We start from the raw sequence: 72,089 nt of genomic DNA, 5'->3' as shown, positions 1-72,089 counted from the left end.
TTGCTACAGTTTGTCGTGCCGAGACACCACGTGATGATCGGGTGTGATAAGCTCTACGTTCACATACAACGGGTGCAAGCCAGTTTTGCACACGCGGAATACTCGGGTTAAACTTGACGAGCCTAGCATATGCAGATATGGCCTCGGAACACTGAGACCGAAAGGTCGAGCATGAATCATATAGTAAATATGATCAACATAGTGATGTTCACCATTGAAAACTACTCCATCTCACGTGATGATCGGACATGGTTTAGTTGATTTGTATCACGTGATCATTTAGATGACTAGAGGGATGTCTATCTAAGTGGGAGTTCTTAAGTAATATGATTAATAGAACTTTAATTTATCATGAACTTAGTACATGATAGTATTTTGCATGTCTATGTTGTTGTAGATCAATGGCCCGTGCTACCATTTCCTTGAATTTTAATGTGTTCCTAGAGAAAGCAAAGTTGAAAGATGATGGTAGCAACTACACGGACTGGGTCCGTAACTTGAGGATTATCCTTATTGCTGCACAAAAGAATTACATCCTGAAAGCACCGCTAGGTGCAAGACCCGCTGCAGGAGCAACTCCGGACGTTATGAACGTCTAGCAGAGCAAAGCTGATGACTACTCGATAGTTCAGTGTGCTATGCTTTACGCCTTAGAATCGGGACTTCAAAGACGTTTTGAACATCATGGAGCATATGAGATGTTCCAGGAGTTGAAGTTAATATTTCAAGCAAATGCCCAAGTTGAGAGATATGAAGTCTCCAACAAGTTCTATAGCTGCAAGATGGAGGAGAACAGTTCTGTTAATGAGCACATACTCAGAATGTCTGGGTACCACAACCACTTGACTCAGCTGGGAGTTAATCTTCCAGATGATAGTGCCATTGACAGAGTTTTCAATCACTGCCACCAAGATATAAAGGCTTCGTGATGAACTATAATATGCAAGGGATGGAGAAGACTATTCCCGAGCTCTTCGCGAAGGCTGCGGAGGTAGAAATCAAGAAGGAGCATCAAGTGTTGATGGTTAACAAGACCACTAGTTTCAAGAAAAAGGGTAAAGGGAAGAAGGAGAACTTCAAGAAGAACGGCAAGAAAGTTGCTGCTTAAGTGAAGAAGCCCAAGTCTAGACCTAAGCCTAAGACTGAGTGCTTCTACTGCAAAGGGACTGGTCACTGGAAGCGGAACTGCCCCAAGTATTTGGCGGATAAGAATGATGGAAAAGTGAAAGGTATATTTGATATACATGTTATTGATGTGTACCTTACTAATGCTCGTAGTAGTGCATGGGTATTTGATACTGGTTCTATTTCTCATATTTGCAACTCGAAACAGGGGCTACGGATTAAGCGAAGATTGGCTAAGGACGAGGTGACGATGTGTGTGGGAAATGGTTCCAAAGTCGATGTGATCGCCGTCGGCATGCTACCTCTACATCTACCGCCGGGATTAGTTTTAGACCTAAATAATTGTTATTTGGTGCCAGCGTTGAGCATGAACATTATATCTGGATCTTGTTTGATGTGTGATGGTTATTCATTTAAATCAGAGAATAATGGTTGTTCTATTTATATGAGTAATATCTTTTATTGTCATGCACCCTTGATGAGTGGTCTATTTTTGTTGAATCTCGATTGTGGTGATACACATATTCATAATATTGAAGCCAAAAGATGCAAGGTTAATAATGATAGTGCAACTTATTTGTGGCATAGCCGTTTAGGTCATATTGGTGTAAAGCGCATGAAGAAACTCCATGCTGATGGGCTTTTGGAATCACTTGATTATGAATCACTTGATGCTTGCGAACCATGCCTCATGGGCAAGATGACTAAGACTCCGTTCTCCGGAACAATGGAGCGAGCAACTGATTTATTGGAAATAATACATACTGATGTATGCGGTCCGATGAGTCTTGAGGCCGCGGCGGGTATTGTTATTTTCTGACCTTCACGGATGATTTGAGAAGATATTGGTATATCTACTTGATGAAACATAAGTCTGAAACATTTGAAAAGTTCAAAGAATTTCAGAGTGAAGTGGAAAATCACCTTAACAAGAAAATAAAGTTTCTACGATCTGATCGTGGAGGTGAATATTTGAGTTACGAGTTTGGTCTTTATTTGAAACAATGTGGAATAGTTTCACAACTCACGCCACCTGGAACACCACAACATAATGGTGTGTCCGAACGTTGTAACCGTCCTTTTTTTAGAAATGGTGCGATCTATGATGTCTCTTACTAATTTATCGCTATCGTTTTGGGGTTATGCTTTAGAGACGGCTGCATTCACGTTAAATAGGGCACCATCTAAATCCGTTGAGACGACACCATAGGAACTGTGGTTTGGCAAGAAACCTAAGTTGTCATTTCTTAAAGTTTGGGGCTGCGATGATTATGTAAAAAAGCTTCAACCTGATAAGTTAGAACCAAAATCGAAGAAATGTGTCTTCATAGGATACCCAAAGGAGACTGTTGGGTACACCTTCTATCACAGATCCGAAGGCAAGATATTCGTTGCTAAGAATGGATCCTTTCTCGAGAAGGAGTTTCTCTCGAAAGAAGTGAGTGGGAGGAAAGTAGAACTTGATGAGGTAATTGTACCTGCTCCCTTATTGGAAAGTAGTTCATCACAGAAATCAGTTCCAGTGATTCCTACACCAATTAGTGAGGAAGCTAATGATGATGATCATGAAACTTCAGATCAAGTTACTACCGAACCTCGTAGGTCAACCAGAGTACGATCCGCACCAGAGTGGTACGGTAATCCTATTCTGGAAGTCATGCTACTTGACCATGAAGAACCTACAAACTATGAGGAAGCGATGATGAGCCCAGATTCCGCGAAATGGCTTGAGGCCATGAAATCTGAGATGGGATCCATGTATGAGAACAAAGTGTGGACTTTGGTTGACTTGCCCGATGATGGGCAAGCCATTGAGAATAAATGGATCTTCAAGAAGAAGACTGACGTTGACGGTAATGCTACTGTCTACAAAGCTCAACTTGTTGCGAAAGGTTTTCGACAAGTTCAAGGAGTTGACTACGATGAGACCTTCTCACCCGTAGCGATGCTTAAGTCTGTCTGAATCATGTTAGCAATTGCCGCATTTTATGATTATTATATTTGGCAAATGGATGTCAAAACTGCATTCCTTAATGGATATCTTAAAGAAGAGTTGTATATGATGCAACTAGAAGGTTTTGTCGATCCAAAAGGTGCTAACAATGTGAGCAAGCTCGAGCGATCCATTTATGGGCTGGTGTAAGCCTCTCGGAGTTGGAATATACGCTTTAATAGTGTGATCAAAGCATATGGTTATATACAGACTTTTGGAGAAGCCTGTATTTACAAGAAAGTGAGTGGGAGCTTTGTAGCATTTCTAATATTATATGTGGATGACATATTATTGATTGGAAATGATACAGTATTTCTGGATAGCATAAAAGGATAATTGAATAAGAATTTTTCAATGAAAGACCTCGGTGAAGCTGCTTATATATTGGGCATCAAGATCTATAGAGATAGATCAAGACGCTTAATTGGACTTTCACAAAGCACATACCTTGATAAAGTTTTGAAGAAGCTCAAAATGGACCAGTCAAAGAAAGGGTTCCTGCCTGTGTTACAAGGTGTGAAGTTGAGTCAGACTCAATGCCCGACCACTGCAGAAGATAGAGAGTAAATGAAAGTCATTCCCTATGCCTCAGCAATAGGTTCTATCATGTATGCAATGCTGTGTATCAGCCCTGATGTGTGCCTTGCTATAAGTATAGCAGGGAGGTACCAAAGTAATCCAGGAGTGGATCACTAGACAGCGGTCAAGAACATCCTGAAATACCTGAAAAGAACTAAGGATATGTTTCTCATTTATGGAGGTGATAAAGAGCTCATCGTAAATGGTTACGTCGATGCAAGCTTTGACACTGATCCGGATGACTCTAAGTCACAAACCGGATACGTATTTATATTAAATGGTGGACCTGTAAGTTGGTGCAGCTCCAAGCAGAGCGTTGTGGTGGGATCTACGTGTGAAGCGGAGTACATAGCTACTTCGGAAGCAGCAAATGAAGGAGTCTGGGTGAAGGAGTTCATATCCGATCTAGGTGTAATATGCCCTAGAGGCAATAATAAAATTGTTATTTATATTTCCTTATATCACGATAAATGTTTATTATTCATGCTCGAATTGTATTAACCGGAAACTTAGTACATGTGTGAATACATAGACAAACAGAGTGTCGCTAGTATGCCTCTACTTGACTAGCTCGTTAATCAAAGATGGTTAAGTTTCCTAACCATAGACATGTGTTGTCATTTGATGAACATGATCACATCATTAGAGAATGATGTGATAGACAAGACCCATCCGTTAGCTTAACATTAATGATCGTTTAGTTTTTTTGCTATTGCTTTCATCATGACTTATACATGTTCCTCTGACTATGAGATTACGCAACTCCCGAATAACGAAGGAACACCTTGTGTGTTATCAAACGTCACAACATAACTGGGTGATTATAAAGATGCTCTACAGGTGTCTCCGATGGTGTTTGTTGAGTTGGCATAGATCGAGATTAGGATTTGTCACTCCGTGTATCGGAGAGGTATCTCTGGGCCGTCTCGGTAATTCACATCACTATAAGCCTTGCAAGCAATGTGACTAATGAGTTAGTCATGAGATGACGCATTACGGAATGAGTAAAGAGACTTGTCGGTAACAAGATTGAACTAGGTATGACGATACCGACGATCAAATCTCGGGCAAGTAACATACCGATGACAAAGGGAATAACGTATGTTGTTATGCGGTTTGACCGATAAAGATCTTCGTAGAATATGTAGGAACCAATATGAGCATCCAGGTTCCGCTATTGGTTATTTACCGGAGATGTGTCTCGGTCATGTCTACATAGTTTTCGAACCCGTAGGGTCCGCGCTTAACATTCGATGACGATTTGTATTATGAGTTATGTGATTTGATGACCAAAATTTATTCGGAGTCCCGGATGAGATCACGGACATGATGAGAAGTCTCGAAATGGTCGAGAGGTAAAGATTGATATATTGGAAGGTTATATTCGGACACCGGAATGGTTCCGAAGTGTTTCGGGTATTTTCCCGGGAGGTTACCGGAACACCTCGGGAGAGTAATGGGCCTTAATGGGCTTTAGGGGAAAGGAGAGAAGGGCCTCAAGGGGTGGCTGCGCCCCCCGCCCATGGCAGGTCCGAATTGGACTAGGAGGGGGTGGTGCCCCCCTCTTTCATTCTCCCCTCTTCCTCCTTCCCTCCTTCGCCTAGTCGGAATAGGAAAGGGAGGCGAATCCTACTTGGACCGGGAGTCCAAGTAGGACTCCCCCCTTTGGCGCCCCCCCTTGGGCCGGACTCCTCTTCCCCCCTCCTTTATATACATGGGAGGGGGGCACCCCAAAGACACACCAAGTCTTCTCTTAGCCGTGTGTGGAGCCCCCCGACACATTGACACACCTTGGTCATATTGTCGTAGTGCTTAGGCGAAGCCCTGCGCTGGTAACTTCATCATCACCGTTGCCACGCCATCGTGCTAACGGAACTCTCCCTCGTCCTCAACTGGATCAAGATCTCGAGGGACATCATCGTGCTGAACGTGTGCTGAACACGGAGGTGCCGTACGTTCGATACTTGGATTGGTTGGATCATGAAGATGTTCGACTACATCAACCGTGTTACTAAACGCTTCCGCTTTCGGTGTACGAGGGTACGTAGACACACTCTCCCCGCTCGTTGCGATGCTTGTCCTAGATAGATCTTGCATGATCGTAGGAATTTTTTTTGAATTACTACGTTCCCGAACACTACATCCATCCTCTGCTCCTCCCCTACCATCTTGTCATCCGCTACGGCTCCACCGAGTTACTCCCGTCAAAGGATATGAGTTGTGGAACGGCCAAGGAGATGCACACCGAGCCCACGCAAGGATCCAGAAAACCAGGTTCCAGAAGGAGGTGTTGTCGCCTAATGGCTCTCAATGCAGTCCTCCTCAACCCCAATTTGTGGTCGTTGTAGCACTAGCACTAGTAGGAAAAGGGGCTTTTACCCCGGTTTGTAAGGGCCTTTTGTCCCGGTTTTCGAACCGGGACTAAAGGGTCGTTACTAAAGCCCTAACTCTTTAGTCCCGGTTCTTATACGAACCGGGACAGAAGGTCCTCCACGTGGCCGCTGCTGCCAGCCCAGGCAGGGGGGGCCTTTGGTCCCGGTTGGTGCCACCAACCGGGACCAATAGGCAGGGCCTTTGGTCCCGGTTGGTGCCACCAACCGGGACCAATAGGCATCCACGCGTCAGCATTTCAGGGGCTGGGGTTTTTTATTTTTTGAAGGGGGGGGGGGGGGTTGGGGGGTTAATTTAGGTGTTTCATATATTGTGTTAGCTAGCTAATTAATAGAGAGAGGTGTCCTCTCTTATCTCCGTGCTTGGTCGATGCTACGTACTATATACGTATGGAGAGGACTAGACACGCTAGCTAGCAATCAAATGAAGGAAACAGAAGATCGTCATGAACATATACATACAGAGAGAAGTGATATCGACCACCTCTCCTTCTCCGAGAGATTGGTCGAACAACAAGTTCTCGTATATCTATCCGACACTACCGGCTACATATATACAATAATTATCTCTTACAATACAATCTCCTAATTAAATTGTAAGAACACAGGGTCCACATAGTATTCTCCGTTTTCAGCGATCACGTGGTCAAGGAAGAATGCCGCCAATTCCTCTTGAATTCCTCGCATACGATCTGGTGCTAGGAGTTCATCCCGCTTCCGAATCATCTAATTTGAAGAAGGGGGTCAATACATATATATATATATATGAATAAATGAAACTCAACACAAATGATGGTAATAAAATAAAATTGTGAATATTATTGCTTACGCACTTCATATTGTTCGTCAGAGTAGCCCCGCTCACAGGTCGTGTAGCGGATGGACTCGCAAACATAGTATCCACAGTAATTATTCCCGGGTTCCTACCACAACCACTTTACAAGAAATAGAGGTCAATCAAACTGATAAGCAAGCATGCTAAATGGTATTGATGAAACTAGCGCTTGAATCACTAGGAGATGCGCGGAACATGCTACTATAGTACTTACTTTCGGGTGTTTAAATTGCAGCTTCTTCGGTAGTCCTGGAGCTTTTGTGGTGAATTTTCTCCAAACCCTGCCAGACAAAGAAAATAATTACTTGATATCAGGAAATGAACAAAGTTGTTGATATGGTGGATAATGATCGATTTAACTTACTTCTCGAGCATTTGAGTCATGTTCGCATAGTCCTGGGGATATTTTCGTCTCGAGTCTAAGACGGTTACTACTCCCTACTCAAGCTTAATCTCTAGGAGAATATAGTGGAAGCTGTGCATGCATGCATAAGTCATCAATTACATTACCATAACCTGGACTAATAAGGGAAACCGAATATGCACAAGACAGTAACACTCACTTGAAGTTGTAAGGAAAGAGTATTATATCTTTGTTTTGATTCAATACCAACGATCATAGCAAGTTGGCCTCGGCTTCTTTGGGATGTTTTTCAACCGTATATGCATCTATGAGATTTGTGTTAATGAACCCAATATCACCGATTTGTCTTTTCTTCAATTCGGCGATCTTCAATCTGCATAATATAGTGAGGATAATTATTAATACATGCAATGAAAGAGCTGACCTATATAGAGAGACTTAATGACAGAAGTAGTACTACTTACAGACAGTAGCAAGTGATCGTTGTTTTATCGAGGGCCTTTTGATTGTAAAACTGGAAGAAATCCTCAAATGGAACATTCAGCAGTTCAATTCCAACGAGGTCATGCTCCGGTTTAACTCTCAGCGTCAAAGTACTCATCCCATCAGACTCTCTGCAGGTTTTCATGTACCAATCATGTAATCTTCACATCATCGTTGTTAGAGATCTTTCATCTTTGACGAGAGGCTTCCCGTAATGGTATTTGTGTTCGTCCACCTCCATGATTTCATAATATACATCGTCGGGCAGGTAATCTCCAAGATTGCTATAACCGGCCACCATCCTCGGATCATTAGCGACGATGTATTTTGACACCTTGAGCGGGGGGCACGATTGGTTCGCTTGTTCGCCGAGCTGGGCAATTTTTTTCCCAGCTCGTCGTGCTTTTAACCTTTGATCACTGACAGCACTTCCCGACCGCTCCGCTTCGGCATATGTCTTTGCAAGAATGCGCTCATAGTTGCCTCTCGGCGGAGACTTTGGTGGTTTTGTCAGGGCAGCCAGAGTGCGCTTTGCTTTCACCGGATCTACCTTCTCCTCCGGAGGTGGATGTTTCTTTGCTTTCACCCCTTCAAAGAAGTTTGTCACTTCGGCTCGCACGATCTTCCTGGTTTCCTCTTCGGTCCTCTCATATGGTAACTTCTCTGGAGTCTTCAGAGAAGGACTGAATCTGTATTGCCTCTCGCCTCTGGCAGCTGTACTGCTAGACGCCGGCAGAGCAGACGGAGCGGCTGCGGCTGTCTTTATTCCTTGCTTACGAGGCGGAGGAGAAGGACTACGACGCGCCGGAGCAGCCGCAGCGGCGGCGGGTCTCTTCCGCCCTTGCTGACGAGGCGGAGAATGAGGAGGCTGGCTGCTCTGGCGCGCTGGCGCAGGCGGAGAAGGAGGCGGAGTGCCGCCACGCGCCGGAGAAGGAGGCTGAGTGCCCTGATCACTCGCCGGAGGAGGAGGCGGAGGAGGTGGCGGACTGCCCTTACTCGCCGGAGCCGTCCAGTTCGGAAGGTTGATGAGCTCCTTCCGCCATAGGCACGGAGTCTTCAGAGCTAAACCCAGCCGAGTCTCCCCTTCACCAGTAGGGTGGTCAAGCTGGAGGTCCTCAAATCCCTCCGTTATTTCATCCACCATCACCCTAGCATATCCTTCTGGAATCGACCAGCAGTGGTAGGTTGCACCGGGTTCAGGAGGTAAAACAGAGCCAACAGCCGCCTTGACTTTGAAGTTCTGCCATTGCGCCATAAGGTGGCAATGTTGAGACTCCATGATAGCATCCACGGGGTAGCTAGCAGGAGCCGTCAAGACATGCTCCAGCTGAAGCAGCTCGGTGGAACCCACGCTGCTTCTCCGCTGAGATGGCGGGGTAGCTTCGGGGGTAGTTTCGGCATGTCGATTGCTGTCTCGTTCCTCTAGCGCTTGAACCCTTTCGTGCAGCTTCTGAATTTGGGTCTGCTCCATTTTTTTCCTCCTCTCCTGGCTTTTGTAACCACCTGCGTCCGGAAAACCATCCTTCCACAGAACGGAGCCTGGCGTGCCTCGTGTCCGTCCAGGGTGCTCAGGATTCCCGAGGGCCATTGTGAGCTCGTCGTTCTCTCTGTCTGGAACGAACGTCCCTTCCTGCGCTGCATCGATATATTGCTGAATCTTCTTGACTGGTATTCTGAAAAGCTCGTTCGTCCAAACGCACCTCCCTGATACAGGGTCCAAGGTTCCGCCAGCCCCGAAGAACCAAGTCCGGCAACGGTCTGTCCAGTTCATTGTCTATGGTTCGATCCCTTTTTCAAGCAGATCATTCTCAGCCTTGGCCCACTTAGGCCGGGCTTTGAGGTAGCCACCTGACCCCGTGCGATGGTGAAGCTTCTTCTTCGCAGCATTCTTCTTATTTGTCGCTGACATCTTCTTACTCTTTTCCGATGTCTTGTGGGCCACAAATGCGGGCCAGTGATCTCTGATCTTCTCATACCGGTCGATGAATTCTGGTGTCTCTTCTTTGTCGACAAACGTTTTCAGCTCATTCTTCCACCTCCTGAATAGGTCTGCCATCTTCTTAAGAGCATGAGACTTGATTAATTGCTCTTTAATTGGCTTCTCCGGATCTTCCTCTGGCGGTAGGGTGAAATTTGCCTTCAGCTCAGTCCAAAGATCATCTTTCTGCATATCATTGACATAAGACACCTCAGGGTCTTCCTTCTTAGGCTTATACCATTGGTGGATGCTGATCGGGATCTTGTCCCTAACTAGAACCCCGCACTGAGCAGCAAATGCATCCTTTGTCCGGATGGGTTCAATCGGTTGGCCGTCGCGCGCGATTGCTGTGATCTCAAACCTTTCATCCGAGCGCAACTTTCTCTTCGGGCCTCGTCTCTTTACCGCAGTTGTGCTCGATCCGGAGGGCTAGAAAAAAGAAGAAAGACGAGTGTTAATTAATATGTGTACATACCAAAACAATGAATGCATCAATTAGCTAGTCAGCACAGCCTTAACTAATATATTTACCTGGCCGGACTCTGTTCGGTCACCGGAGCCGTCACCACGGGCTCCTTCTTGCACCAGCATTGGGTCACCGGAGCCATCATAATCATGTCTTTCCTCCTCCACTCTGTACATGCCTGTGGGCCTACTGGGCCTTCTGCGGGCCTGAATCCTGGTCCTCCCGTGCCTCAGGCCTGAATCTGCGGGCCTGAATCTAGGCATGCCGTCTTTTTCGTGCAAACATTGTAGGTCCTCCCATGCCTCAGGTTTATCTTTTGTCTTCCCATACACGCCCAAGAAGCCTAGCAGGTTCACGCAAAGGTTCTTCGTCACGTGCATCACGTCGATTGAAGAGCGGACCTCTAGCTCTTTCCAGTAGGGTAGGTCCCAAAATATAGATTTCTTCTTCCACATGGGTGCGTGTCCCTCAGCGTCATTCGGAACAGCTAGTCCGCCGGGACCCTTTTCAAAGATTACGTGTAAATCATTGACCATAGCAAGTACGTGATCACCGGTACGCATGGCGGGCTTCTTCCGGTGATCTGCCTCGCCTTTGAAATGCTTGCCTTTCTTTCGACATTGATGGTTGGTCGGAAGAAATCGACGATGGCCCTGGTACACATTCTTCCTGCATTTGTCCAGGTATATACTTTCAGTGTCATCTAAACAGTGCGTGCATGCGTGGTATCCCTTGTTTGTCTGTCCTGAAAGGTTACTGAGAGCGGGCCAATCGTTGATGGTTACAAACAGCAACACGTGCAGGTTAAATTCCTCCTGTTTGTACTCATCCCACGTACGTACACCGTTTCCATTCCACAGCTGTAAAAGTTCTTCAACTAATGGCCTTAGGTACACATCAATGTCGTTGCCGGGTTGCTTAGGGCCTTGGATGAGAACTGGCATCATAATGAACTTCCGCTTCATGCACATCCAAGGAGGAAGGTTATACATACATAGAGTCACGGGCCAGGTGTTGTGATTGCTGCTCTGCTCCCCGAAAGGATTAATGCCATCCGCGCTTAAACCAAACCATACGTTCCTTGGGTCAGCTGCAAACTCAGCCCAGTACTTTCTCTCAATTTTTCTCCAATGCGACCCGTCAGCGGGTGCTCTCAACTTTCCGTCTTTCTTACGGTCCTCACTGTGCCATCGCATCAACTTGGCATGTTCTTCGTTTCTGAACAGACGTTTCAACCGTGGTATTATAGGAGCATACCACATCACCTTCGTAGGAACCCTCTTCCTGGGGGGCTGGCCGTCAACATCACCAGGGTCATCTCGTCTGATCTTATACCTCAATGCACCGCATACCGGGCATGCGTTCAGATCCTTGTACGCACCGCGGTACAGGATGTAGTCATTAGGGCATGCATGTATCTTCTGCACCTCCAATCCTAGAGGGCATACGACCTTCTTTGCTGCGTATGTACTGTCGGGCAATTCGTTATCCTTTGGAAGCTTCTTCTTCAATATTTTCAATAGCTTCTCAAATCCTTTGTCAAGCACAGCATTCTCTGCCTTCCACTGCAGCAATTCTAGTACGGTACCGAGCTTTGTGTTGCCATCTTCGCAATTGGGGTACAACCCTCTTTTGTGATCCTCTAACATGCGATCGAACTTCAGCTTCTCCTTTTGACTTTCGCATTGCGTCCTTGCATCGACAATGACCCGGCGGATATCATCATCATCGGGCACTGGTTCCTTTTGATCTTCAGCAGCTTCCCCCCTTGCAGCATCATTGGGCACATCGTCTGGTTCCTCTTGATCTTCAGCAGCTTCCCCCGTTCCAGCATCACCGTATTCAGGGGCACATAGTTGTCATCGTCCTCTTCTTCTTCGCCGTCTTCCATCATAACCCCTATTTCGCCGTGCCTCATCCAAACATTATAGTGTGGCATGAAACCCTTGTAAAGCAGGTGGGTGTGAAGGATTTTCCGGTCAGAGTAAGACTTCGTATTCCCACATATAGGGCATGGACAACACATAAAACCATTCTGCTTGTTTGCCTCAGCCACTTCGAGAAAATCATGCACGCCCTTAATGTACTCGGAGGTGTGTCTGTCACCGTACATCCATTGCCGGTTCATCTGCGTGCGTTATATATAATTAAGTGTGTCAAAAACCATTACAGAACATCATGAATAGATAATTAAGTGACCAAATTAATAGAAGTTCATCATCACATTAAAACCAAAGTACATACATAGTTCTCATCTAACAACATATATATAGCTCTCCAGAGCATCTAATTAATTAAACCATACATTGAAACTATGTAAAACATTTCAATGCGAAAACAAATGCGATCATAATCGCAACCAAGGTAACAATTGATCCAACGGCATAATGATACCAAGCCTCGGTATGAATGGCATATTTTCTAATCTTCAAGCGCATTGCATCCATCTTGATCTTGTGATCATCGACGACATCCGCAACATGCAACTCCAATATCATCTTCTCCTCCTCAATTTTTTTATTTTTTCCTTCAAGTAATTGTTTGCTTCTTCAACTAAATTTAACCTCTCGACAATAGGGTCCGTTAGAATTTCCGGTTCAACCACCTCCTAGATAAATAAAATCTATGTCACGTTGGTCGGTATATTTGTCATAAACAATAAATGAACCAAATAGTTATAAAAAGATAATATATACCACATCCGAATCATAGACAGGACAAGGGCCGACGGGGGCGGATACCAAAACCATCGCACTATGTAATAAGAAGGAATAATAAAAGTAACAAAATTAGACAAGTATCTATCTAAAGTAAGAATTTTTTCCTTTCAGAAAGAAGATAAGAACAAGAGGCTCACCACGGTGGTGCTGCGATGAGATCGGTGCGGGCGATCGACGGCGGTGAAGACGGGGACGGGACGTGACGGACCGCTAAACCTAGACAAATCTCGGGGAAAATGGAGCTCGGAGGTCGAGTTTCGAGAGGAGAAAGATTAACTACTGTGGCTCAGACATTTCATCGAACACCTCATGTGCATAGGAGGTGAGCTAGAGCACCCAAATGCCCTCCCCTCGCCGGCCAGAAAAAACAGAGCACTGTGGAGTGCTCTGCTGTGGCGGTGGGGTATATATAGGGAACTCATTGGTCCCAGTTCGTGGACCAACCGGGACTAAAGGCCTTTGGTCCCGGTTGGTGCCATGAACCGGGACCAATGACCCCCTTTAGTCCCGGTTGGTGGCACCAACCGGGACCAAAGGCCTTGTCCTACCCCGCGTCAAAAGTTTAGTCCCACCTCGCTAGTTGAGAGGGCTCGAGAGCGGTTTATAAGCGCTGTTGCGCCCACCATCTCGATCTCCTCTCAACTGCAGGCTTTCGGGCCTAACCGTTCTCTTTGCCTGTGGGGCCTACTGGGCCTTCTGCGGGCCTGAATCCTGGCCCACGGATGGGTTTCAAGTCGTATTCAGGCCGTGGTGGCCCAGTAGGTGGCATAATTTTTTTTCTTTGTTTTTTGTTTTCTCTTTTGCTTTATTTGTTTTGTTTTGTTTCTACTTACAACAAAAAATTTATTTATTTTATTTCTAATTACTTATGTATTTTACTTTAATTATTTTATTTTTATTTATTTTACTGCTGCTATTTTTATTTATTTTACTGCTGCTATTTTTATTTAATTTATTAAGGTTTATTTATTTTAGTTACTATAGTTTATTTTATTTTATTTTATTAAGGTTTATTTATTTTTATTTACTATAAAAAATGAACATAGATGCGCCTATAGAGAAAATTTAACCTAAATTCATAATAAATTTCTATGAAATTCAAAGAAATTTACTGCGAATTTAGGTCAAATTCCCTGTATAAGGGCATCTATTTTCACTTTGAGAGGAGCTCAACAAGGCAGAGAGGGACGGGCTTATAAACTGGTGTGAACACTGGCCGCAACTAGGACCAGCCCTTTAGTCCCGGTTTGTGGTATGAACCGGGACTAAAGGGTGGTGGGCCAGGAGCGTGGCCCATTGGTCCCGGTTTGTCCCACCAACCGGGACCAAAGGGTCCGGACGAACCGGGACCAATGCCCCCACGAGGCCCGGTAGGCCCCTGGCCGCACGAACCGGGACCAATGCTCACATTAGTCCCGGTTCGTGACTGAACCGGGACTAATGTGAATATTGCCCTGTGACCAAAGCCCAGTTTTCTACTAGTGTAGTGCCCCAGCCACCACTGCCCGCTGACGCTGCAAGGCTGGTGCATGCTTTCTCTGCTGCAGTTCATCGATAGTGCGCGTGCGATCCAGTGAGCACTTCATCTAGCATCCGTCAATCAGATTATAATAAATCTAATAACAGAAAAGACAATGAATAGTATAGTAGAAATTACACTCAGCTAACTCCTAAGGGCATTTCTAACCGATCTCCTAAAATTTAAGGGAATATCCGGGGGAGTAAAGTTAGTGGAGTACATTTTTACTCCAGTAACGGCGGCCGCACCTAGCCGATCCCCTATAGTTAGTGGAGTAAAAATAAAAATTGTGTATATTTGGTGTCCTAGCTGCATGAACTTCGACCACTACACAATATATATCATGAGAATATTAAAATTGAAACATGCATGACATAACCGTTATAACATATAGTTTCATCATCACGAGTTTCAAATAAAAACATGCAAAGTTCACCCAAAAGGCATCATTTCAAACACAATGTTTGTTCCAAAATCACCACAAACATAGCATGTATATGTTGTGGATCGAGCCAACCAATGGCATGAACCACCTCAGCCACGACCACTAAAACGACGTTCTCGGTGAAGAAATCAACTCCACGATGCACTCGGCCACCATCTACACCACCACCACCTCGGTCACCACCATCACCACTACCACCACCCCCTTCTCGTTCTTGCATAGCTCTTTGTAGTAATGATGCAACGTGAAGAGCTTGTGGCCGAACTTAGTGTTCCGATGCTTGAATAGTTCTTGGATGTAGGGGCCATATTCCGCCACTGTCACACCGCTCGGTGGTGCATGATTCACTTGGTTGATGCAATCGGACCATCAGTTGCATTGGCCATAAGCATGTATGACTATTACGGAATACATGCCTACATTATATTTATGAACTGGAGCTATTTCTGTGTCGCCCTAGGTTATGAATGTTATATGATGAATATTATCCAACGTAATCACCGATCCAATGCCTACGTGTTTTCACATATTGTTCTTGCTAAGTTACTATTGCTATTGCTACTGTTACAACTGCTACAAAATTGTTACTGTTGTTACCGTTACCACTGTTACTGTTACTATACTACTATCGACCTATCATATTACTGTGCTACTGATCACTCTCTTGCAGAAATTTAATCTCCAGATGTGGTTGAATTGACAACTCAACTGCTAATACTTACAAATATTTTTTGGCTCCCCTTGTGTCGAATCAATAAATTTGGGTTGAATACTCTACCCTCGAAAACTATTGTGATCCACTATACACTACACCACGGTGAAGTTTTGGCGACACATCAATCTGTTGGCATATGGTACCTTTGCCGACACATAACCTGTAGCTAACACATATGCTGACAGAAGATTAAAGAGTCAGAAGACTTGTTGTGGGAAAAGGTATTGCTGACACTTTTTTAGTTGCCATACACCCTACCTACGCCGACACATGGTATGTCTGTGTACACCCTACATACGCCGACACATGGTTTGTCTGTGTACACCCTACATACGCCGACACATGGTCTGTCTGTGTACACCCTACCTATGCCAACAGATGGTAAGTCAACATACACCCTACTTATGCCGACACTTGGTCTGTCTAGGAAGGTCTTTAGCATTGTCGACACATGGTTTGTCTAGCTACGGGTGTACTTCTGCCGACACTTTCTCTGCATGGCTAGAGGTGTACCTTTGTCGACAGTTTGTCTGTTTCAATGTTTTTCCCAACAGATTAATTGTTGATAAGATGGTGTACAACCAAAACAACAATTGGATACTGCTTTGATTTCACTACAAGAATTTCGTTAATACATGACAGTTTGAAACATGTGCATAACCATCATGGAAGGCAAAAAATCCGTCATGTATATCGCGTCATAATTTGACCACCGCACACTGCATGACGGATTCTTAACCGTCATGGAAATGTTTAATAGACATGCTCATAACGGCATTAACTTGTGTGCCACATCAAAAGCTGACATTGATGTGACGTGGCGGCCCATGAAGTAATCGGCCCTACAAGAATTTTGGCCCGTTAAATTTTAGGTCTATCCAAGGCCCACTAGTTTCAATCTCGGGAATTAACCCATCTCATTTCTCCTCATCCACGCAAACTCTGAGCCACCCCTAAAAACGCAAATCTAACCAGTATAAATTTTCCAGAAGATATATGCTCATATCATTAAATAAAGGCAATACATACATACACACGGCACACAAAATTACATGAAAAAGAAAAACTTAAAAGTACAGATATTTCCGGACAATACATTTGTCAAGGACTAGCAAAACACAAGAAACTAAAAATAAAAACACCCTATGCTAATTCTATCAAGGGCGTGGTCATTCCGTGGATTTCTGGACGCAGATCCGGCCAACGCCGCCGACATCATCAGAGATAGAACATTATCCACCGATATCTCGCCTCAACCCGTGCTCAACATTTCCTGCGCATGGACAAACCTGAAGACAACCTCAAAAAAAATTGAAAGTAGAGAGGAAGGGGGACCTGGTGGGGCGAGCGACTCAAAGCCTGTCGGGGTCGACGAAGAATCCTGTTTTTTTTGTGGTCGGTGGAGAATCCGACTGCGTAGGCGACGGGTGCGTGGCTCGTGGCGACGAAGGACTGCAGCGTCCCAGCACGGCGCATCCCCGGTGGTGGCTCTGTGCATCCCCGCAGTTCAGCACACCAACGAAGGGGTCGTCGCTCGCTCCCTGCAGCAACCTGCATCGACCAGACCGACGCCGCAGGGACTAGATCGGGCCGGTGGGGAGAGAAAAGGGCAGGGGAGCCTAGAGGTGAGGGAAGGGGATGGTGGTGGTTGCCGTAAACGTGTAGGGAGGAAGGTGGCTGAGTACCTGAAAATATTCCACACGATCTTAATGATAAGAGTCTAATGAAAATATGCTCAGTTAATATCTAACATAAGTGCAAATATAATTTTGTATTGACACCTAATTAAGACAGACATGTATCAAATGTTTTATTCCAAAGTGGATTCATAAAAGTTATTAATAATATGGAGGAAATTGTCTTAGATATCTTGAGGCTTTCGGTCAAATTCTCATATGTTCAAACTGAATGGGACTGCAAACATAAATGTGTGGGTGAAAATAAATGGTCAAATTCTCATATATTCACCCCAATGATTTTGTGCACTTCAAAGTTTGAAAATAAATGTGAAAAACAATTGTGGTCGTATTTTATCTGATGAACTAGAATTAAAATGTACAGCTTCAAACCCAAAAAACTGCAGTATGTGAAGTTCTGTATATGCCATGTCATCTTTAGATTGTGACCATCAAAGTGTTAACACCAAACTAATTAGAAAGTAGGCCAAGGGACTGCAAGCATGTCTTACATATATGCTAACTACTAAGCAATGTATATGAGCATCAGATTACATCATGTGATTTCATACTTTTAATTTTAAAACTGCAGTATGTGGAGTTCAGTTCTATATATAAGACACAAAAGGTTATCTAGTGATGCTATTTCTTATGCCTATTTCTTATATACAAGACGCAAAACATACTCACATTGCCTATTTCTTATGCAAACTATTCCACTTCATAGGCTGCTTCTTCCACTACATGTTGCTCTGAAAAATGTGAAGACATTTATCAACCACCCTGTAAAAATGAAAACTATGTTTAATAATATAGATAACTCGGCTGACCATAAATCAAATTAGAAAGTAGGCCAAGGGACTGCAAGTTATGTCCTTGGTAAGTTTAATGGATGAACTTTTCAAATGCACAAATGATGTTCAGGTAATATTAGGCCATCACCAAAATAAACACGAATATCTCATAAAAGCACCATGTACGGAGATTATTAAGATTTAAGTACTGCCTTATTCTTGAACTAGATCGTCATTATTATAATTCAAGTTATTATCCTCCTGCTGCTTAGTCAGAATGGGGTTGATAGGCTACAATTAGTTATAAATCTGCTCAAACCACTAACTATCCATCTTCTGCATTTTAAACAGACATGTTAGAATTAATAGCCTAGCCTATTAGTGATCGATGCTACATCAGCTCCCCTCCAACAAGCAGGACACCAGACACGAATCTTGTTGTTTTGGTACCTGCCACCACCACCACCAGCATACCCATTAGGTCCATAGTTCACAACATTACTATATGGCACCTGTGGAATTATCATATACCCAACAGAAACAGCGACAGGGTACCTAGGGAAACCAAGGCCTGGATATTTTGAAGTGAAAGAAGTGAGGAAGAGAAATAATTATGCCATATCTGCAGGGTGAATCCAGCTATAAATATCACGAATGCCAAGGGAATGTCTAGCTGCACATGTTAATATATCCCAGCATTCTCAGTTGTGACATTCTAAATGGTGTTGTGACTTGTTTTTAGAAAAAACATGCTAAATGTTGTATTCTTCAAAGCAAGAAAGGTATTATGAGAAGGCACCCCATTTAAGAAAGCAAGAAGCAGAGTGGTAAAATTAGAACTAAAAAGTGGTGAAAATTCTAGGATTTACCTGCATATGGAAACGGGGAGCTCAAATTAGGTGGGTAGTGAACATCCTCAGACAACTTGCTTAATATCAAATATATGGCTCGCATATGACTGTTTAATGGTCCTGTGATGGTAACACAAATGGAGATTCTACTTAACACCAATACTTATTACCACAAATAGTTAGACAGTAGTATCTGACACATAAATATATCTATCTTCTATCTCATCTGGAAAAAAAAGAACGGAAAGGAACATGTTATTTACCTAGACATGTTGGCATTATAGGCAGCCCGTTAAAAAAATGTATCCCCTACTGCATACTTGACAATCCAACAATATTTATAAAACGCGGAGTGTGCAGTGCTAATAAGCTTACGATTATCTCATTCTGCATTTGCAATTTGATAATTTACAGTTGCAAATTTTTTCAATGAGAATATTTCACTTCAGTCCTATGACTGTGCAACTGACTTTTTTATAGTGAGTTATATATTTATCAAACCTGCTATAAACTAGGTTGGAATCTAATTTTCTCCCAAAAAATTGAAACCGACCCGACCATCTATAGCATCAACGAGAGCTTGTAGCCTACATGCTAGCTACAAAAAGAAGTGTTACTCCAGAATTATTATTTATTATAGCAATAGCATCAGTATAGCTGGTTACGCATATATCTGATTAACTCATCATGCCGATGCAGACCTAGAATTCAGAAATTTGCAAGCTTGGAATTCAGGAACTAAAGTACCATGTCCCTCTAGCCATCGATCAGGCCAAAGAATTAGAAACATTGACAAGGTATGAATTCTTTGCTTCTCTGTACTATACGGATCCAACTAGTAACCTTCATAATACTACACTCTTCTTAAACAAAAAGGAGCTGATTAAGTGAGCAGGGATCAGGTTATGCTTTAGATCAGCAACATGTCCAAACCACTCGACAGTAACTACCAACAGTACAACTCTCAAGTTGCAGCAACCTAGCAGTTCGATCTACTCGAGACACAGGGAAGAACAAGAACAAAGACAACAAATTGGGGGAGGGGGGGTTGGGCGTGCTCGGTGAAGGCGACGGCGGACGGAGCTGTCGGCGGCTGTGACTCCAAGGAAGGAAGGAGGGGATGGGGTCGGGGACACGGGGACGTGGAATGGGGTTGGGGGTGGTGGACGGGAGGATCTCGGGGTCGGTCTATCGGCGGCTGCGACCCCGGAGCGGTGGTAGGGAACATGTGTCGATGGGGTGGGGGGAAGCGTGAGGACGATGGCAGCAAGGACGAGGGTGACGCTGGAGCACGAGCAGGGCGACGGGAGGGCGGCGGGGACATAGGTGGTGGAGCGCCGGCAGGGCGGCGGGGATGGAGTGCGACGGCGGCGGTAGGGAAGTGGGGATGGAACGGGGATGTATTTGGGTTGGGTACTGGATTTCGAGGGTTAAGTCAAAATTGGGCCGCCGCGCAGCCCAAAAATTTGCCCGACCGCCGCCAAGTCCTGTTCTCGCGCCTATGTCAGCCTCAATTGTTTCGAGGCTTCCCTGCTTGACACGTGTACACATACGCCGACATTTAATTTGTGCACGTACACCCTATCTACGCCGACACTTAATTTGTGTCCATACACCTACCTATGCCGACTGTAAATCTGTTAGGCCTAGACATCTGCCAACAGATGATAAGTTGATATATGGTTGCCGACAGATACATGGGCGCTAAGTGATCGCCGACACATAATTGGCCAACTATTGTGCAGACTTGTCGATGATTTGAGGCCAAGCTTCGGAGCTACGCCGACTGATTTCTTGTAGGGATTAATGAGCCTTTCCCCACAGAAGTGTGTCACTTAAACTCTACAGTGGTGTAGTGATACTTGCGGGTTATCATCAATCCCCTTGGCTGTTACTTGGAATGATTAAATCTTGTAGTGGTAGGTAGATAAATTACAAAGATAAAATAAAGAAAATAGAAAATTGCGGCAAATAAATTTTGAGTTTATATATATGATAAATGTAGACCGGGGGCCATAGTTTTCACTAGACTTCTCTCTCGAGCACATAGCATATGATGGGTCAACAAATTACTGTTGGCCAATTGATAGAAAAGAAAATAGTATGACGATTCAAGACAATGATCATGTATATAGGCATCACGTCCGAGACAAGTAGACTGACTCTTGCCAGCATCTACTACTATTACTCCACCAATCGACCGCTATGCAGCATGCATCGATGATATTAAGTATAAAACAGAGTAACGCCTTAAGCAAGATGACATGATATAGACAAAGTAAACCTAATCAATGTGAATAAACTCCGTCGTATTATCCTTAATGGCAACAATACAAATATGTGTCTTGTCCCCTTCTATCACTGGGATATAGAGCACCGAAGATTGAACCCATCACAAAGCACCTCTTCCACTAAAGATAAATCAATCTAGTTGGCCAAACAAAACAGATAGATCGAAGAGAAATACATAGCTATAACACATGCATAATAAAGTTCAGAAAAGACTCAATTACTTCTCATAAATATTCAGATCATCAACCCAGAATTCATCGGATCGCAACAAACAAACCACAAAAGAAGATTATATCGGATAGAACTCCAAGAACATCGAGGAGGATAGAACTCCAAGAATATCGAAGAGAGAGAAGAAGTCATCTAGCTACTAGCTATGGACCCGTAGGTCTGTGGTGAACTACTCATGCATCATCACAAGGGCAACAAGGATAATGTAGAAGCCCTCCGTGATCGATTCCCCTTTCGGCAGAGTACCGAAAAAGGCCTCCATATGGGATCATGGGAGAATAGAAACTTGCGGCGACACAAAAAGTGTTTTGGGTTGCTCTCTTTTGGTTTCCTGTTTTTAGAGAATTTATAGAGGTGGAATTAGGTCAGACGGAGTCTTGATGGGTCCACAAGGTAACAGGGCGCCCCCAGGGCGCGCCCTGTTGCTTTGCCGTCTCCTCGGTTTTTTTCTGGTCTCCTCCCGAAGCTTCTAGGGTCCCTTTTCTCCAGAAAAAATCGTCAAAAAATTTCATAGCATTTGGACTCTGTTTTGTACTGATTTCCAGGAAAACCAAAAAACAGGCGAAAAACAGCAACTGGCACTACGCACTGGGTTAATAGGTTAGTCTCAGAAAGTGATATAAAATAACATATAATTGCATATAAAACATCCAAGATTAATACTAATAGCATGTAACAATAAAAAAATTTATAGATACATTGGAGACATATCAGCCATGCCTCTCGCGGAAGCAAAACCGTGCCTCTCGCAGAAGGAAAAGAAAAAGAAAACACATTTTTTTTTCTGTTTTCGAGAGGCACGGCTGTGCCCGTCATGAAAGCAAACCGTGCCTCTCCCGGAAGCAAAACCGTGCCTCTTGCGAAAAAACATGTTTTTTCCGTTTCCAAGAGGCATGGCCGTGCCTCTCGCGAAAGCAAAACCGTTCCTCTTGCGGAAGGTAAAAACATGTTTTTTTCGTTTCCGAGAGGCACGGCCGTGCCTCCCGCGAAAGCAAAACCGTGTCTCTCACGGAAGCAAAACCGTGCCTCTCATTTTTTCCATTTCCGAGAGGCACGACCGTGCATCTCACGAAAGCAAAACCATGCCTCTCGCGAAAGGACAATATAGGAACACGTGTTTTCTCGCAAAAAAATATTTCAATTTATTTCATACAAAACCTAAGAAAGGTCAGTGGAAAACCAAACAGGTGAAAAAACCCAAAAAACCTCGTCTAAAAAGACAGATACGCGTGCCAAAAAAAATCCGGAGGAAACCCCAAGAGCGCCACACATGGCGGCTGGCGTGCTCTCAGCCCAGCCCCAAGTGATTGTTGGGAGGCTCCCGAAGGAGCGATCGTTAACTAGTTGCTCTCTTCTTGTCCAGACGTCTTAGCCGGTCCTTTGATGCCAGCCGCCACACACGGTCACACGCACATCTTCTTCTACCTCGCTTCCCGCACAACATCTTTCCTCCATTTCAAATCAACATGTGTTGGATGGTTAGAAGGACAGTGGTATCCTCATTCCATCAGAGTTTAAATCTTAGATTTGACATTGGTGCTTGTATTATTCCTGAATTTATTTCAGGCTTCCGGCAATGTCCGTTCAGCTGGAGAAGACGTTCCATCAACTACGAGGCGCCGATGGTGACTTAGTAAAATCTCAAGATGCTATATTGACTCGGTCTCTCGAAGATGCTCATAGATTTAGGGTGTGTGTGCATGTGTTCATAGGGGTGACTTGATTCTTGTGTATGTGAGCAATTTTAATTGTACTATGTAAAACAACAACTTTCCTCCGTTCTTATGCTAGTTCGTCTCGACCTTATTGCACACCCCATCCCTTCCTGCTCACTCGCGTGGTGCTCGTGCCCTGGGGGAAGCAGGAGAGGAGCCTCCAGGCATGTATCAACGATGCACAACAGGAGCTGCGATGCTCAGGCAACCATGTCCCCACGCCGTCGTCATGTGGGCAGCCTTGGCAATCGAGGATAGCTGCAACAACGTCTAGCCTGTAATAGATGATACATGGATTCCTTTTTTGGGTTCAATTGAAATCCACAAATGGGGAGAAAACTTGAGATTGATTTGAGTTCGGTGAATCGGGCAGCGATTTCCAATCGAACTGAACTAATTCGAACCTCGATCTGAGTCGAACGTTCTAGATCGGAGTTCGGGGCCTCTTCCAGCGAATCTGGTAGGCGTAGTTGACTTTTCCAGTAGTGTCTAATCTCGACTAGCTACTCTTTCAATCTTGCAGAATCGATGACGACAACACCAATGCCCAACAAGGTTCACAGTTTTGTGGTATCCGGGAGGTTCGGGCGTGGGGCGATAAAATTACTTCTTACTGCCCAAATCCAGAAGAAAGACCAATGCTGATAGAAAAAACCCGAAGTGTGTTGGATCTCTCTTTGAATTGCCTTATTCCATGGCCATTTAAAGTTCGAATCTGAATGTCACTGATAATGGTAACATGCTTTAATGAGTTTCTGTGAGTTGGCGATTCATACATTTCATGCACTCATAAGTTTTTGCTATTGATACCATCTTTAGGGCTTTCTACCCAAATACATGTCTGCCCATTGAACCTACTAAGCCAATAAGCATATCTGACACTCCATAACACTGCAGCTCAACATTATCGTGTAACATATATGGGAGGATTCAGAAGAATCAAGATTTTTACAGAGGAATGAATCCATGCTTAATAGCTGCCGACCAAACTTGCTCGATGTCCATCATATCATCTCCACACTCATGGATGCCCCAACCTTCTAGTGCATGTACCATTCCAGCAATGCGCCATGCGCTCATGACCCTTCTTGGAAGCCAATTCTATTCATAAAGGGAGTAGCAACACATATTAGTATCTATCAGATTATCTATTCTAATCTTGGATAAGAATCTGTGTATGTCAAATGTCCTATTTCGCTATCACAAAATTTACATAATCAGGCAATGAGATCATCTATTTTCGCAAAAAGGCAATGAGAACATATATACTGCTAGCACCTCACAGGTATGGACGTTCTGCATTGCCTCTGGGATCCTCATTGCAGGGCTACTCAAGTAAGTGCAATCCTTGCGTATCTTCTTAAAGGGAAACTGTGATGTAGGAATAAATGTTGCTCCTCTTGGTGCCCCCATTTGTTGCTTATCATCTATGATATCTCCTATCCAGATCTGTAGCAATGAAGAAGTAATTATTGAATATATTTCTTATCAGAGTGTTTCTTTTCTTCCTACTATGGTAGCTACATGGGTTTACAGTCTAATCGTTGTCATTTGCTGGTAGATGACACTATAGCTTAATGTTTGCTATTGTTTTCCGTAAAACAAAAAGACGGGGGTGGGGGGGTGGGGGGGGAGTAGCAATTTTTTATAAGCATTCACTGTATTGTCTAATATCTCTAGTAGTTATACTTAATTACATATACTCCACTTACCATATATGCACCCTAGCTAGAAAGCTTCTTGAGGGTTTTCATTCCTTTTTCTGTATAACTTTCAATTTACCTGAGGTATCTCATCACTGGAGAATTTCAGATAGGCAGTGCTGCTCTCTGCAACTCGCAATTTCAGCATGTCATATTCCTTCTTTTGGTTCATGATTACCTACACAAAATTGCGTATATTTATAGTCATTCTTTCAAGAAATGGGACCAACTCATACAAAAAGTGAGCTACTAAACGAAATCAACAAAGTAGCAAGGTGAAAGTTAGGTACCTGGACACCTCTCTCGCATAAAGCTGTAGCTGTGGCATGTGCTACCTTAGAACCGCCTCCACAGAGAAACACCCGCTTTGTATCTAAAGGGATGCTCTTGAGAACAACTGCTGTTGCTAAGCCACTTCCGTCAACAAGTCGAACTCTCAATTTTGGATATTTTTGTGTAAATAATTCACCACTTCCATTGAGTTGTCTTTCCTGGGACCAAGAATGTGAGGGTTAATATATTTGCGCTAATCATCTGTGTGCAAAAAGTGCATCTGACTCTTGTAGCACTTCTAGTCAAAACCGTATTAGTTCCACAAACTGGTTGGACTAATCAAAAGGTTGTCCTTACATAGTTTTTTGCCAACATTTCTGAATGTTTTGTGACCCGATCAGAAGTTAGGTGTCACGTGGAAGAATGTATGAAGAGTGTGTTTAGCACGTGGTTTTAACTTCACTTTGAGAAATATTTCAGCACCTACCAGAATTACTGAATTTCAATGATATCGGTTTGTATTACGGCCAAAGGACCGAGATGTTCACTCGAAATTAGAAAAACTGAATATTTTGAAAATATTTGTATTCTTGTGTACAACTAAAATGACTGAAATATTTTGATCGAAATGTAAAAAAATTTGTGTCTACTAAAATTATTGTTATTCAGTGAAATTCATCAAAATCTCAATCAAAGTGAAAAAGGTGGTGGTAAGAAAGAAATTTTTTGTCAACATGCCTGATTGAAAAGTCCAAGACTGAGCACTTTGACCCCTCTTCGATCCGCATCTGATATTGCCTGCTCAATTAACCTATTAATGGATTCCCTCTCCCTAATCAGGCTGTACTGCAGATGGAGAAAATCCTATCAATTTGCAACACTATGAAGGTACAGGATTCATGTAACGTGGAAAATCCATTACCTGGAAGTTGTATCTTGGTATCACCCATGTTTGCATCATGATCTTCTTCAGCTTGAGACTTTCGACGACAAACGCAGATGATCCATAAACCCATGCCAGTACCATTGATAGCCATGCCATTGGCCATATCATCCACATATACCATACATGGTTATCTGAGGGCCGAGAGGCTACAGAGGCAATCGCAACCCTTAGATGATAAGTCGACTGCAAGGTGGTCATATGCGTCAAGTGAACAACATCTGGTGTTTCCTCTGTTCCAATCAGTGTTCTCTCATACAACTCGTCAGTTGACTTGTCCATGGTGTTGAATATGTAGTCATAGATTGGCATAGCCAATGAGTAGTTTGTACGAAACTTTGTATGATGGAGAGAATGATACCTATGGGGGAAATGGAAAATACCTTTGAATAATTTGGTTTGTGGTTTTATGAAGCTATGTCTAAAGATTTCAACTATTTGTTCATGTTTGCATTATCCACTGGTAAAATTTGAGTAAGAACATAATGGACCTAAAGTCTCAGCACTAACATGATTGCAAGGTTGAACTTAAAATGCTATACTTACGATGGAGTGTACATGAGATACTTGAGAGGAGGGAAACGTTGGAAGATCCACTTTGGGAGCATCTCAAAATTGCAGTGTCCCATATTATTTATGAAGTCGTTGTAAGCCAGGTATAGGACAACACCCAAGACAGAACCATATCCCATATAAATTGGTATCAGCATGGGGATCGAAAATAACAGGAAGTAAGCTATGGTTTCAACAAATGGATGGATGACAGCTGCCAATCATATGGTAAAATTTCATTAGATTTAAACCTTCATATATACCAAATCAAGATGCTTTATGCAAAACACAACACTAATTGTTAACGCAGCAATCACTTAGAGATTTGTTAAGCAATAGAACATGTAGAGAAATCTGAACTAGATTATTTTTGGAAGGACCAAGATGGTAAACACCTCATTTCTGAATAGTATTTTTGGTCTCAGAATGTTATCCTGATTCTTCTATTTTTTATTTTGGACATATCTATGCTTTGAATTTCTTATACTCGTGGAATCAGAATGGATATTGTAACTCCAACCAACGGGACTTTGATGCATGTACAGATGCTTTCAGATGTCATTTATATCTAGTGGTTATTATCTTAAAAAGGTCTGATGTCAGTTTTTTAAACATGCCAAATTGAACTTTTTTTGGCAAATTACGTGACACGAGCCTGGCAATATCCTTCAGCAAGCATGGCAACTCCTGGCATGTTCAGTTTTTTTCCAGGATTTGTCATGCTCGCTGAAGGGAATTGATGTGCTTTCAATATGGTAATTCGACATAAAAAATGTTTCATTTCCCATGCGTAAAAATCTGACATCATATTTTTAGCATTTCCATAAAAAAAGTCTAGTGGTTTTTGGCAGTTTTAGAACACAAATTGGTCAAATTGGTTGCAATATGTATATATCTTTTACAGACAAACCACACTACAAGTCATTAATTGCTATTTTTCTGTACATGTGTGCTTCCACGTCATCCGAATTGTTTTAGCCATTGGATTTGCTAGCCTGGTCAACTAACATCCGTCCGATTTGAACATCAGAGTCTCTGTACCATGCAACATGCATATATCATGGATTTTTAGTGCTGCCGCATTTCATTCATGACATAGTTTGACTCTTTCTTTTCCTTTTTTCGCATTTTTTGTTTCTTCTTAGCACAGTTTAAATCTTAAACGTGAATCTGTATTGTGTACAATGTTTAGAAATCTAGAAACTTGTGAACTCAACCCGAAGCAAGTATAATCTAGACACTTGTGAACTTAATGCCACTAGTAATGAAATGATTTTTTTGTGCGATCCTTGTTTGTGAACTTAACACAATGATTTGTTACCCGAAGCAACCATAATCTAGGCACTTGTGAACTTAATGCCACTAGTAATGAAATGATTTTTTTTGTGCGATCCTTGTTTGTGAATAACTTGGTGGCGTTGTGCATCGTTGTATTAACCCTCTCATCCCTGAATGAGGTTACTTACCTGTTATAGGCTCTGTGACGATGGAGGCATGGTGGTGGGAGTGGTAGCGGGAGTAGAGGAAATGGTGGTGCAGCGCTCTGTGGAACCAGTAGTAGATAAACTCAACAGGTCCTACGTGAAGCAACGCAATGGCGATAGCTCCCTTTGTTTCCCACATTGGCATGAGTCTGACACTCGGGATGGCCGCATAGGCCACGTAGAAAAACAGCGTAGCAAGGATGGCCTGGTCATCCCTGTACAGAATGGTAAGGATAACTTATTAGCATTACACGCAACATATCATCTTTTAGATTTCAGGTAATTTGAGTGTGATAGAACTAGAAGTGAATATATAGCAGGCTGTGAATATATATCACTTACCAGGATCTCTCCCGGTCGACCTGGTCGAATTCAAGGCTGCGGTCAACAATGATGTGCTTCCTCCGTGCGGTCTGGTGGCGAGACAAGCTGATCCAGATCTGGTTGTGGAACAACCTCAGAAGCAGAGCTGGTAACATGGCGGCGTATACTAGGTTCATGTCTCCCCATCCCTTGGTGACCACACTGTGCGCAGTGTGCAACGCCGCGGGCGCCAGGACCAGGTACTACATATGAGCGGTGCATGGTTAGAATATCATGTGACATTGATGAATGGGAAATTGGGAGTTAATCAGCGGCGTATAGCATGTGGCAATTAGATCTGTGACCGTTTCAAAGTTGCCGTGGCTTTAAGTTTGCAAATGTCTTGGTTTTGAAGTGAAAAGGAGGTTTGTGTATGTCATTCTACTTGAAAAATAAAGCTACTGCAGGCAATTCATATTAGGATCGCAAGGCCAAGGAACAAAGACAGTTCAAGGTTTCATGAGAAGGACTTGAGCTGCCCAGCAATACATACATCTGTATGATTTGATTGCTGCTATCAGAGATTTTACAGGCGCATATGTTATTGTACTCAGGTTGCTATCCACAGTGCAAAGAAGCCAGGAATTTGTCAAAGGTCCCTTTCCTCTCTATTTCTTGTGTTTTCTAAAATTAGTCAGTGCAAAATAGAATGGTACTTCCTCTGTATCAAAATGTAAGGCTTTTTTTTGGATTAGATTGAGACTCAAATACCGTCTTACATCTTGACACTGAGGGAGTACCTCATAAAAAAAATAAAAAAATAAATAGAAATTTGAACTAAAACCACGACACTTATTTTGGATCGGAGGGAGCACTACTGTTTACTTTCATCGTTTTCTTGAAGCAACATTTCTGGAACATGTGAAAACTGAAAAGTACTCGGTGAATTGGCAAGATGAGACTGGAACGCTTATGCTAGAATTTAATACTCTATTTGCAATTTAAAATACAAGTAATTATAATTAATTGATAACACAAGTGTTCGCTGCAACATGCAACTCTTCATGTAATTCCGGTTCCACTTGACATTACGATGCATATAAAACTTTCTTTAATTTAATGTTACCTTTTCTGAAGGATATATATTCTAGAGAGAGAGAGGATGTTACTCAATATATGAACATGAATTTAGATAGATAAAATAAAACGTCACGTCCTACCTTTCGGAACCCACAACTAATATCAGAGAGACAAAATATAACATACCTTGAAGCTGCCCATCCAATGCCATGGCCATTCGGTCAAAGGGCCCGGCCTTGTTGCCATGGTGATGGATGAGCGATGAATTTTCTCTCTTCCAAGGTAAGCAGCTACTTCAGCAAGCAAGCTCTGGTAAGAACTTGAAGCTCCGGTTGAATTTATATATGCATGGACGGCTCGATATTACAATACGGTTTCACAATATTCTGGTAAGAAGTCTTCTTTTCCATGTGCACTCCTTTTTTTCATGTGCCCATGCGTGTTTGCTTTTCCATTACCAGTCTTCATTTATTCACAGTATCCACTTCCCCAACTGTATTTTTCAGTGGCTTGACCTTCCAGGGTACACTCTGGACAGAAGTACTCAAATCCAAGTCATGAAAAACATGCTTTTTACGACGTTTGATCGCATAAAACATGTTGTTGCTATGCTGGTGGCATTTGTGTTACTTAAGTGAATATTTTTATCTCCGATTTGGTTTACTACTCAGCAACCCATGCATGTACAAAGTTTAGAAAGTATAAGTGCATATAATTGTTCTATACGAAAATAATGAGACCCATTTTATGTGATAATTTGTAAGAGTTGGAATGTAGGAAACCAAATTATGTGATTTTGTGCGATTGCATCTTTAGAGGATGTTTGGATTGAGAGATTCTAGGTAACAAGGTTTACATAAACGTGATTTCGGTTGTAACCCCCAAAGAACAAGTTTGGGTTATCTATCTAAATCATGGATAAGTACGACCGAGTTTTCTAAAAGCCCCAAAACTAGCTTTTGCATGGAGACAATGGTGTTGTCGAGCTCGATGTATTGAAAACGCGACATTGGAGCCAGGCTGGTACTCAACGACAACGAACTACAACAAGAATTGGCTCTGCATGCTTGGCATGGCCACTACTGGACTCGCCATGCTCGTGTTCGATATTAGCATGCCTAGATTGGCCATGGCTAACACCGCCTCTAGCGGTGTCCTACTCTATACCGGCGTGCCCCCGCCCGTGCTACATCGCTATCATTGCTGCTTCTACCTACTGCGCGTGTATCGTGTCCGGCCCTCGCAAGGTGACGAGCATATGACCATTGGAAACCTGAGACCCCTGGTAGAGCCCTTTCACCGGGCCAAGCTAACCACCCAAGCCGAATACTCAAGACGACCATTGCGCCACCCTATGGAGCTTGGGAAAGATATCTAATGGGCACGGGGCTACAGATGTGGCCAACCCACCTTGGGTCGGTCCAGCTGATGTAACCCTAGCCTTACCGAATATATAAGGCATTCTATGGAGGGTACGAAGTGATAAAACATATGCTATATCATCATAGAGTTAGAGTTCTCACCTACCTCCATTTTCTTCCTCTCAGTCGTCAGCCAGAGTGCTTGTAACCCAAGAAACCGATCTCTCTAGTAATCCTCCTGATCGCCGGTGAGTACTTGGGCAATCTAACCACAAATTGCTGTAGTAAGGTGTTACCTCCTCTCGGAGAGCCACCGACTGTTGACGCGCCAGTAGAGACGGTGCGCTCGGGTCCGTCGATCGGATGGAGATGGCCACTCCAACCCAGAATACCAGTGGCTTCTCATCGGGACGGGATCTCTCCCTTGGTTCCCTGCACTTCGTCCCCGACGGTGCGGAGAGATGAATCCTCACTACTTTCTTTGCTAGGGAACAAATCTTCAAGTTCAAGTGTCGGAGTTTTCCGTATGATGACTTTGGCAAGTTGCATGTGTATAACAATGCCTCTTGTCACACAACAATCCAGAATCTCATACCTCAACCGGCGATGAGCTTTTGGGATGAGTGCCCTCGACGAAGGAGAGCTTTGCATCCCCCAACTAAATACTAGGAGGCTCCAATGAACCGGAACGCATTGTGTTACATCATAGTGGCACCACCCTAGGAGGAGGATGTCTCCCCCATGGCCCGAGATCTCTACTCCGCACAAGCGAATGTCGATTGCTCCTCGGGTATCACGTTGGTGGCGTTCCTCCGGCACCTCACGACAAAGGGATCCATGTCAAAGGAAGTGACATACCTACGATCCGGTTTTAGATGTAGATATAGCCTTCTTCCCCAAAGACCCTAGAATTTATTGAATCTACACTACTAGGGAAAACCCTAGTAGTAGCACGGGTTTTGAGGCTATCAACAACGCGGGCAGCCGCGCTACTACTACGGCGCTATAGCTAACTGTTAGTAGTAGCGCGGTCTGTACACGCGCTACCACTATTGACTATATCAGCAGCGCTTTTCCGGAACGCGCTACTATTAATTAGCTGTAGTGATTTCCTAGCCGCGCTACTGCTATATCTTTCATCATTTCCCCTGGCTTCCTACCCTGTTTCAACTTCAATAAATTGCAATTTCCAGATACTAGATACTACTAGATATCAATTTCATAAAGCATTATAGGTACTAGGTAGTACTCCCTCGGTTCCAAATTACTCATCGTGGTTTTAGTTCAAATTTGAACTAAAACCACGACCAGTAATTTGGAACGGAGGGAGTACTAGATAACAATTTCATATATACTCAACATGCATCCTCAAGCAGTACTAGGTGATATCGACGACAATCATCATATGTAGTTCTAGATGATATCAATGACGATCATCATATGTAGTTCTACATGATATCGACGACGATCATCATATGTAGTTCTAGATGATATAGCCACACACACATATGTAGTTCTAGATGATATCGACGACGATCATCATCCTCAAGCCTGGGCGGTGGGTGTTCCTGATAGTAATTAGGATGGCCTGTCCAACACGAAGATTCTTGCCAACGAGGAATCTCTTCCGCCCAACCGAGTTTAAGTGTGTGCGACCGTCTGTGTCCATGCGGTAAGTACATGTGGTGACGGAGTCCCTTGCGGTAAGGCGTAGTCCAGCTGAGCCTTCTTCATCAGGCTCGATACCACAACTCACAGATAAGTTCTTTGACAATTTCTGAATAAGAAAAACATATCAATTAATAAATAGCCTCGCACATACTCTTGCAAATATATTTCTATTAAGTATAGATTTCTACACTACCAAAAGATACAGTACTACACATTTGTACTAATTAAGCATTAATTCTACTAATAAGTATATATGGATTATCTACACTATTAATAGTTCCTTGGATTCTACACCAATAAGCATGTGATCAGACTCTACACTAAAGCATATCATCGACTAGATTCCACACAGCATATCATTTGACTCTACACTAAGCATATCATCGGATAATTTGCATTTGTAAGTATAACAATAAAGCATATATATATCATCAAATTACTACAGTCAGTATAACATACCATTTCATGCCGATCGACCATGGTACTTGTCAGGCGGGTCACGAATTGCACCCCGACAAAGTCATCACGTGGCGGAATTATGTCCCATAGGTTGCACACCTCCTCCTCGCTGAGCCTCATTCTTTGAGCTATGATGGCTTCATGAAGTGGGTTCTCATCATCTTCATCCAGTGGGTCCTCATTATCTTCATCATCTTCATCATCTTCATCATCTTCCACCAGGTTGATATAAATGACAGCCAGCTTGGGTCTTTCTGCTCTGAAGGTGAAGCTGATCAACTCACCACCAGTAAGACGCATGCGGGCGAGGAAATGGGCCCATCCATCTCCTCCAATCTGCGACATATTGCGTCCTTTCTCGACCTCCATAGTGTATGGCCCCTAGGAGCCTCAAATGTCACAGTGTCTCCTGTCAGGTTGTTGAATTTCAACCTCACATTGCATGGGACGATCTGTGTAAAAAAAGCAAAAATGACACAATGCAGTAATGCCAACACTAAAAATAAAATAGTTGTTACATTTCATCTAATTTCTTACCGCCGCATGACGAAAACTCGGCTGGAAGTAGACGCCGAACAGGTTGCCAGTTGCAAGGCTGCTGGCGCACCTTGACTTGCACAGTCGACATGGTGGTGGTGGTGGTGGCGCCATTTTCCTAAAGCAATATGAGCAAAGGATTAACGATCCACTTCACAGGAAAGAAAAATAATAGCATGTGATATTTTTGGTTCTTCTTCAGTTATATTTTCATAGTGGAACCCGATCCCAAAAAGTAAACAACAAGCTCTCAATTTGATGAAGAGATTCTTCCGCGAGAAGCAATTTGATGGACAATTATAATCCTAAGATCTAGTAACATACAAGATGACAAGGTATCACCTACGAAAGCATTTCAGTGGCACCTATTGCCGAAAAAACTATTTGGCCCCTACCAAAGGTATAATCCTAAGATCTGTAATAAGTTATCTACCAAATCAAAGTACCACACCTACCAAGACACATTTCATCTAATTTGGCCCCTATTGCCTAAGATAACTGATTAAAAAAACAAGTGGCAAATTTAATTGGGATTAACTTAGCACTTGCAAACTAAATACTTCAATCAAAACCAATATCTAGCAGATCACGGTACCACCTACCAAAGCATTTCAGCTAAATTGGCACCTACATTTTGCAAAAAATAACTTATTACAGAAAAACAAAAGCATCTAGTTATCCATATGAAATTCGTAAGCCTTTGCTGCATCTAGGTAGGGCAGCCCTCGGGGGGTGCTGTCGAGGAGGGGGGATGGCATGGTGACCTCGGTCGGGGGTGCTGACGAGGGGAAGGCCGGTGACTTTCCTACGAGAGGGGGCGACGACAGCGGCCGGCGAGGGGATCGAGGGCGGTCGGCCAAAGGCGCCCGGCCAGAGCTCATGGGCAGCGACAGAGTGGGCGGCGAGAGGGTGGAGGAGCAGCGGAGGGGCGGCGAGAGGGGGGAGGAGCATTACCTGCGGCGGCGGTGGCAGAGGAGAAACCCTAACCGCAGCTGCCGGCGTCGGGCGGAGGGGGACGATTGAGAGATGAGCGTGCGGGGGGCCTGCCGGGCCGCGTGTTTTGTTTTGCTCTAGCAGTAGCGCGGGCACGGGGAGCGCGCTACTGCTAAGCCCAATATCAGTAGCGCTTTTCCTAAAAAAACGCTACTGCTAAGTCTAAGCATGTAAAAACATCAAAAATATCATTGGTCATCATTGATCTTTTTGTGTAGAATCTAAATAGTCAACATGAATCCTCACCGTAACTGTATAGGCACAGGTGAGGATTCATATTGCACCACAAATCCTACACATATAGTTCAATGAAGACCAAGTGCTCGAGATAGTTTGAGAAGTAACATATTTAAGGTGGTAAATGTTGGGTAACGCAGCAGAAAACAAAAAATTTCCGACCTACGCACCAGCCCAGGACCACTATGGAGACTGCATACATGGTTTGATCTTTTTCGTTACCGACTCGTAGCGCAGCGGGAAGTAGAGTTGATGACGATCGGCGGTGCAGATCCCCGCAGCTAGGATTTACAACCTCCCAACCGCGAGGATGTATTCCATCATCTGCTCCCTAGACAGCCCTCCGGGAGGCGGTCGAACAGCCCCCCCGGACGGTGTCGCGGACAGCCCTTTGGGAGGACCTTCGAAACTCGAACGGTCACTCGGACAGCCCTTCGGGAGGACCTTCGAAACTCGGACGGTCACACGGACAGCCCTTCGGGAGGCACTCACGAACTAAGACCGAAACTACGATCTCTCTACAGAGTTGCACACATACGGTGTCATCTATCCGGCAGGGCTTCGCCGTCCAGAACTAGTTCCTGCCGGAACCCAGACAGCCTTACGGCTCTACGAAACTCTTTTCGTGGGAGGGAGAGAAGAAGCCAGATCATGCATGGCACATGTATGTGAGAAGGGATGATCCTTTAGGCAGCCCCTTCCACCCCTATTTATAGGCCAAGCCCAAGGGTGGCTTCTCCAAGAAGCCAAGGGGGGAAATACCAAAAAGGCCCTCAAGGTGGCTTCTCCAAGAAGCCAAGCAAAAAGCACTTTCAATATTCATGACGACGTTTTTCAGCGTCCGTTCGAACTGAAAATATTTATGTGGGCTCAGAACATTTCCAGTACCCACTAAAATAATTTTCAACGCGTTCCGAAACAATTTCGGTTTAGTGATTTTCATCTGCGAAAAGCAACAAGAATGCGTTTTCACTATTCATGAAGACAATTTTTCGCGTCCACTAAATCCGAAAATATTTCTGTGGGTCCTAGAATAATTCCAGTACCCACTAAAATGATTTTGGATTCGTTTTGAAACAATTTCAGATTAGTGAATTTCATCTGCGAAAAACAGCCAAAGCGGTACCGGCAGCTCCGAAACATTTTCGGTTTTTATTTCTGAAAATTCCAAAAAGTTTCCAGAATGATTCTGGCACCCTCCAAGAATTATCAGGCATGTGCCGAAACCATTTTGACTTAATGGCATACCCCGAAACAACTTTTTCGGTTTCACCGAAACTCATCCGGTGACCTCTCTCTGCGGTACGATTCCGCTGTCCGAAACTTTTTTGGTGATTTTCTCTCAGACTCCCTGTCTAGTATTTAGCAGATAGATGACCCTTAAGCGTGTGACCCTATAGGTTCGGTGAAGTATAGACATGACTTGGAACCCCTTCCGATCAATGATCAACATCGGAGCCGTGGACACCCATATTGACCCCTATACCCACACGAATGAATATTTGAGTGAACCTCCAGTTGAGGTGAGCTATTCCTGTTGCTTCATGATATATCACAAACACCTAAGGTGAGATTTATTGCATCCCCGTGGGCCAACACTTTGTCCACTATGCAAGTTACCTCGTTACCGGTTTTGTTCTCTTTTCTCGTTTCGTGTTCCGGCATCCCCGTGATCAAATCACAAAGTGTCTGGCCAGACGATGATGGACACCGTAACACCGAGTGGGCCCGAGTATATCTCTCCATCGTCGGAGGAGCAAATCCCAATCTCGAGCTATCAAGTTACTTAACATACTTTCCCATGAACCCGTAAGCCGCCGTAATAGCCATCCAGTTACGGATGATGTTTAACAAACCCCAAAGTTGATGAAGCAAGCATGAAGAAACTCGATACTCTCATGGTCTAAGGAATTATGCAAACATTAACTATCTCTGTGTTATAAACCATTAACTTGTGACGAATGAATCTCTTAGCATAACATCAATCCGGGTCGATTCAACACAAATGTTCTCTTAACATTGTGCCCTCAAAATTGCTGGCATAGACATGCCCATGATCAGGAAAACAGAACCATCATGCAACACTTGAGCTAGTCTTAGAGGCCAGACTAGGAATACTTCTTACCTTTTATTATTCCACACGTGCATATGAGTCTTCCTCCGAGCCTCGTGGATATTGCAGACTCGAGAATCATTGCAGTTATAGCATGGAACATAAACATAATTATGAACTCGGAGATAAATAATATCATTTATTATTGCCTCTAGGGCATATCTCCTACAGACTCCCACTTGCACTAGAGTCAATAATCTAGCTTATGCTAATGCACTTCACACCTGTGGCACACCGGTGTAAATATGCTTCGCTTGTGGTATAGCCTGATGTCCAACGGATCTGACGACTTCAGTTCCGTGTGTATCTTTGCATGTCCTCGCGTTTTCACGTTTTCACAAAATTCATATTTTGTGTGAACTTGGCTTTGTATGTATGTGAATCACAGGTCGAACCTAGATTCCTCAGGCTGAGTTATGGAGCAACTACCTGCAGTAGTGTCCCATTGTCAAAAGCCATCTTGGAACTATACTAAGTTCATGAATGAACTATATGATTCAACATCTTCTTTGTCGCTTCTAAAGCGTCAACATACTTAGCCCTTGTTATAGAATTCGCCACAGTAACTAGTTTGAACGAATTCCAACTAACTGTGCCACCACATTGTGTGTTACACAAAACCCTTAATTTAAATCAAAAATCGCATGGAGAAAAGATGAAGACTGTATCGATGTAACATTTTACAATGAGCTCTTCATGATCTCTACTTGCGAGAAAACCATGTCATCAGTACTTACTCTAGTACTCTGTGACATCTTTCACTGTTGTCCCATGATCAGTAATTTGATCACGTTGGTATCCATACTCGCAACACCTTGGGAGTATCGGACATATCTGGTTGTTTTACATACCATGGAATACATGATTAATCCAAACACAAAAGTGTGTGGAATCTGCATCATGTATTTTACTCATCAGTGTTTTGGGACACCGAGTCTTGCAAAAACTCTTTCCATGTGACTTTGGCAAGAATCACTCCTTGGCGTTTTAAATGCTAAAAGGTTTTAGCATCTTGTCAATATGTATTCATTGCTTAGCCCCATTAGGTAAATCTATCTCCATAGATCATCATGCCTAATATTGAGGCTATTTAGCCTAAGCACTTCATCGAAAAACTATTTTCAAATGAAGTCCTAATTTGTGTCAAGAAATTTATTTCCAATTACCAATGTGCCAAGCACATAAGGTTTTTAGAAATATTATTACGCTCCCACTTACTTTCTTGAATTACAAGCATCTTCGTTACCCATTGATGAAGTCAAAACCCCTTTGACCATTTCATCAAAACACGAAGATTCCAACTCCATTTTGCTCTCTTCTGTCCATTGCTGGAACTCTGAAGTTTGCATACCTACTAGCATCATCTGGATCGACAAATTACTTTGGACTGTATCATATACAAGTCCTAGCTTTCATTTCCATCAGATGGAAATCCTTTTATCATCCATGTTTCATATCTCATGATTGAAATATGTATTAATTGCTAGTTCAACCCGAAACGACTTTAAGCATCGCTACGATGAAAACAACCTCATCGTAGTCAACTCTTGAACTTGTTATTTCAACAAGTCGAGCTTTATGGATAAAACATTTTATCCGTATTAGTTTTAAGTTCCATAAATATTCGTTAGACTCTAAGTCTTCCGAAAGGTGTATCAAGGTTTTAATCTTGAATCACTTATATGGAAACTAACTCGGGTTGTATTGGCATTTAGCCAATTCCGGAGTCAGGGCCCATCAACGCTTCCTTGTGTATCGTAGGTATAATGTTGTCTAACAACAATATCTCGTTTGCGCACCTGAGAGGTTTGCACGAGCCTTGCCTACGTGGTTTAGCTGCAAGTTCGACCGAAGTTCATACATTTTATTGTAGAGATTTCCGTATCAGTCGCAGTAGGAAACTCTGGAATTACTTCCAAGGTCTCTTTCCTTTGATCTGATGACGTAGATACTGTTTATCTCGTCGAGTTGCACTATTCTCCCACTCACCTTTTTGAAAGAACCATTCTCTTTAAAAGCGCGGCAAAACCATTTGCCTCGGTATAGTGAGGGAGGAATACCCAACATTTTGGTATAACCTACAAAGTAGCACTTGTCTGATTTGGAATAGGTTTGTAACCTTTTACACAAGCCCCATATTCCAAATGTTAAGAAAAGATATAACATGGTTGGGCGTACCATACCATGGCTTCATTTCAACAGACCCGATGTAGCTCTTTTCAGTGTAAAAGCCGTAGTCTCTAAAGCATCACTTTAAAAGGGATAATGGCAAATTTATTTATGTCATCTTTGACCTTAACATGTCATAAATGGTTTGATTACATCTCCACGGACTTTCCACTTGCAGTGGTGTTACGGGAGGTGCAAGTTTATGAAACCCCTTTCACAACTCATCGGACATCCGCTAAACATGTAACTCAAATATTCCTTTGTGCAATCAAATGCAGAAACATAATTTTCTTGTTACAATAACTTCTACTTCATTTTTGAGAACCTTTCGAATGATTTCAAAAGATCCAGACTTACGTCTCATCAAGTAAATATCCATATATCTACTTGAGTCATTTCTGAAGATAAATAAATCCACCACTAACAACACTTATCGGACTACACACATCAAATGTATGATCACTAATAAGTTTGTTGTTCGTTCCTTATGGCATGTGAACGGTATTTTAGTCACTTCACTTTTCGGAGGAAAGTTGCAAGTGTCAGATGATTCAAAATCAAAAAGAATTCAAAATCCATCATAATGGAATTTTCCATGCGGGTTTCTCCAATGTGACCAAATGTAGTGCCACACTTGTGTGGTATTCTTTTAGTCTTGCGACATTTAGCGTTAGTGTTATGGATGTATCATATTACCCTCAATATTCATAACATACGTCCCATCGATGATGGAAGTATGGCCCTTATGTTATTCATAATACTTAATAACAATTGTTGTTTTTATGAACAACTCTTTTGCAACAAACATTGTGCAATGGGCTAGAGTGTATGAAACTCTAAAATGAATTATGAAGTAAACCCAGAGGTATTGTATTATTATCAATATTCATAACATACATCTCATTCATAATGAAAGTATGGCCCTTGTGTTATTCATAACATCGAACATAAAAAGTTCTCTTATGAACAACCTTCTTGCAAGATACCTTATGCAATGGGATAGAGTTTGTAAAACTCTAAATGAATTATGAAAATAAATACAGACGGCAATACACCGATGGAAGGTATAGTAACATTTACTATGTTCCCTGTGTATACCTTAACCTCATTTCTAGCTAGTCTTTCAGGCCATAGTAGTTCTTACATCGAGTTGCAACAGAATGCAATCGAGCGGGCATTTTTGTGATGAACTCACAATACCCAAGAATTAGTGATTAACATGTTTAACCATACTTCGCAAGAACTATATCTTTGACCAGCCTTCTATACATCAAAAAGTTGTATGACATTCATACATGAGCTGGATATTCCAGTTTTCTTTCCTTTTGCCTTTATACTTCTAGCAGTTTAACTTTTAGTATTTCTCCTACTCTCAGAAGAAGCACCCAAATTAAGAGTGGCATTAGCCCCAGACTTCCTAGGCGTGTAAGTCATACTAACACCCTTTGGACACTTCCTTTCTCTTTAAGTTGTTGTTTTATTCACCTTTCATTGTATGACAGGCGTTCTTCTGGATCCCTTTCCCAACAGTCAAATGCATAGTAAACACTTTTACTAATACTTGCAAACAAACATTGCTTTGTTTGTATCTGAAAATAATTTTCAGTTCCATGAATATCATATAACTATCCCAACTTTCGAAGTTTGGGTTTCATGGAAGCAAACATATTCCACTTGACCGTAACAGAATTCTAGCTTTTGGATCGAAGGACGAGAGTCACATGATCCATAGCATTAGCGGGAGGATACGGAAAGCATGCGATAGGACAAAGTCCTTCTCAGCACTTTTTAGGACAATCCTCATATTACGTTACCAATCGTAAAGTTTTAACCAGATATTTAACAGCTATTCAATTTTAATAGGGAAGGTGGAAATGCAAGCCATTATTCTACAACTATTATTCAAGAAACACTTAGACAGTGTTCATAATTAATTGCAATGAGAATTAAACATGTTAATTCAACAGTGCGCTCCCACTCAAATCAATATCTCTCATAATTGATTTAGAGTGATTCAAGATCCATATTTCTATTCGATGCCATTGACGGGTTCATCACTGATGACACAAATTTCAATCGGTAGGCCAACTTGCCGATCACATCTCTATGTGATTCTTGTTCATCTTTCGATGGGCGTGTTCCGAGCTCAGGACTCTCATGCCTGAACGTCAAAGACAACCAAGTGATCTTGCTGCGAGGTCTGACCTCACCCGCCTCATTCCTCTCGATTCGTTCGTGCTCATGTGTACATGGCGCACCCCGAAAAGATACGAATTTCAGACGGTGCTACACTTGGGTGAACACTAACTACTTTGATATTTTAAGTGAGAGATCACCCTAATAAAAAGCGACTACTGCGCAATCAAGAAGGGTGCATCATAAGGGATAAACATCTCAGGCAATTCATAATAGCATGATATGGTATAGCCCTTTCTGACGGAGAAGTATTTCATTTCTTCGTCTTCGGCATTCGCGTCGGTGTTCACCTTCACGAAGATTGCCACCACCTTGTCGATGCACCAGATAATATTGCTATCTCTATAGCTAATAAAATAAGTGCATTACTTAAGGTTGACACGCAGGTCATTAAAGTGACAATCATATGGCTCCAACCATCATGCTGAATCATGACACGCAGGTCATGTTAATTACATCATATAGTCATCTCATACATAATCAAATTGAATATGAGCATTGCTATACCACATCACATGCACATCCTGCAAAACCAAGTTAGACGCCTCTAATCGGTTTATGCAAAAATTTATTTTACGTGGCTTCTAAGGTTCTGACTTAAACCGCAGCTACCAACGTTTTATCATCAAGTATGATTATTCAAGTTGCTAGATTAACATCTCGGGGTGTATGAAACACGGGATAATTAAATCTCGAGCCCCATACTAAACTTCGTCATACGCATGACCCCCGTGCAGATCATATCTACAATGCCCTTTCATCTGCGAATTTCATCTTTCTTTTGACTACGGCAGAACCCAAAGAACTGATAGCACTTCCATGATCAATCAGGATCACGGATTGCTAGAACTTTGTCAAATTCCATCATGATGTCTCGAGATTGAGCAAACGCAAATTCTAGGGAAGCAACAAGAACCTCGGGTAATAGATTTCATCTGTCACCCGCATAAATAATTTTCAGCAATAGATCTCATCTACTACCTAATTATATTATGCAATACCCATACATCTCCATGTATTCTAGATCGAAACCTGCATCTACGCATAGCACGGCTCTTGATGCCACTGTTGGGTAACGCAGCAGAAAACAAAAAATTTCCAACCTACGCACCAGCCCAGGACCACTATGGAGACTGCATACATGGTTTGATCTTTTTCGTTATCGACTCGTAGCGCAGCGGGAAGTAGAGTCGATGACGATCGGCGGTGCAGATCCCCGCAGCTAGGATTTACAACCTCCCAACCGCGAGGATGTATACCATCATCTGCTCCCTAGACAGCCCTCCGGGAGGCGGTCGAACAGCCCCCCCGGACGGTGTCGCGGACAGCCCTTCGGGAGGACCTTCGAAACTCGAACGGTCACTCGGACAGCCCTTCGGGAGGACCTTCGAAACTCGGACGGTCACACGGACAGCCCTTCGGGAGGCACTCACGAACTAAGACCGAAACTACGATCTCTCTACAGAGTTGCACACATACGGTGTCATCTATCCGGCAGGGCTTCGCCGTCCAGAACTAGTTCCTGCCGGAACCCAGACAGCCTTACGGCTCTACGAAACTCTTTTCGTGGGAGGGAGAGAAGAAGCCAGATCATGCATGGCACTTATATGTGAGAAGGGATGATCCTTTAGGCAGCCCCATCCACCCCTATTTATAGGCCAAGCCCAAGGGTGGCTTCTCCAAGAAGCCAAGGGGGGAAATACCAAAAAGGCCCTCAAGGTGGCTTCTCCAAGAAGCCAAGCAAAAAGCACTTTCAATATTCATGACGACATTTTTCAGCGTCCGTTCGAACTGAAAATATTTATGTGGGCTCAGAACATTTCCAGTACCCACTAAAATAATTTTCAACGCGTTCCGAAACAATTTCGGTTTAGTGATTTTCATCTGCGAAAAGCAACAAGAATGCGTTTTCACTATTCATGAAGACAATTTTTCGCGTCCACTAAATCCGAAAATATTTCTGTGGGTCCTAGAATAATTCCAGTACCCACTAAAATGATTTTGGATTCGTTTTGAAACAATTTCAGATTAGTGAATTTCATCTGCGAAAAACAGCCAAAGCGGTACCGGCAGCTCCGAAACATTTTCGGTTTTTATTTCTGAAAATTCCAAAAAGTTTCCAGAATGATTCTGGCACCCTCCAAGAATTATCAGGCATGTGCCGAAACCATTTTGACTTAATGGCATACCCCGAAACAACTTTTTCGGTTTCACCGAAACTCATCCGGTGACCTCTCTCTCCGGTACGATTCCGCTGTCCGAAACTTTTTTGGTGATTTTCTCTCAGACTCCCTGTCTAGTATTTAGCAGATAGATGACCCTTAAGCGTGTGACCCTATAGGTTCGGTGAAGTATAGACATGACTTGGAACCCCTTCCGATCAATGATCAACATCGGAGCCGTGGACACCCATATTGACCCCTATACCACACGAATGAATATTTGAGTGAACCTCCAGTTGAGGTGAGCTATTCCTGTTGCTTCACGATATATCACAAACACCTAAGGTGAGATTTATTGCATCCCCGTGGGCCAACACTTTGTCCACTATGCAAGTTACCTCGTTACCGGTTTTGTTCTCTTTTCTCGTTTCGTGTTCCGGCATCCCCGTGATCAAATCACAAAGTGTCTGGCCAGACGATGATGGACACCGTAACACCGAGTGGGCCCGAGTATATCTCTCCATCGTCGGAGGAGCAAATCCCAATCTCGAGCTATCAAGTTACTTAACATACTTTCCCATGAACCCGTAAGCCGCCGTAATAGCCATCCAGTTACGGATGATGTTTAACAAACCCCAAAGTTCATGAAGCAAGTATGAAGAAACTCGATACTCTCATGGTCTAAGGAATTATGCAAACATTAACTATCTCTGTGTTATAAACCATTAACTTGTGACGAATGAATCTCTTAGCATAACATCAATCCGGGTCGATTCAACACAAATGTTCTCTTAACATTGTGCCCTCAAAATTGCTGGCATAGACATGCCCATGATCAGGAAAACAGAACCATCATGCAACACTTGAGCTAGTCTTAGAGGCCAGACTAGGAATACTTCTTACCGTTTATTATTCCACACGTGCATATGAGTCTTCCTCCGAGCCTCGTGGATATTGCAGACTCGAGAATCATTGCAGTTATAGCATGGAACATAAACATAATTATGAACTCGGAGATAAATAATATCATTTATTATTGCCTCTAGGGCATATCTCCTACAGTAAACACCTTGTTCGCTTAGCAGTATGGGACTAAACTTAATTAGTTGCAAGCAGGGTGATACTTAGCAGCAGCGAGTTTTGAAGAAAAACGATGCTACTAAGTACTTTAGCAGTATAGCGCGTCCAGAGGAAGGGCGCTACTACTATATCTAGCCTGGAGGTAACGCCGTGGCAATTATAGTAGTAGCGCTTGTTTCACCTAGAGCGCTACTGCTACTGGGCTATTAGTAGCGCGGTTTCCTGAAGCTCGCTACTGCTAATTAGCAGTAGCGTTTGTTTTTAAACCACGCTGCTGCTAAGATTCTGTGTATAAGGTTTTTCCTAGTAGTGCTAGGTAGTGATGATGGTTCGCAAGGAAATATTTGCAAGTACTTGTTATTTCAAAATGTTTCAGTTCCTTGAACAAACTGGAGAGGCGATTAAAATACAATAATAAAGTAATAGGATAAGGCTTAAGGTTTCACCTACAGCCGTGTACATCTTCTAGGGAGACAATCTAAAGAAATCAACCTAGCAATGGTACAACATTACATATATCTTGTGCATGAATTATGCGGGAGATGTGTCCTAATAACCCCACGGCTAGCTGCCGCCGAGCCGTGGTACTATTGTCAATCCAAGGACTTATCTAACTTACGGGGTCAGCTCAGATATTAAGGATAACGACACCAATGCAGTAGGCATTTTTTGTATGACTACACCATATCTACCCCAGAGACTTGATTTTGTCGCCGTACTAATCTTAGTGCCATCGACGTTTAGCATAGCTTCCTGCTCCTCTCAGCATTTTACCTCTCCTTGTTCCGATCTTCAGTATCTCAGGTACCTGCGATCCTAGGATCAAGGTCGAGACAAGATACAAAATCATTGCACAACACATAGAAAGAATGTCCTCTCAAAAAGTAAACCGACATTCCCTTTATGGGCGTACATTGGGCTGTGAGGCTATGTCTTAACCGTTAGCCCGAGGACACCACTCACACATCGCGAATAAATCACAAAGAATTGATCACTATACTAGTATAGGACACCCTAACCAGCAACGTGCATAAGTGTCTACTAGCAGTGTTTCGCTGGCACACTGCTACTACTACACTGCTGGTAACTGGATACTAGTGGTGCACCCTGTGAACACCGCTGGTAATGCAGCTATTAGAAGCGTTCGCTCCACGAATGCCGCCGTTAGGTCCGAACTAGCACCGTTCGTCATGTTTGAACGCGACATGCAATTTAGCAACTAGCTGCGTTCAAGATTGCAGGGCGCCGCTAATTTGTCAGCATGTTGGTTACGTTCATGCTTTTGCGCCCGCTGCTAGTATATTTTGAAGGCCAAAATTTGTCTGCCATTGCAGCGTTTGCCATCGTGGTAGCATTTACACATTTTTTGTCACATACTTCCTCTATAAAAAAATATAAGACGTTTTGCAGGCTTGTCTCAAGTCTCTAAAACGTCTTATATTTGTTTACAAAGGTTGTGTCTATCATATGAAAAGAATGCTTTAAGTAATTAAAGTATTGAATTCACACATTACATAAGGCATCGATATGGTTGAATTATAAGCATGTATTTGACTGCGGTGGCTTTGCATGGGGCAGCGGCCCGGCGTCGTTGAAGTTGCTATTGACGAATCTTTGACGTTCGGTAACGAAGAGAGCAAATATCAGCTTGAATCACCCATATCAAACATATATAGCAACATATAGAAAGTAAGGTTACTCGTGTAAAGATAATTGCTAACTTCCAGCATGCATCATAATGACTTAATTGTAGCAAGTACATGAAAGGTATGGTAAGTTAGGAACAATGTTTGAACTGTTTTTAAACACAACATCACGTGTTCACTGCTGTATGTAGCGATGAAGTTGCTCCTGAAGGGTTGATACGCCACCGCCGTAGAAGATCCCTGTCTCGCCGCAGACGTCCTTGTTGATGATTTCGACGAGTGTCTATTGGATCTGTTTGAAGTCGACTCTGGAGTCATCACGTGTGAGAGCGGCAAGGGCTTGAACCCCATTTGGTGGCGCCATCCTTCTGTGGGAAAAGGTCCTATGATCCCTGTGAATTCTTACATGTGGTACATGACGTACCAAGGGGAGGTCCTTGCGTATTCAGACTGTTGAATGCAACATAAGGTTGTGTTGTGGCCGAACCGCACAATGCCTTCATTGTTTCTCTTCCTTCCATGCCATCGAACATGTTTAGAGCTTCATCTATTCAGTTTGTTGTAGTTTCTCTTGATTTTTTTATTCAAATCCAAGAATAAGGATAGGCAGTCTTTGGGAATATAACAATGAGGATCCAGTGGAAGTCGTTGTGAAAATAGTACACCACACCAGTCATTGTCAACCTTAGTAAGATGGAAGTATAATAGAAATATGCGGATGTTTATTCAGATTGGTGGAGGCTGACTGTGCGGTTGGCTGCATGGGAGACTTTTCCCGCATGTAGCTCGGCCATACTCCTTCAACATTTTCAGGGCCAAGGTGTTGTACTTCACCTGGTATGCAGTCCGAGGTTGATGCTCGGTTGCAAGAAGACACTGATGGTGGAAAGTTGTTGTTGAACTAGTTTCAAGACCGGTGACCGAAGACAACGAGCAACTCGGATAAGCCGAGGTGCAGCTAGACTTCAAGATTGGTTCATGGGTTACTTACAGTGTCCCGGCTATGGGGCCTCTCACCATGTCAACTCCCTGGACTGGCAGGCCGGGCTGAGGACCCCAAGCTCAGGTTCCATCCGGGGCCACTTTGGCTGGCCCATGACACATACAAAAAAGATTCCAGAAGCCTTGCCGTTTGGGACAAGAACTCCTTATCCGCGGATGACTCCTCTCCACTAGACAAGAACAATCTCATGGTAGACACTATAGTATGTACTATACCCCAACGCAATACAACACAAGCAAGACGTAGGGTTTATCTCCTCGTAGAGCCCAGAGCTGGGTAAATCCCTACCTCGAGATCTGCTAAAATTAGGCCCGTCACCGGCTTCATGGTCGTGGCGAGGCATCGCAGCGTTGGGTGAGGAGGCGAGGAGCGTTGGCTGTCTAAGTTCGACAGCAGGAGCGAGCTATGTGCGACATCGATGGGGAGAGGAGGCACATTTGTAGGCGCCGGGGGGGGGGGGGGGGGGTAGGTGACCGATAGGTGCCCCGCACTATGCCGCCATTAATGGCTACTGGCAATGGAATCCGCTCGACCACGAGGTGCGATGACGGGACGACGTCATTGTGTGTGAGCAAGGGTATGCAGTCAAAGGCTGGCAGCTGTAATTACGCCATGTGAATACTTGGTGGGACATAGTGTACACGCGTGGCGCACGGCTTACACACCGCCCATCACGGTGGCGTCAACATGGACGAGCACGGCCACGTGGCCCGGGTGTTTGCCGTGTGCTCCAAGTTCACACTCAGATTTCTCCTAAATACATTGAGTCTTTTTCTATACAACGAGCGTTTTTGTGCTGTGTCGCGCCGTACGTGGAGGTACGCCCAGGTCCAGGTCGTTGTCGTGTGCCGCGCCATTGATACACGGCTTACAGATGTGTAAGCCGGGCGGCCGATAATATACACTCGGCATATGGAGAAACACAAGGCTACATATGTTTTTCTAGTAGTGCGAGATCACCCTAGGGTTCATCCGCTCTTCTCATGACAGCTTCAAGAACGAGGAAGAACAACATAGGGGATCGGGGGAAGTTGGGGGTTAGGTTGGTGCGGCGATGGGGATCTGAGGTTTGGAGAGATTTTTCGGGCACCCTCGATGTAATTCAGGTCTCGCTCGAGCGCCGCGGTGGTGTCGCGTGTGTTCGTGATCTTGGGTTGCCAGAATGAATGCTTTTGTTCGGTCTATAAAACAGCTCGCCCCAAACGCCTTGTTCGGTATCCCGGGTGCTCCTATCGAACATTCAGTAGATATATATATCAGGGTCCATTTTTTAGGGAGTTAAATTTAAGAGTTCGGCTAGGAACCCTTCTTTTTTGACAGATTAAATGTAAGGAGTTAAAGTATAATGGATCATATAACAAAAGACTGATTTTCTAGAGATTGAGTAGAGATGCTCTAAGTTCGGCACAACACAGTCAAGTAGCCCCGTGTTCCTCAACTATGAACTCTGAATTCTGAACCACCTTGATCCGAGGGAACACCAGCACCGATCTGGTCACTCCCGTGAGTTCGCCCGCGTTTCCCTCAACGGCTTGATCCTCCTAAAGATGGCTCTGTGCTGCAAATTCCGCTTCAGGAGGTTCATGTCTTTGAAGGAGTCCGGGAAGAGACAGGTGAACCACCACTGGAGGCGGTGGGCGAAGTTGGGTATGCACAGCGTCCCGTGCCCGATCCAGCGCACCGCCGCGCGCGCGTAGGCGTCCGGGCTCAGCACCCATGGGCGAACAAAGAAGCTGTTCTTCACGGCGCTCGACACCATGTTTGTCTCCACAATGAATGGGATCTGCAAACACGACAAAACCAAAGGTAATCTGGTGACATGATGGATGTGAGCGCCACACACTGACTACGTACCTGGCATTGCACATCGATGCATGCGCTCTGGTACTCCACGGAGAGACTCCTGGAGAACTCTGCGACGTACCGTTTGGTGGCGACGTAGACAGAGTAGAGAGGGTGGGAGGGAAGGACCGATCCTGAGCCCGAGCCGATGTTTACGACTGCACCCCTGCCCCGCCGCACCATCCCTGGCAGCACCTCGGCTGTCACCTCCGTTAGCGCCAGTACGTTCACGCGTATCATCCTCACCCACGCTTCCACGTCCACCTCGTGGAGGTACACCGCGCCCGGCTTCGCCACCCCAGCGTTGTTCACCAGCACCCCTACATTCAGTCCCGCCACGGCCTCCCGGAGGCGACTCATCGCCTCGTCGCCTGCAGAAGATCGAACGATATGAGACGACTGGTCTGTGATCTGACGGGCACACACTCTATACTATTCGTACTGATTTTTACTCGTTTGCTATTGGCAAGTTGTCTGTATTTGCAACTCGCGTCAGTGTATTCGGGGAACGCAACCCCCCGCAATAGAGAAGGAGCGACCGGCATAGAGGCATTTGCTAACGATTTTGTCGCATTTTTAGTTGTGGGTGATGACAGTTTGTTCAGAGCGACATGATACTTTCTGTCAGAGAAGGTAATTTTTTGCTTAAAACTTCCACCATTTAATCTTGCCTCACAACTAAAACTGCCACTAAAAGGGTTCATTTGTCACCCATTTGCCAGCGAATGGTCGCCAGATAGGATTTCCATACTTTTATACCTTGCGCAGTGGATACGAGGGAGAAATCGAACAACACGGTCTTGGTCTGCATGGCATATGTCCTAGAGATTGTTTCGGAGATCTCGCGGAGTCTGGTGGGGTCACGACCGACGAGGACAAGATTGAGGCCAGACCGTGCGAGCTCCAGGGACATGGCACGTCCGATGCCTGATGTCGGCCCGGTGACGACAGCCCAGGCTCCGTATGTGCGACGGAGATCCTTGGGCCGGCGCAGGAAGAGCACGAGATTGGCGAGGAGGCGTATGCTGAGAGCGAAAACTTGTAGGGCACCGAGGGAGGCCAGCCAGAAGAAGAACCATACCGACGCAACCATCTCGCAACGCGTTTCCCTCAAAAAAAATTAGCTCGCAACGTGTTACGCTCCTTTGCTAGCAAGTGTGATGGCACTAACGAGCAAAGACCTCTGGCCTTGGTCGTGTGCGCGGCAACTCGTATTTATGCGTGGCGGACAGTAGACGAGTTAAGGGACACCACGCCATCCTCCAACAGCTTTGCATCATCTTTACTTGTCCACGCCATCCTCCAACAGCTTTGCCTCATCTTTACTTGTCCACGCCATCCTCCTTTGCCTCATCTTTACTTGTCCAAGCACATTTGAAAGCAACACAGACGGTGATATCATTTATTCACGTACTAACGGCAATTCTAACCGAATCCTCTAAAAATAAAGAAGTATTCAGCGGAATAAACCTTTAGTGAAGTATTTTTACTCCATTAAGTATTAGTCGGACCTAGCTAGTTGATCCCCTAAATATAATGGAGTAAAAAAAATATTTCATTTTCATTTCTCGCTATCAATAGATCGGTATATTCTTCTTCCCAATGCCAAAATTTACATCCATCCTACACATAAATTTGAGCAATCAATGAGCTACAAACGGTGCTACGGCACGCGCCTACCATATCCTCCAACAGGTTTGCCTCATCCCTGCTCATGGACTCTTGACAGCAACAAAGACGACGGTGATAGCAACTTGTCAGGAGCAGTCGTGAGAATGAAGGCAGAATAGGACGACGATGATCGCCAACAACACATCGGCCACCTGGGCTAGCGTTGTATTTCTTCTAAATAAACGTTTGGTTTGTAACAGTGGGAGTATTCAAGACGAAAGATTGAAGGCATACTGAAACCCACTTCAGATGACTGTTTTCTTATCGACTTAACCACCTCATTTGAATGGTATAGCCCGGTGTTTTTTAACCATATATCATCACCGATATGTCATTTTAGAGCATCTCTAATAGCAGTCCTATAAAACATAACCGTTTTTAGTGTTTTTGGACCAAAAAACGCAGCTCCCACCGTTTTCTTTTATCTAAATTTTGCATCAAATATTTTTGAGCAGCCCGAACAAACGCCAGTTTCTCTTAAAAAAAAACCACCAAACGGCTGCCCAAACCAAAAAACACAGCGCGCTGCCCTGACTGCCGGCCACATCCGGAAATTTCAGCTCGCCCGCCAGCGGCCCTGCCGTTACTGCCGCCGGCCGCAAAACTCCTGCCACCGATAGATGTTGTTCTGAAGCCTGACAGACTCCAATCGAACCCCTCCCCCTTTCCCCTCTTTCCCGGGCTGATTTTGTCGCCGTCGCGGGGAGCTCCGGTTCTGTCTGCGCCATGACCGAGCTGGGCGAGCTATGGCTGCGAGCGAGCACCCACTTGGAGAAGATGGGGTGCCAGGGAACTGCACGCATGCACGCACAGAAGACTAGGGTCGCTGCCTGCCCCTGCCGGTGTGCGGGCTTGTGGGGAAGGGTCTTGGGGCCGCGGACCATGCTGAGAACTTGTCCAAAGGCTCCGCAAGGTCGCACGTGTGCTTGCGATGACGAGCAGAGGCCCCAGGGCTCGCTGGATGGCGCCAATTTGGCCGCGGCAGCAGGCAATCCGAGGTAGAGGTTGAGGTCGCGTCGACATTTTTTTGATAACCTATTTAGTGACAGCTTTTGGAGTTGGACATTTTTTGGTGCCCTAAATTTTCCCAAATACTTATCAGTGCAGCTGCGCTAATTGGGCTTTCCGAGCGCACATGCTATGCGACAAAAAAACTCACATTGCATCTCAGCAGACCTACCATAAAGGATGTGTGTGTCGTCATTACAGTACAAAAAAGGAAACTATCTGGTCCTCGTCCCATCCAAACACAAGTCAAGAAAGAAAAAATACATGCATTTATTTGGGTTTTACAAAATTTAAAAAGCCATAACTTTTGGTTCGAGTATCGGAATTTAGATTTGTTTTCACCATTGGGTTTTTCACGGTGAGTTCTTCAAAACTAGATCTCATATGGGTATATTTCGACGAACTTTTTTTCTGAGCAACTTTGGGCAAGTTTAGTGTTATAGGAAAGCAACTTCTTCTTAGTTTGCCTACTATAATTTCCTATCAAGGAGAAGTCCTTAATAAGTTGCCTCTCATGACCATGATGTTCACTAAATTCACATATAAGTTGTCTACCACACAATTGAGTATGCGAACACTATGTTTCAGAATACATGCAGCATGAGCTACACTGACAGACAACTTGTCCTAGTATCATAGCCAACTAATTAGCGATGACATGCAAACGGGGCATCATTGTTAGGCAAGTAATTATCATTGTCAAGTTCTCGCGATTCGTTGGGACAGTTTCTTGGATTCGTTTTGAACAGGTTTTTGCATTCGTATTTTTTGTAATATAGTTGCTTTGTTTTGGTAGACGGTTGCTTGGATTATTTTGCTACAACAATTTTCATTTTGTGTTTTCTTTGTAATTGACTTGTTTTGGATTTTTGTTAGAATAGATAAGTTGCATGGGGAGGGGAGGTTGTAAGATAGTTGTCCACAAAGGCTATTCAAGTTGGTCATACGTTTTTTCTGCCTAAAGTAGACAATCTAAGTAGGAATGCTAGGGACAGTTGCTTGGTTTTGCTAGGACAATTTTTTTCATAGTCGTTATTTAGTAATGCAGTTGCTTGGATTGGATAGTACAATTGCTTAGTTTTGTAGGATAATTGCTCGGTTATGCTAGAATAATTTTGCATTGCTGTTTGGTAATACATTTGCTTGGTTTTGGTATAAACAATTTTGCATTGTGTTTTGGTATTGCAATTGCTTGGATTTGCTAGGACAATTGCTTGAATTTTTTGCTAGGAATAGTGGCTTTGGATCTTGCTAGAAAGTTGTGTGGATTTCTGCTAGGGGGGGGGGGGGGGGGGGGGGGCAGTTGCTTAGAGTTTGCTAGAACAATTGCTATACACAGATGTATATAGTTGCATACACACACAAGATGAGTTGGACTTGCACACATTTTCTTGATTTTCTCATTTTACACAAACCAACCAATAGGAAACACACATGAGTTGCTTGTTGAATGCACTGGAATTGCGCGAAAACACCCCAAAATTGCTATTTTTTTATGTGATACTCAAGTGCATAACGATCTGAAAGTTATTGTCCTTGTTTTGCCTCCAATAGCCCCATCAATGATGAACTTAGACTTTTTCATATGTAGCACTAAAGGTGCCTCATGTTGTGTGCGATTTTCTCATTTTTTTTACACAAACCAACCTAATAGGCTGTCCTACTGGGAAAAAATGAAGTTGCTTTTCTATAGCACTAAAGTTGCCTCCATCGTACCCAAAGTTGCCTCAAAAAAAAGTTTAACGAAACATATCTATGTGAGATCTAGTTTCGAAGAACTCGTCGCGAGAAAGCCAACTGTGAAAACGAAATTGAATTTCGACACTTAAATCAGAAGTTACAGTATTTTAAACTTTTTGGATCCCCAAATAAATGCACGCGAGGACATGGTTTCTTTTTTAGTGAACTACGGTCGTGCGCGTCAGCTGCTCTTTTCCATATTTAGATGAGCGCTAGTTCCTACCTGTGGGCGCTCGGGCGCCCCCTAGCCATGTCCATAAATTTTAGTCCAAGAACTTTTGGTGCCCTATTATAACGCAAGGAATTAAGAACCCCTGTCATGTGGGCTGAAATTGTGTGCAATTTTCCTTTAGCTTTGTTCTCTGGATTCCGAAAGTATACAGCTATCATAGCTCATGTACCCAACAAGGAAAATAATTAAAAAAATAAGGTCCTGTACATAGTTTGATTTTTTCCGTGGTAAAAAAAGCGCCACCCCCTAAATTATGCTATTCTATAGCGCGCTATTAGCAAGACATTGTACACTGATATATTTAGCGAGACAATCCTCTACATGCCGTAGCGTGCTATTAGCAGTGTTATAGAGCATGCTATCACTAATAATGCGGCACATGTTTTAATGAGTTTCTGTGAGTTGGCTCATGTACTCATACAACTAAGTATTTTTCTATTGATACCGTGTTTAGGGCTTTCTATTGAAATGCATTCCTGCCAAATGAAGCTAGTAACCAATAAGCTTATCTGACACTCCATAATGCTGAATCTCAACTTCCCACCATTATTGAGCAACATATACGTGAGGATTCAGAAGAATAAAGCTTTTTACAGAGGAATGAATCCGCACTTAATAGCTATGGGCCAGACCTTTGCGGTGCCCATCATATCATCTCCGCACTCATGGAGAGGCTCCAACCTTCTAGTGCATGTACCACTCCAGCAATGTGCCATGCCCTCATCACCCTCTTTGAAGCCAATTCTATTCATAAAGCGAGTAGCAACACATGTCAGTGTCTATCAGATTATGGACATCAAATCATCCTATTTCGCTTTTCTGGAGATTTCCAGAATCAGCTAATAATGAGAATATATTGCTAGTATGCCTCACTAGTGTGGATGTTCCGCATTGCCTTTGGGATCTTCTCATTGCAGGGTTACTCATGTAAGTGCAATCCTTGTGTGCCTTCTTAAGGAGAAACTGTGATGTAAATTGCCCCCATTTGTTGCTTATCATCTATGATATCGCCTATCCAGGTCTGTAGCAGTGAAGAAGTAATCATTGAATATATTGTTTCTCGGAGTGTTTGTTCCTACAATATATATGCTAGCCACATAGGCTTACATTGTAATTTCATGACATTTGCTGGTCGATGACACTATAGCATAATATGTGCTACTGTTTTCCATCAACAAAACATTGGATGTATTATTTTCGCAAGGTTTATAGAAGCATTCACGATCCTTCCCAATATCTCTAGTAGTACTATACCCCACTGACAATATCTGCACCCTAGAAAGTTTCTTGAGTGTTTTCATTCAGTAACTTTTACCTGAGGTATTTCATCACTGCAGAATTTCAGATAGGCAGTGCTGCTCTCTGCAACTTGTAGTTTGAGAATTTCATATTTCTTCTTTTGGTTCATGATTACCTACACAAAATTTCGTATATTTATAGTCATCCTTTTCAAGAAATGAGACCAATTCATATAAACAGTGAGCAACTATGCGAAATCAACAAAGTAGCAAGGTGATAGGTACCTGGACACCTCTCTCGCATAAAGCTGTAGTTGTGGCATGTACTACCTTAGAACCGCCTCCACTGAGAAACACCCACTTTGTATCTAAACGGATGCTCTTGAGAATAACTGTTGTTGCTATGCCACTTCCATCAACAAGTCGAACTCTAAATTTTGAATACTTTTGTGTAAATAATTCAGCACTTCCATTGAGTTATTTTTCCTGGGACCAAGAATATGAGGGTTAATATATTTGCGCTAACCATTTTTGTGCAAAGAGTGCATCTGACTCTTGTATTTCTTCTAGTAAAAACCGTATTAGTTCCACCAGCTTGTCCGAGTAATCGAAAGGTTGTCCTTAGATAGTTTTTTGCCAACATTTTTGAATGTTTTTTGACCCGATCAGAAGCTAAGTGTCAAGTGAAAGAAAGTATAAAGAGTGAGTTAAGCGTGTGGTTTTAAATTTAACTTTCAGAAATATTTCAGCACCTACCAGAATTACTGAACTTCAGTGATTTCGGTTTGCATTCCGGCCAAAGGACCAAGACGTTCACTTAAAATTAAAAAAAATGAAAATTTTGAAAAATATTTGTATTCTTGTGTATAAGTGAAATGACTGGAATATTTTGGCCGAAAGGTAAAGATATTGCTGTCCACTGAAATTATTAATATTCATTGAAATTCATCAAAATCTCACTGAAAGTGAAAACGATGGTGGGTAAGCAAGAAGAGTTTTGTCAACATGCATGATTTAGGAATCCAAGCCTGAGCATTTTGACCCCTATTCCATCCGCATCCAATATTGCCTGCTCAATTAACCTGTTGATGGATTCCCTCTCCATAATCAGGCCATACAGCACTAGGAGGAAATCCTATCAGTTTCCATACTATGAAGGTACACGATTCATGCAACTTGGAAAATCCATTACCTGGAAGTTGTATTGTGGTATCACCCATGTTTCCATCTTGTTCTTCTTCAGCTCGAGACTTTGTTATATGAATTATTCAAAAATAGAACATGTAATCCGATGAGAGTATCCATTACGCATATTAATTCTTTTGTTACATGAATTTTTCAAAAATTTGGGCCCTATTTTAGTTTTTCGCCCGGAGCCCCGAATTTGAGAAGATGGCCCTGGCATGTTCCATGTAATAATCATATGAAAACTGGAACTTACGTAGACAACATTTCTTCACTTTTACAGAACTAAGCAAAGTCACGGATTACATGCTTATTACATATTTCACGGAGACATACGATTCACATTACATGAGCACATCTTATTCTTGCTTTTCATGTCTGCTAGTGATACTGTTTACTTCATACATGACAACTGCATGTTTATTCGGAAAGCCATGATCATTGCTAGCCTGCTAGACATTTAGGTGAAATGTAGTTTAGGAAGCATGAGCATATTCATCTGAAGGGATGGTCCTCGTGGAGATGAGGTCGAATGACATGCCGTTTTCCTCGAGGCGCTTCTGGAGATCCGTGGGGCCGAAGACGATGCCGGGCGTGTACACCCCGCCTTTCGGCAGATTGGCTCGCTGGCTCAGCAGGATGAGGGCGCACTGGACGAGGACGATCGATGTCGTGATGTACCCGATCTCTGGCCCCGAAACTCTGGTGACGATCTCCTTGTCTGGCTTGCTTCCACACTCTGATGCGTGCTCCGAATCGATGTAGCCACGGCCGACGAACCATGTTTTGAATGAGGCGTTGCTGACCTCCGCTTCTGTTGGTCCGGTCTTTCTGAAAAACCCGAGGGAGAAGAACTCAGGGAATTTTAGCAAGAGAGACCTGCCGAAGGAGAAACCCGCAAGAATGCCGACGAAAATTGCAGTCGACAGGCACCACACAAGGCCCAGGATGGAACGACTGCCGATCTTCACACCGAAATGCGCAGGTTTGATAGAGGACCAGAACTCCTTCCTATGCTTCTCAAAATCTAAGGTTTCATCCGCACAAGGAAGGCCCTCGGGATGCTCTGCCACTTTTGCTAGTGTTCTCTTCACAACCACTGTGTCAGCAGAAGGTAACTTCATGGCCCACAGTCCTAGTGCCTTGTCATGCTCAATCATCAAGGATCCTTTGGGAGGCGGAGGACCCGGAATCTGCACATAGAGAGAAATCTTAACGTCAAATGTGATAATTATCCAAAAAAAATATTTTGTCATAATTGCACACATTGGATTCAGGGATTCAGGGCTATAACAAATGTGGTGGACATTTTTTGCAAGGATTTCTTAATTATGAATAACTACATAACTTTAAAAGATATTGAAGATTCTATATGCCATGCCCAATCTAGCACAACAAAGACAAGAACAGTTAAAAATATCAGACCTAACTTGAATTCAGAACACCGCCAAGCCATTTTTCTTTGTCTACACAAAGCATTTTCCAACACTACCCCCTCTTACTTTCGTCGGGGTTACTAAGATGAAAATATCCAATAACCTATCAAGATGCCCGTGCATTGCCACGTGACCATTGGCTTGGATGTGGTGAAATAATGTTAGTGTTCTTTATGACCGTTGTGTGATTTACGATTAGAAAATTTAGCAAAAATACGGTGAGAGATATGCAGCGTTAGAGAATTTTAAATGACTATAGCAGATTGGGAAGAGATCTAAAACCAAGATCGATTTTTAGTTGAAGTCACATTTTATCTTTGTTATTTGTGCCTTTTACAAAAAAAAGTGGGTCTCACATAAAAGTAGTGTATATGTTTCTTTCTGATATATGTCACATACTACCTCCGTCCTGGTTTATTAGCCCCCCACGTATTTTGAGTCAAACTTTGACCTTTGATTTAACTATAAAAAATAAGTTATATACCATAAAAAAGTATCATTGAAAACCTCTTTCAAATATGAATCCAACAACTTAAGTTTTGTGACATACAACTTCTATTTCGTTAAGCAAACCTGCGGTCAAAGTTAGGCACAAAATACGAAGGGGACTAATAAACCCGAATGGAGGTAGTATGAGTAAAGTACATTTGTTTATATGCCTCTTGGAAGGTTGCTAATTCCATATTTGGGGATACGTGTATTTATTTATTTATTTGAAAAGGATGTGGACCCATATGTGGACTCACCACCAACTCCAATCTTTATACGTAGGAAAGATATCTGGTAACACCACATTGATGTTTATTTCCCAATACCTTTTAGCCTTTTGCTCCATTCAATATACAAGTTGGGATTTTCTGAATGGCAAATGTTTTTAAGATATCAACTGCATCTTGATCAGGAATATGATCACAAAGGATACTGCCATACAACTTAACGAAGAAAATGCTCATGCTTAGGGCGCTTAGTCATAAAACTTCAGTTTTAGTAAGTTTTAGACAATGAAGGATGCAACTTGAATAGTGACAGCTGACAAAACACACCAACCAATACTATTATCAGCACACATAGTACATACATCCTTGTATATGGTCCAAATTGGCACTTCGGAAGAAACTCCAAATGTTCTGAGAGACGGATAACTGGATTTTATAATATAGAAAGTTCCAGTTTTATGGTAACTAACAGAACAACACTGGCATACCTGGGACGGGACTTCCTGTCTATTCTAACTCGAGCTAAACTAATTTCATCATGAGGAAATGTAGCACACCCGACTATACTTTAGTTGAAATTCAATAGGCAGATTAAGGAAATTCCGCATCCACTTGAGGACACATTTTTTTTAGGTAATCCATCATCCACTTGGGAGGTGATCATAAATTACATATTTGGCATGACCGTTGGGTAGCACGAGAACCTACTGGTGGCCTGAAATCCATTAAAGGGGAAGGGGAGTTTGTTGAATTACCAGAGAGAGAGAGAGAGGGGGGGGGGGGGGGGGGGAACGGAGGGAGGGGGAGAGAGAGAAGGTTGATGCTGACCTGTGGCCCCCACCTATAATAACGGTTAAACTAAACTGCATTAACTTTCCTGCCACATCAGCCCTGGCGGGTGGGTCCCGCCTGTCATAAACACGTTTAAATCGTCTAAAACGGTCATCAAGTAGTGCCTTGCAACGATATTAGCTTAAAGTTGTAATTGTTTGCTGACGTTTTTAAAATGGTAGTTCAGTGGGACACCAACAAGTAAACTGTTAGTTTTATGTTAAATACTCATTAAAGGGAGATGCAGTTTCAAACGGATCTCAGAGTTGCTAGACTTCAATGGTTGCTAGGATATGAACAAACTTCGGATGTTCTTCTTACCAACGGATATTCATGAGATATGCAACATCAGGCCCTCATTCCATCTTGGTGAGGATTTTTTAGCCTGGGCCCGTGAAAAAAACGTTGTATTCTCAGTTCAGAGTCTCAGTCAGATTTTTGTCGAGCTACCTAGCTACTACTCATTTAATCGAGGCTAAGAGCATCTCCAGCGCTGCGCCCAACAGGCCCTTCCCAGGCGTTTCTGCCGCGCCGGCGCCCAAAAAACGGTCCAGTCGCGCCTCCAGCAGCCCGTTTTTCGCCGGCTCGGGCCGAAACTGGTGCCGGCGGACCCGAGCCAAACCCGGCGCGCTGAGGGCGCCTGGGGGCGCCGGCACAAGCGAAAAGGGGCGTGGGGCCGCTCTGTCGGCGAGTCGAGCGCCTCTTCCCGCCGTTTCTTCCCGCTTTCCCCCATTTCCCTCCCATTTTCTCCATTCCTCCTGGCAATCTCCCTCCCGTTCACCTCCCAGCATCGCCATGCCGCCGAAGAAGTACGTGATCCCCCGCGCTGCGACCACCGCGACCGCCTCCGTCACCCAGCCGAAGAAGAGGAAGGCGAGGGCGCCGTCGCCCAGGCCACCGGGCATGACAAACGCCGAGTGGAGGGCGGAAGTTAAGCGACGGGAGGCTGTCACCGTCGACCGGCGGAACAGGGCAATCGCCAAGAAGGCCCGTGACAACGCGGCACGTGCCGCTGCGGCGGCGGCGGACCAAGCCGAGGCCGAGGCGACTCGCGTGAGGATGATGAACCCACCCGACGGCCACGCCCAGTACGCACCGTGGAGCCAGCAAAGCGTCGGCTCTCCGTCCGGCTTCTCGTCGTCGCCGCAGCCATGGGGATGCATGCCGTCGCCGGGCTACGCCCACGGGGACGCGCACGGTGTGTTCAACCCCAACATCACCTTCCCCCATGGACACCCGGCCCAGCGCACGCCCTCGCCCGCCTTCGCCGGCGTGCAGTACCCGCCATACACCTACTCGCCGCCGGCGTACGTGTGCTCCCCGACGCCCCCTCTCCGTCGTGGTGCGCTGCCCTTCTCGCAAGCTTCTACGTCGCACCTCGGCGACACCGATGAGACCGACGCCGACATGGACGACATCATCGCGGCAGGCTCGGCCGCGACCGCCGCGTCCCCCGGGTTCGCTACCCCGGACGACACGGTGGATCTCAGCGGTGGCATGGACGGCGAGCTCGGCTACGTCTACGGTGAGGAGGAGGAGGAGGAGGAGGACGTGGAGGAGGACGAGCCGGCGACTGTTCCGGCGAGGAGGCGCAAGAAGAAGAAGGGGACGGCCAGGTCCGGCGAGCCGGGCATCAAGTGGGCGTCCAAGGAGCAGGAATGCCTCGCCGAAGCGTGGAAAGTCTTTCTCTTCACCGTGTGCGCCCGCCAACTGTTCGTTCCTCCGTGCAGCTGGTGCGCATGTTCGCCTTGTATCGCCAGGGCAACGCCGACCAAGAGTTCAAGTACCTCCACGTTTACAAGCGCATTGACAAGTGCGAGAAGTGGGCAGAAGTCCGGCGCACCCTCGGCAAGGCCAAGGAGACCTACAAGCCGGACGCGCCGACGCCGGGCGCGTCAGAGGGGCGGCCGGACGGCAACAAAGGGGCCAAGAAGGGGAAACACGCCGACGCGGCTACCGCGCGAGTGCAGGAGTCCATCGAGCATTGCCTCGCCGACGCGCATGCCCGGGTCATCCTGCGTGAAGAGAAGACCGAGGCACGGTGGTCGGCGTTGATGACGAGCAGCGCCGTCAAGCTCGACCTACTCCGGACCAACGTCGCCGCGAAGAAGAGGAACACTGACCTGGCTTTCCTGCTGTGCGGGGCGGACATGCTCCAGAGCAACGACGAGGCTGTCAAGGCGTGGTACTTGGCCGAGCAGGGCCTCATCTTGAACCAGCTGTCGTCGACGGCGCCTCCAACTCCCACGCCGACGCCGCCGCCGCCGCCAAGCCCGAGCGATGATGCCTCCATGACTCCCCGCAGTACAGATGCCACGCCGACGCCGCCCAGCACAGAAGAAGCTCCGACCCCGCCAAGCCTGCGTACGCCGATGCCGGAGGCTGACCTCGCCGTCTGATGTGCTGCACGCGCGTTCATTCGATTGCCGAACTTGGGCCGCATGATCGCCGAATTTGTGGCGTCTATTTTGTGAGCAAGAATGACTACATTTGAATTTGCCGCGGGTTGGGGGAGGGCGTCTGGGGGCGTGACTGGGAGTTAGGTCGCCTCAGGGCCGATCTAGCGCCGGTTCGCCCCCAGGCCGCTCTTTTTCGGCGCCCTGAGGGCTGAACGGCTGGAGATGCTCTAAGCCAGATGCCGGCCATGTGAAAGGGAAATGGATAGCTACTATGTGCCGATCAATTTTCCACACCTGGTCGCGGCCGGAAGCTGGGACCTGGGAGGGTGAAGTTGAACACTGATGGCTCGTACATGAATGGTGATGGAGGAACATGTATGATTCTACGTGACCAGTCTGGTGCCCTTATTTTCTATTCTTGTAGTCAGCTCTTCGAGTGTTCAATGCTCTGGAAGCAGAATTATTAGCTACGCCGTTCATTAGGGATTACTTGTCAAAGAAATGAATGTATCTAGATGTATTTTAGTTGTAGATACATACATTTTTATCCATTTCTACGATAAATAATTCCTGACAAAGCGAGTATTTCAGAGGAACTTTTACTGGTGTTACAGTGGAGCACTTTGCCCGTGAACATTGAGTCCAATTGCTTGGAGGCAGTAGCAATGATTAAGAGCTCAATCAGCAATACATCAAGATATGCCTTCTTGGTAGTGGTGATCAAGAAGTTGATCGAAGAACATAGTTCTTGTATTACTCACAAACGTCGTAGTTTTAATTTTGCTAGTCATTTTATGGTGAACTATGATAGATAGGTAGATCCAACAGTCGTACGGCTGTTTGGCTAGGATTGGGTCCAGAGGACGTCAATGACATTGTCAGACGTGATTGTAATCCTAAACTTTGAGCAGTACAAGAATTGTTCTCGTAAATAAATAAAAGGAAATTCCGCATTACGTTAATAGGTGATCGATTTATTAGTTTCTATGATGGGTACCCTGTGGGGAAAAAAGTTTATATAGTATCAAACCCCCGCAAAAAAAAATCCCTCATGAGTCATTACCATCTCAACAGATTGCTATTTTAAACTAAGGTTTTTATAGTATCTGTAAAATAAGTAAATCATCAATTTGAAAAGTGAAATGTAAGAACATTAGTAACTCACACTGGGCTTCGCGGGCCTCGGCCGGGATCGGCGCAGCGCTTGCAGCTGGCTGGTGTTGGCCACCCCGAGAACGGCCGACTCAAACGTGGCGAAGTTCCCGACGATCTTTCTGTCCGACGACTCCAGGTTGACATACGCGACCACGCTCACCGGCGCTGACGGCGGCGTCCACTGCCTGGAGTGGAACAAGAACCCCAGGTCCGCGACGGTGGAGGCAAAACCGCACGCGGAGACAATCAGCGACCCGTTCTTGGCGGCGACCTCGTGGAGGTCGGCCTCGACGCGTTCCATGAACTCGGGCTCGCCGGAGATGTCGAGGCAGTGGGCCCCTGCTTCCGCGCAGGCCGCGGCCACCTGGCGGCCGTGGAGGCGGAAGGGCCCCGCGCAGGAGAGCAGGACGCGCGCCCGCGCGGTGACCACGGCGAGAGAGGCTGGGTCGGAGGTATCGGCGACGAGGATGGGGACGTCGGGCACGGGCCCCGGCGAGGCGGCCCAGCTGAGCGCGGCGGCGACGCGTTCCCGGCTGCGGCCGGCAAGCGCGAGGGTGCGGAGCGGGGAGGCGTTGGGGGGCAGGAACTTGAGGGCCTCGCGGATGACGTACTTGCCGGTAAAGCCCGATGCTCCGAAGATGACAACGTCGAACACCTCCGGCCCTGGCATTGGCGCAGACATGGAGTGGGGTTGGGTTCTCAGACGGGAGACTCGGGTGCAGTGCGTTGGATTGGTGCGACTGCGAGGTGGCTTCTCCTGCTCGGTTCGACCGCTTTTTACGTTGCTGTGGGAGTACCGGGAGAGACGCGGTCACGTTTTCACGCCTGATCCCAGCATTTTGTTGTGCTTCGTTACCGAGTGCGAGTAGGTGGCTGTTCGCTGTTGGCAATTCGCGTAAGTCCGTAGCACGCACACTAAGTTTTTTGTTTTTGTTTTTAAGCTAACCCTATATATAAAAGCACCTTTAATGTACTGAGCCAATACAATATCTTGAAATTGACGAAGTGATTACAGTCATCTTATAATCGACGGCATGTTCGAGATATTGAGCAGCACAACCTCTTAAAATTGATGAAGTCATTACAGACGCCTCATAGTCGATGAGAACATCTTCCCCTAGTGAACGAACATCACTGAAAAGTGTAAAATAAATCTTAAAAAAAGCGAGCACCAGTGACAAGTCTTAGACTTAAACCCTAATAGGCTGGGTCTATAAAAAACAAAAACAAAAACAAAACTAACCATCTAAGCTATGTTCGTTGCCCCTCGAGTGAGGGAGTTTGTACCCCGTGCATTGGTTATGTGACATCGAATGGAGAGGTTGTGGTTTTGGGAAGCACTAGTTATCTCTACTTCTAATGTCAGAGTTGGTGAATAGACTCCACGGTTTATTTTCGTCCCACCACTTTGAACCGTTTTTTTCGCTAGTTTTTTCGTCCCCTCCCACCCCCACTGGTTTATTTTCGTGTCAACCTCTCACACAACGAAAAAAATCTGAACGGATCAGAGCTTTCCATGCTGGCGTAAATTATTTACTAATGTTTTTATGTGAGAAAATCAATCACGATCAATCTCTAAAGATCAAATCTAAATTAATTAACCTTATCTTAAATCGCTCAATCACATTAATTAGTAAACAAATAATCTCTACTCCTAATGAAGCAGTTGGTAGTCTCCATTCCGTTTTTTGTCCCACCTCCCACCTTCGTCTGGTTTTTTCGTCTCACCTATAGTTTCACATTCATCTGTTTTTTCTCGTCCCACACAGGTAACGAAGAAAAACCCCGGGGAACGAGGAAGCCTCGAACACGGACGGGAACGAGCCTCCCCTCGATCTATTCGCTACATCCATCGTCCTCCTCCCCACTTCCATCTTCCTCCTGCTCCACGATCCCCCCAAGCTCGCCGCCGACCTCCTCTTCCACGATCCCCCCAAGCCCGCCGCCGGCCTCCACTCCCCACGACACCCCCCCCCCCCCCCCGACCTCGCCGCCAAACACCAGCTCCCAAGCCTTGAAAAAAAACACCAACTGCAATCGCAGGGCCGAACTGGCGGCACACTAGGGTTAGCGCCGGCGCCGTTCGCAGCACCACCCGCCCATCGCCCCCCCCCCCCCCCCCGGGACGGCTGCTAGTTCTGGCGCTTTGCCACCGTGATGCCCACTAGATCTCGCGCATGCCGTTTGTTCCTCCGCATCTGCCACTTCGGTGCAACCACTCCGCCATCCATAAAGAACGTGAAGGCAATGCTCCATTCAAGGGATCATGTCTAGCGACTAGACCGTCTACGTGGACGAAATCTTGAGCATCGAAGAGCAGATGCTCCGCAAGGCAAGCGTGGTTGCAGGCGACTGTTACACGTGTCGAGTCTGCTGACGGGATTTCTGTCTCTTAAGGTGAGCGTGAGGCCACGACAAGGTAAACCCTACTGTACAGCGAGTACGCACAATTAGGCACCAGTATGATGTTTCAATGATGGGCATGCCCACATTTTTATTATTATTTTCCGTTTGGTTGAGCACAATTGTATATTGCTAAAAGGGAATATTTCAATCTGGTTTGTTAATGCACACAACGCAAGGATACTTCAAACAAATGCAAGTATCTTCCATATGAAGGTCATCGGGCATTTGGAAGAGAAGAATGATGCAGATATAATCTCAGTTAAGGTCACTGGAGTTCGTCAAACAATTATTAATAGGTAAATGATCTCAGTTATACGTTGTTTGTTTTTTCTTCTCATGTGGATGCTTCATGCTGTAAACTATGCAGTGTACTTGGAGACAGTCACCAAGGCATTTTCTGTACAAACTAATCTAAGCTTTTTCTTCTCAAGTAGCTGTTTTATTTTGCTAATTGCTCTGCGACTCTATGTATAGCCGCTAAACAGAAGTCCTTTGATGTCAGATGCAAAGTTGATGAAGTTTTTTTCTACTCCCTTCATTTACTTATACAAGGCCACTATGAAATATACATTTTACATCAATACATGGCCACCAACAGTAATCGAGGAAAGAATTAATGATATTTCCTCGTACTAGCATCCTATTTAATATCTGCATGCATGCAGTTATAATGACACTAGATACTTCCTCTATTCAGTTTCCATGCATGCATGTTGCGTATTAATGATCCCGGTAAACGAAAGGAAAATTTGGCTTGTCAAGTATGCATTAAATTTTTAACTTTGTACCTATAATTTGAGTTTATGGCCTTGTATATAAAAATGGAGGCAGTATGTCAGATGCCCTTGTTTAGTGGGACGCTATGCGGGTTTTTGGTGAATGGTGCCGCTGCTGCAGCTCATTGGGTCTACCCCGACATTCAGCTGTGAATGGGCGTGGAACGGTTTGGCACTTCAAACTGTTATCAACTAATCATTGAAGCCTGCTTGGAAATTATATAGAAGTTTAATTTGTAGCGGAGTTATCAGTTCTCCTTTGATAAATGTACAATGTGAAGGCAAATAATCTTTTTGTATGTTTATGTTACATTACAGCTGGTCAAAACCCATGTGGATGTTGCATCTCTCTCTCTCTCTCTCTCTCACACACACACACACACACACACACACACACACACACACACACACACGCGCACGCGGACACACATGCAAACACATACGCGCGCGATCAGGCAATAGAGGGCCCTGCCTCCGAATGCCCACATGGTTGATTCCGAATGCAATATTTCATACTTTTTTTTGCTCTTATAAGTGGTGTATGCATAACCCAAATTAAGGGCTATCCAATTGAGCTTTCATCAATTGTGAGCCAATTACTTGCTTATTTGACATCTTCGATAGTATGCTCTAAATTACATTTTTTGGTATACTGTGTAAGAGAGATGATGTTGAATTTCATTTATCTTCCTCGATCATATTGAATGGATATATGGCCAATTGATTTATCATTGAATCGGACAAGTGAAAATGAATAGAAACTATCGGAACAACGAATTTAGTTAGTTATTTGCACAAACAATCGATTCTTATGTTGTAAGTTTTGCTATAACAATGGGTAAGAAAATAAATTATATTCCAGCTGCCAGGTAGCTAGGTAGGACCATCATATTTAATCGAATGACTAATTTTATTCTTCATGTTCGTCTGGAAGCTAGGATAATTTTAATGTGAATTTTTCAAAGGCATCCAGTGTTTGATGTAGTGTAATTTAATATACCAGCGATGATGGTATTGAATCTGTGAAGAAAATATATACATATTTCCTAATTGCTTCTTTTAATCAGGAGCTCAGGACTAACCTTTAGGCAGGAAAAAGTGGGACGATCTTCAGTAAGCTACAATGTTCATGTCTTCTTATATCATTTGACTGATGTGTTCTTGTATAATTCTTCTACTTTCGGAGCTATTATTGTGATTATTTTGACCTCATGTCTTCTTATATCATTTGACCTTATTTAGATATTACTGATTGTTAATCCAGCAAGGTCTTCAATTTTTTTTTGCTTTGTCCATTCAATTTTTTTTCTTCTAGCAACATTCATGGTTTAAGCTTTGATTTGGAAAACCACTTTCAATGTTATAGGAGGGACAAAGAGAAACAACAAGTCACAGTAGATATTGTGTAGTAGCAACATTAATGATCTGCTAATGTTACAGGGTCTTTTCTTCTTCCTTTAATGTTTGCATGACCAATGTGTATTTTTAATGATCAAACATGCACATGTCACATTAAGAGGTTGAGAGTAGCTCAAAAGATATGCATACATCCTCTACCTTTTCCCTAATGAAATATTTCTAAAACCATAGTAGATGTCAGGTGTAAATTCCATGAACTGTTGGTTTTTGTAATTATTTCCTGAAACTTTCGTTGTAGGGTTCTAGGATTGGTGAATAAGAGGGGTTGTTTTCTTTCTTTAGTATTTGCATGATCATACCTGGACATGTCACATTAAGATTGAATATATTGTAAATTTTCTAACTATTTCTTGTTATTTGCTTGAGGAAAAACTAACAGGAATATTTTTCTCAGAAATCCCAAGGAAGTAATTGTTCTCACTGTGTTGGTAAAATAACATACATTTTTGTTATATGTATATTAAATTTCAGGAGATGCAGATTTTCTTGTTATCTTATACATGTTCCTTTTCTTTTTTTTCTTCTTGTTAAAAAATGAGTTCAACAACAAAGGGGTCCTCATTCTGGCCCCCTTGGGTTGAAATGATTACTCCTTTAATTGATCTAATGATTGTTAAATTTTTTATTTGGAAACACTTGGAAGCTTTCCTTTTTTTTGGTGTTATGAAGATCTTATGCTGCAGGAAGTTTTCACCAATGCCACAAAGATGTTGTTGCATCGACGTATAGGATAAGATGATATTAATAAGAATCTATCATCTACATTTTGCTTTCATCTCCAATTGGATTAGCAAAACATACATTTTGATGCTAGAGTGCATATGGCATAGGTATGTGTATTTGTTGGCAATGTTCATGTGTGAGAAAGCAAGGTCAATAAGATATCTAGCGAATTAGAGGTGGTATCATTTAAAGATAAAGCTCGTCTTAAGTGCTTTTTTTCATGTGGTTGCTGCATGGGATTCAAATAATTTACTTGGGACTTCATTTAGAAGTACAACTGGTAATCTGAGATCAATACTGAGATCAGACATCAGATACAATATAAAACTTTGTTGTACAGACAATCTATGATATCGTGCAATTCTATGTGTGCTTAGAAATAAGGTTGGTATCTGCTACAATGTACATATAACTTAGTCATCGTAAAGAAACTTTATCTTACATATTGCTTCATTAGAAAATAATAACTAATATGTATTACAAATATCTAGGAAAATCTTTTCATTGTTTTGTACATATGTTATCAGAAATGCCAAATAGCAGGTTGCTTCAAACCAGGGGAACTGGCTGGTTCATAGATGGTTGAAGGTTCAGTCTTCAACGATGCTCAGGGAGCTAAAATGTGCCAAAGATAAATAAGAACTCCCACAAAATCTCCCGTCGTCAATACTATTTCTGTATCTTAGATATAAATCTCGTGGGAGTAAGTTTCCGCAATTGCATTATATAAATGTGTGTAGGAGATATGCCCTAGAGGCAATAATAAATGATATTATTTATCTCCGAGTTCATAATTATGTTTATGTTCCATGCTATAACTGCTATGGTTCTCGAGTCTGCAATAACCACGAGGCTCGGAGGAAGACTCATATCCACGTGTGGAATAATAAACGGTAAAATGTATTCCTAGTCTGGCCTCTAAGACTAGCTCAAGTGTTGCATGATGGTTATGTTTTCCTGATCATGGGCATGTCTATGTCAGCAACCTTGAGGGCATAATGTTAAGAGAACATTTGTGTTGAATCGACCCGGCATGATGTTATGCTATGAGATTCATTCGTCACAAGTTTATTGGTACATAACAAAGAGATGGTTAACGTTTGCATGATTCCTTAGACCATGAGAGTATCGAGTTTCTTCATGCTTGCTTCATGAACTTTGGGGTTTGTTAAACGTCATCCGTAAATGGGTGGCTATTACGGCGGCTTACGGGTTCATGGAAAAGTGTGTCAAGTAACTTGATAGCTCAAGATTGGGATTTGCTCCTCCGACGATGGAGAGATATCTCTGGGCCCTCTCGGTGTTACGGTATCCATCATCGTCTGGCCAGACACTTTGTGATTTGATCACGGGGATGCCGGAACACGATAACGAGAAAAGAGAACAATACCGGTAACGAGGTAACTAGCATAGTGGACAAGTTGTTGATCCACGGGAATGCCAACATGTCTCACCTCGGGTATTTGTAACATATCGCGAAGCAACAGGAATAGCACACGGCAACTGGAGGTTCACTCGAATATTTATTCGTGTGGGTATAGGGGTCAATATGGGTGTCCACGGCTCCGATGTTGATCATTGATCGGAAGGGGTTCCGGGTCATGTCTATACTTCACCGAACCTATAGGGTCACACGCTTAAGGGTCATCTATCTGCTGAATACTAGACAGGGAGTCTGAGAGAAAATCACCGAAAAAGTTTCGGACACCGAAAAGTTTCGGACAGCGGAATCGTACCGCAGAGAGAGGTCATCGGATAAGTTTCGATGATACCAAAAAGTTGTTTCGGGATACACCATTAAGTCAAATTGGTTTCGGCACATGCCTGATAATTCTTGGAGGATGCCAGAATCATTCTGGAAGCTTTTTGGAATTTTCTGAGATAAAAACCGGAAATGTTCCGGAGCTGCCGGAGCCACTTCAGATGCGTTTCGCAGATGAAAATCACTAAAACCGGAATTGTTTCGGAACGCGTTGAAAATCATTTTAGTGGGTACTGGAAATGTTCTTAGCCCACATAAATATTTTCAGTTCGATCAGACGCTGAAAAATGTCGTCGTGAATAGTGAAAATCAGCTTTATGGTTACTTTATGGAAAGCCACCTTTTGGGGCTTTGCTCCAAAAGATCTTGGGGATGACATGGATGGATAGGAGCCATTTTTTGGGCCCCTCATGGGGGTGTGGCCGGCCACATGGGGTATCCCCCCTTGGGGACCCTCTTGTTCCTTGGTTTCACTCCTAGGCCCTTGTGGAAGGACTTCATTCATGTGCATTTTGGGTTTTTTGTGAAACTACCCTACCCCCTTGGGATTTCCTATAAATAGAGGTGGAGGGGCAGCCCTCCACACTCATCCCTTGCTCTCATACACATGCCATGCATTATCTGGCTTCTTCTCTCCCTCCCACGAAAAGAGTTTCGTAGAGCCGTAAGGCTGTCTGGGTTCCGGCAGGAACTAGTTCTGGACGGCGAAGCCCTGCCGGATAGATGACACCGTATGTGTGCAACTCTGTAGAGAGATCGTAGTTTCGGTCTTAGTTCGTGAGTGCCTCCCGAAGGGCTGTCCGTGTGACCGTCCGAGTTTCGAAGGTCCTCCCGAAGGGCTGTCCGAGTGACCGTTCGAGTTTCGAAGGTCCTCCCGAAGGGCTGTCCACGACACCGTCCGGGGGGCTGTTCGACCGCCTCCTGGAGGGCTGTCTAAGGAGCAGATGAGGGTATACATCCTCGCGGTTGCGAGGTTGTAAATCCTAGCTGCGGGGATCTGCACCGCCGATCGTCATCGACTCTACTTCCCGCTGCGCTACGAGTCGGTAACGAAAAAGATCAAACCATGTATGCAGTCTCCATAGTGGTCCTAGGCTGGTGCGTAGGTCGGAAATTTTTTGTTTTCTGCTGCGTTCCCCTACAATGTGGCCACCAGTTCAATGAGTAATCACATCATATCTTCTCCTGTCAATACTTTCTATTATCTTAAATACAATCAAATACGATTTTTTATCTCAATACAGATGTGACTAATTGGATTCATTTGTTGGTAGGTTGTTCCGAGGCTCGTTTTGAACATACTATATGATGACAACATGTTAAATCACTATTGCAAACATATTAGTGCTCCACCTTTTCTGATTCAGCATGTCGCCTCATAATCTCTTATTGCACTGATGGCCGGTGAAGAATTTACCATTGAAAGGTTTCATTGGTTTTTGAGTAATTAAATTTTATTCATCATTAAGGAAAAGAAGGGTGCAGGTAATTGCACCTATGTGTTAAGAGTGTTAGATCGTCACCATGTAACTTGAAGGACAAGCTTTCCTGAAAGGAGAACGATCCATGCCAATTAATACATATCGGGCAACCTTCAGAAGAGTATGATTTACATACCGGGACCGTCATTGTTGGTACTTTTGTCGTAACCTTTTGTTCATGCCTATAACATTTTCTACGATCTTTTATAAGGAATCTACATTGTTTACACCATCCTATTGTTGAATGAACACTTATAGGCTAGGTATTATCCAGATGTGTGTGCACTGATTCCTTGCATGGACCTTTGTCATCTTTGTTTGCTAGATGATCAAATTTTTGAAGTAGGAGTATTTGAGAAACTTGGAAGTTTCTGCACAAGGCAAGTCGTCATTACCATTTAGTTTTCTTTTCAAGTTGGAATCAATTTGCAATTTTGGAGGTTTTAATTAAGAATAGTGTTGCTCCACAAATTTTGAAGGATGTACTGCGATGGATAAAATACCTATGCAAAGCCATTGTGTCGGCAGACGAGAAATGCAGAATTTGAGAGCTGCATAATGTATATCACTATATGTAGAGTAATTATTTGTAAATTTGCTTACATACTTTAGTAGATTCATGTGAGAAATGAATGGAGGTACCTAGAAAAGAATTGGGTTAGTACACCTTTAAAATAGCACCCAAGGTTGCACTCAATAATTCCAGTTTTTCAAATTGTAATGTTATTGTTGATACACATCGTTTTGTGCATACTTGCAATGATGTTCGAATTTGACTGTTCTGCGATAATCACCAATCACCACAGTTAAGACACCACACATGATTCAGCTTGCAGAAACCAAACAGTGTACGGAGAAATCAGGTCACTTTGCAACTACTTTGTCTCAGTTTTGTCAGAAGTCAACAGAGTCTGTTAAAAAAAGAACAATGAT

The 72,089-nt window shown here is 43.9% G+C and overlaps 3 protein-coding genes and 1 long non-coding RNA gene across 5 annotated transcripts; all 4 read right to left on the bottom strand.

Annotated features, from left to right (window-relative positions):
• Positions 1–16,580: 16,580 nt before the first annotated feature.
• LOC120968341 (uncharacterized) lies at positions 16,581–20,339 on the bottom strand. Of its 2 annotated transcripts, XR_005762765.3 has the most exons (3): positions 18,952–20,339; positions 17,979–18,071; positions 16,581–17,297 (listed from the first exon to the last, which is right to left on the bottom strand). It is a non-coding gene; the product is annotated as an uncharacterized lncRNA (long non-coding RNA). The 2 variants fall into 2 exon arrangements; XR_005762764.3 differs by having other exon boundaries at positions 17,979–20,303.
• Positions 20,340–24,119: 3,780 nt separating this feature from the next.
• LOC109733084 (very-long-chain aldehyde decarbonylase GL1-7-like) lies at positions 24,120–29,755 on the bottom strand. The gene is made up of 10 exons (XM_020292285.2): positions 29,696–29,755; positions 28,469–28,692; positions 28,109–28,341; positions 26,637–26,856; positions 26,070–26,451; positions 25,886–25,993; positions 25,165–25,365; positions 24,954–25,052; positions 24,450–24,620; positions 24,120–24,272 (listed from the first exon to the last, which is right to left on the bottom strand). The coding sequence occupies exons 1-10, from the start codon at positions 29,753–29,755 to the stop codon at positions 24,120–24,122; spliced, it is 1,851 nt and encodes a 616-aa protein (XP_020147874.1).
• An 18,876-nt stretch (positions 29,756–48,631) lies between these two features.
• LOC109733083 (very-long-chain 3-oxoacyl-CoA reductase 1-like) lies at positions 48,632–50,076 on the bottom strand. The gene is made up of 3 exons (XM_020292284.2): positions 49,738–50,076; positions 48,991–49,349; positions 48,632–48,919 (listed from the first exon to the last, which is right to left on the bottom strand). The coding sequence occupies exons 1-3, from the start codon at positions 50,069–50,071 to the stop codon at positions 48,632–48,634; spliced, it is 981 nt and encodes a 326-aa protein (XP_020147873.1). The 5' UTR covers positions 50,072–50,076.
• A 6,195-nt stretch (positions 50,077–56,271) lies between these two features.
• Positions 56,272–64,273, bottom strand: LOC109733082 (probable mitochondrial saccharopine dehydrogenase-like oxidoreductase At5g39410). Its single transcript, XM_020292283.3, has 2 exons — positions 62,600–64,273; positions 56,272–57,245 (listed from the first exon to the last, which is right to left on the bottom strand). The coding sequence occupies exons 1-2, from the start codon at positions 63,269–63,271 to the stop codon at positions 56,529–56,531; spliced, it is 1,389 nt and encodes a 462-aa protein (XP_020147872.1). The 5' UTR covers positions 63,272–64,273; the 3' UTR covers positions 56,272–56,528.
• Between the last annotated feature and the right edge of the window lie 7,816 nt (positions 64,274–72,089).

The sequence above is a fragment of the Aegilops tauschii genome, chromosome 7 (genome assembly GCF_002575655.3).
Source record: "Aegilops tauschii subsp. strangulata cultivar AL8/78 chromosome 7, Aet v6.0, whole genome shotgun sequence".
NCBI lineage: Eukaryota > Viridiplantae > Streptophyta > Magnoliopsida > Poales > Poaceae > Aegilops > Aegilops tauschii.
The sequence above is the reverse complement of the archived record's forward strand: the minus strand, read 5'-3'. Positions and strand labels throughout refer to the sequence as shown.

Coding starts and splice junctions, on each gene's coding strand:
- LOC109733084 (XM_020292285.2), bottom strand. CDS start 29,755: ATGGCAACAAGGCCGGGCCCTTTGACCGAATGGCCATGGCATTGGATG. Junction 26,452..26,636: donor TATCTCATGTACACTCCATC/GTAAGTATAGCA, acceptor TTTCCCCCATAG/GTATCATTCTCTCCATCATA. Junction 24,621..24,953: donor CCAGTGATGAGATACCTCAG/GTAAATTGAAAG, acceptor TCATTGCTACAG/ATCTGGATAGGAGATATCAT.
- LOC109733083 (XM_020292284.2), bottom strand. CDS start 50,071: ATGGTTGCGTCGGTATGGTTCTTCTTCTGGCTGGCCTCCCTCGGTGCC. Junction 49,350..49,737: donor CCTCGTATCCACTGCGCAAG/GTATAAAAGTAT, acceptor GATCTTCTGCAG/GCGACGAGGCGATGAGTCGC. Junction 48,920..48,990: donor GCATCGATGTGCAATGCCAG/GTACGTAGTCAG, acceptor TCGTGTTTGCAG/ATCCCATTCATTGTGGAGAC.
- LOC109733082 (XM_020292283.3), bottom strand. CDS start 63,271: ATGTCTGCGCCAATGCCAGGGCCGGAGGTGTTCGACGTTGTCATCTTC. Junction 57,246..62,599: donor CGAGGCCCGCGAAGCCCAGT/GTGAGTTACTAA, acceptor CTCTATGTGCAG/ATTCCGGGTCCTCCGCCTCC.